Source organism: Oncorhynchus kisutch, linkage group LG21, assembly GCF_002021735.2.
Source record: "Oncorhynchus kisutch isolate 150728-3 linkage group LG21, Okis_V2, whole genome shotgun sequence".
NCBI classification, from domain to species: Eukaryota; Metazoa; Chordata; class Actinopteri; order Salmoniformes; family Salmonidae; genus Oncorhynchus; species Oncorhynchus kisutch.
The window spans coordinates 22398057-22470145 of NC_034194.2; the positions used below are offsets into that span (position 1 = coordinate 22398057).

General features: G+C 43.4%; 2 protein-coding genes and 1 pseudogene across 3 annotated transcripts; 1 reads left to right on the forward strand and 2 right to left on the reverse strand.

The window, feature by feature from the left end:
- Positions 1–16353: 16353 nt before the first annotated feature.
- Positions 16354–26287, forward strand: LOC109866460 (39S ribosomal protein S18a, mitochondrial-like; annotated as a pseudogene).
- Positions 26288–26380: 93 nt separating this feature from the next.
- rsph9 (radial spoke head component 9) lies at positions 26381–32223 on the reverse strand. The gene is made up of 5 exons (XM_020455145.2): positions 31862–32223; positions 31493–31661; positions 31179–31308; positions 30561–30707; positions 26381–26716 (listed from the first exon to the last, which is right to left on the reverse strand). Exons 1-5 carry the CDS (start codon positions 32086–32088, stop codon positions 26556–26558), a joined length of 834 nt encoding a protein of 277 aa, XP_020310734.1. The 5' UTR covers positions 32089–32223; the 3' UTR covers positions 26381–26555.
- A 4218-nt stretch (positions 32224–36441) lies between these two features.
- Positions 36442–52532, reverse strand: tmem63a (transmembrane protein 63A). 2 transcript variants are annotated; one of them, XM_020454979.2, is made up of 23 exons: positions 52406–52532; positions 51730–51887; positions 51491–51541; positions 51197–51275; positions 51083–51120; positions 50829–50971; positions 50069–50120; positions 49831–49939; positions 49663–49733; positions 49323–49403; positions 48185–48308; positions 44862–44995; positions 44438–44593; positions 44053–44206; positions 43535–43641; positions 42857–42943; positions 42668–42733; positions 40064–40226; positions 39758–39863; positions 39515–39682; positions 39234–39349; positions 39073–39120; positions 36442–38465 (listed from the first exon to the last, which is right to left on the reverse strand). In XM_020454979.2, the coding sequence occupies exons 2-23, from the start codon at positions 51849–51851 to the stop codon at positions 38316–38318; spliced, it is 2325 nt and encodes a 774-aa protein (XP_020310568.1). In that variant the 5' UTR covers positions 51852–51887; positions 52406–52532; the 3' UTR covers positions 36442–38315. The 2 variants fall into 2 exon arrangements, with proteins under 2 accessions (XP_020310568.1, XP_020310567.1); XM_020454978.2 differs by having other exon boundaries at positions 51491–51570.
- Positions 52533–72089: the final 19557 nt, after the last annotated feature.

Sequence of the window (72089 nt, forward strand, 5' to 3'; positions counted from 1 at the left end):
CCTGTATATCTTTGGTTTTCTGTAACAAAGCCGGGGTATGTTCCTGCTTTCTCCCTCTCAATATCTCATCCTTTCATCTGAAAGTGAACTTGAGCTAGCAATGACACCTATTAACCCTACCCTTACTGACAAGAAGCACATCTGAACAGCAGCAGTGGGAGAAATACGTCGTTGTGGTCCAGTAGACTTCTGTTTCTTTTTTTCTGTATTCATTTTTCTGTATATGTTATGTATGTATGTATGTGTATACAGTGCCTTGCAAAAGCATTCATCCCCCTTGTCGTTTTTTCCTATTTGTTTCATTACAACCTGTCATTTAAATTAATTTTTATTTGGATTTCATGTAATGGACATAATTACTTGTTTAAAAAAAAATTTGAAATGGAAAAGTGGTGCGTGCTAAATACCATCTGGTGCAACCAATTACCTACAAAGGTCACATAATTACTTAAATAAAGTCCACCTGTGTGCAATCCAAGTCTCACATGATCTGTCACATGATCTCAGTATTTATACACCTGTTCTGAAAGGCCCCAGAGTCTGCAACACCCCTAAGCAAGGGGCACCACCAAGCAAGCGGCACCATGAAGACCAAGGAGCTCTCCAAACAGGTCAGGGACAAAGTTACTGAGAAGTACAGATCAGGGTTGGGCTATAAAAAAATATCAGAGACTTTGAACATCCCACGTAGCACCAGTAAATCAATTATTTAAAAATATAAAGAATACGGCACCACAACAAACCTTCAAAGAGAGGGCCACCCACCAAAACTCACAGACCAGGCAAGGAGGGCATTAATCAGAGAGGCAACAAAGAGACCAAAGATAACCCCGAAGGGGCTGCAAAGCTCCACAGCGGAGATTGGAGTATCTGTCCATAGGACCACTTTAAGCCACACACTACACAGAGCTGGGCTTTATGGAAGAGTGGCCAGAAAAATAGCCATTGTTAAAAGAAAAGAAAATAAGCAAACACGTTTGGTGTTCACCAAGGCATGTGGGAGACTCTCCAAACATATGGAAGAAGGTACTCTGGTCAGATGAGACTAAATTTCAGCTTTTTGACCATCAAGGAAAACTCTACGTCTGGCGCAAACCCAACACCTCTCATCACCCAGAGAACCCTATCCCCACAGTGAAACATTGTGATGGCAGCATCATGCTGTGGGTATGTTTTTCATCGGCAGGGACTGAGAAACTGGTCAGAATTGAAGGAATGATGGATGGCGCTAAATACAGGGAAATACTTGAGGGAATCCTGTTTCAGTCTTCCAGAGATTTGAGACTGGGACGAGGTTCACCTTCCAGCAAGACAATGACCCTAAGCATACTGCTAAAGCAACACTCGAGTGGTTTAAGGGGAAACATTTAAATGTCTTGGAATGGCCTAGTCAAAACCCAGACCTCAGTCCATTTGAGAATCTGTGGTATGACTTAAAGATTGCTGTACACCAGCGGAACCCATCCAACTTGAAGGAGCTGAAGCAGTTTTGCATTGAAGAATGGGCAAAAATCCCAGTTGCTAGATGTGCCAAGCTTATAGAGACATACCCCAAGAGACACGCAGCTGTAATTGTTGCAAAAGGTGGGTCTACAAAGGGGGTAGGCATGTTGTGTAAATCAAATACAAACCCCACCCCTAAAAAATCTATTTTAATTCCAGATTGTAAGGCAACAAAATAGGAAAAATGTCAAGGGGGGTGAATATTTTCTCAAGCCACTGTATATACAGTATGAATGTATGTTTGAATGTGTGTATGTATGTATGTATGTTATTTTACTGCTTAGGGATGTAATGTTTGATTGGATAACCTTTTTCACTATTATGTATTGCTTTTTACCGTACTTTTTTTTTCACTCTTTAGGCGATGCGCAATGCAGAGAACACTGGAAAAATAATTACCATTTAATTACTATAGTGAACTATTGTAATGTTTGTTTATGTGTCAATTAATCCCATAAGGGATGGCTTGCCAATTGGCGATTTGACACAAAAATACAATTTTATTCATTCATTTCATTCATTGTTATATGTTCATATGCGTTCCAGAAACTTTCCCTCGCACGGCACATGTTGATACTGTATATTTGGACTTAAATCCTTGCATGGGTATAATTCACAGTCTACATTCGCTGCACACATTTGGAAATGCCGTGCTTCTTTCACATGACCGATTGTAAATATAGACGGATGTGAAGTGGGGCAGAAAGTTTTAGCTCATGCTGAGGCAGTAACATGATTTGAGTACGTGCGCGACCCTGTCCCACTTCAAGGCTATTCATTTAGAACGTTTAGAACTTAAAGTGGCTGTTTAAATAGTACTTGAAAAAAAGATGTCAAAGTCAGCTGTGCTTACTGAAGAGCATAGCCCAATATGCCATGACAAAGTTCCATCAAACTGAAATATTGCTGTGTGGTGGGAGAGGTGTTGGGTGCCTGCCTGTTCTTAAATATCACTGTGGAATGTTTTGTGGTCACTGATTCGATTTCAAGGTAACATCACAGAGTAGAATAGTACAGTACTATGGACTGGTGCCATTGAGAGGGAAAGTGTCCGTTACTGCTAGGACAACAAACATCACCACCTTACAAAAAACCCTCTAAGTACTTTGATTTTATCTCCATGTCATCAGTGAGGGATAACATGCCTGTCACAGAGGCAACACCATCACATACAGAACATATTTTTCTCTTCCCTCTTCTCAAATCAAGCGGTACAGAAATACGGCCTACTGTACATCAGAGACACATGGTGAAATGGAGTCACATTGGAGTTAGTGGCAAGAAGACACCAGAATCTACCTGTTTCATTCCTAAATATCTTAGGACAAAAAACAAAAAGCCTATGTCGTGTCCTTTAGCCCAGCCTGACATGACTGATAATATGTCAAAGGTAGGTTAATAAAGTTAGAAAAACAGTTTGCTTGTTTGCCTCATTGTACTGAACAACACATTTCCAAGGGCAGACTGGGACAAAAATTTAGCCATGGCATTTTAGCCACACCAGTTCAGATCAGTATGCGTGCTACTTACACACACAGATAGTAATGCTACCAACACAAAACATAGGTAACTATAGTATAGCGTTTCTCAACTCTTACTGTAACCAGTCAACCCTTTTGAAACAGCTCTTTTTAACCAGCTCATGTTTAAGATAAATACAGCAAGTAAAAGCACCACTGGAGATCCTCACCACTATAACTGTGCCTCCCTATTGTGCAGTCTATCTCTGCGTCTGTCTGTCTGTCTGTCTGTCTGTCTGTCTGTCTGTCTGTCTGTCTGTCTGTCTGTCTGTCTGTCTGTCTGTCTGTCTGTCTGTCTGTCTGTCTGTCTGTCTGTCTGTCTGTCTGTCTGTCTGTCTGTCTGTCTGTCTGTCTGTCTGTCTGTCTGTCTGTCTGTCTGTCTGTCTGTCTGTCTGTCTGTCTGTCTGTCTGTCTGTCTGTCTGTCTGTCTGTCTGTCTGTCTGTCTGTCTGTCTGTCTGTCTGTCTGTCTGTCTGTCTGTCTGTCTGTCTGTCTGTCTGTCTGTCTGTCTGTCTGTCTGTCTGTCTGTCTGTCTGTCTGTCTGTCTGTCTGTCTGTCTGTCTGTCTGTCTGTCTGTCTGTCTGTCTGTCTGTCTGTCTATGTTAATTGCTATTACATATAGAGCCTACATATTAAGGAACTTGCAGTACATCTGTGACTCTCTATTTTCTTCCTACCTACATGCACTCACCTCTGAGCTGTCTCTGCTAAGCCTAGCATCCTGTCCCACAGCACTGGTACCAGAAGACCAGGGGACCACCCTGCCTGTGCTGGGCCCAGCAACATCCTAGTTGTGAATGAATAAGCACATTTATTAGATAAAGAAGAAAGATTACTGCTGAATGTCTGGCTGTCATTCATGCCCCCCCCCCCCATCCTAAGGTTTAATTAATATTAAATACACAACCGGTCAAACGTTTTGGAATACCTACTCATTCAGGGGTTTTTACTATTTTCTACATTATAGAATAATAGTGAAGACATCAAAACAATGGAATAACACACATTGAATCACGTAGTAACCAAACAACTTTACACACTCTTGGCATTCTCTCAACCAGCTTCATGAGGTAGTCACCTGGAATGCATTTAAATTAACAGGTGTGCCTTGTTAAAAGTTAATTTGTGGAATTTGATTAATAAATGGTGAGCAAACAGTTTGTAAAATTATTGTAAAACAACACATTTCACTGCACCTAACTGGTCTATTTAATATACAGCCAAAATAGCAATAAACTGCCTGTACATGTGTCAGTGTGTGTGTCTCTCTCTCTCTGCTGGTTATTCACACATGTATATTTCCTTAAACATCCTGTGTTGTGTGCTTGTTCTTTAATCAGGCAGGAATATCTACCAATGGCATGCCCATCTTTTTGTTACGAAATTACACTGGTCAATCAAAAGTTTATAAAGTATAGACAGCGCTCACGTTAGATTAGAGACTGCAAAAATACTTTACTAATGATTACTAAATGGTTTATTAAATGTGGGAGTAATGATTAATAAAGGGTGAGCATACAATTTATAAATTGCATTATAAATGTTTTATGACGAACACTTCAAATAAAGTTTTACTATCCTGGTTGTGAATGAATAAACACATATATTAGACAAAGGAGAAAATCACTGAATAAATGCCTTGACCATTGGCTTATATAATACCTTATAACTGCATATTTCAAATGAGTACATGTCAAGTGTTCCTCCCTGCCCACTTAGCTAAGTGTTTAAATATTAGGCTACATATAATTCAATAGAAGAAAACAGATAGAGAGGAGAGCAAGAGACTGCCAGTTCCTTCATGTGTTGGCTGTACAATACAGCCAATGGCTACATTAAGGAACTGGCAGGCTCTCTCTCTTCCTCTCTCTCGGTTTTCTTATATTGAATTCAATATACAACCTACTGTGTTCGTCAAAGAACGATGCCTGGACTAGTTTGTGTGGATGCGAATAGATTTCCAGTGTTGTGCTTCGTTTGACAGTGCAGCGCGCATATGTGTATCTTTCTGCGTCTGTCTTCAACAGTCTTCGAGCACTGGCCTAGCACATACCCCCGCAGCCCCCGCAAGGAATTGAATAGCAGAAAATTAGCTAAGAGATTCTTGAAAGTTCCTTGTCTGGCAGGGAAAACTTGTTTTTACAGTTGAAAATCTATTTTGTTGCATTATTTGAGCTTAAAGTGTACTTTTAGGGGAATTTCAGAAGGGATTGTTTTTTTTTGGGGGGGGGGGGGTTCTAAATACTTTCAATATTTATTCATTTTCATGTCGGCTCTATGCATGGAAATGCCCTTGTCTGGACCAAATAATTCACATTTAAAACAGTCCAATAAATCAATAATGGATATTAACTGAAAATGTTTCTTATGTAGTTTCTTGCAATCGCCCTACGTAGATAAAGATCTCATGCTAGATCCATTGAGATGGTAAGTCAAACTGAAGAAGTGAAAAAGCAGCAAAGTTGCCTGCGAGGTGACACAGTAAGAACAAAAGAGGCATGCTCAGTGGATATAGTCATGCAGAAAGGCAGCCCTTGGAAACATGAGAAAGCTAGCCATAGAAATGATAATGACAAAATACAGTCAAGGCGTCGCAACTGTGCAGCTGCACATCCAAGAGCACAGTGTGCAGCTAATGTAGTAGTGTGTCACTCCTGTGGGAAAAAGAGACATTACCAACGTGTGTGTATGTCATCAAGATCCATAAATGAGGTTCAAGGATGATAGCATTTTCCTAGGAACAATAACAGCAGGAGATGACTGACATTCAAGTGATGGACAAAAATGTGAAAATCAAAATAGACACTGTTGCCGATGTGACTGTTATCCCAGACAATTTGTTCAGTCACAGTTTTGCAGGAACCAGCAAGCCAGCTTGGCAAAAACCTACAAAACTTCTGCTGGCACCAGGAAGAGCGCTGTTGGACGTGATCGGCGTCGCAAGTGTGGTTCTACTAAAGGGAGAAAAATAGACACTGGAGGAAATGTATGATTTCATCAGAGATCTACACACAGCTTTACTAGGCATTCCAGCTATCACAAAGCTTGAGCTAGTTGCTCGACTTGACAGCATTGATTTACAGACACTGAAAGAAAGCTATTCAAAGCTGTGCAGCAGTTTTGGCACAGCACAACAACCATATACTACCAAGCTGAAACCCAGCACAGAGCCCTACTCATTCCACACTCCACAACGGATTCCTCTGACATTGCTGCCAAATGTCAAGAAAGAGCTAGAGTGCATGCAAGGGTTCAAGGTTGTCACCAGAGTGGAGGAGCCCACAGACTGGTGCGCCGGCTTGGTGGTTGTCCCAAAGAAGAATGGGGACGTGCGGATATGTGTCTATTACACCAGTCTCAATGAATCAGTGTGTAGAGATGCGAACATGGGCTTCTGGCAGATCCCGCTAGCCAAGGAGTCGGTTAAGCTAACAACCTTCATCACACTTTTCAGACATTACTACTTCAACCGTTCTTCTTTTTGGCATGTTTTCAGAACCTGAACACTTCCAGAACAGAATGGTGACAGAGGTCACTGAAGTCTTGGAAGGTGTGGTCTGTCACATGGGTGATGTGTTGGTCTGGGGCCAAACACAGGAGGAACATGATGCAAGACTTCATGCCGCATTGCAGGAGATGGAAAAAGCCGTCTTAACTCTGAACATGGACAAATGTGACTGGTCAAAGGAGGAAGTGAAGTTCCTGGGCGACATTATCTTGGACAAAGGAGTACAGCTTGACCCGACAAAGACAGAGGCTGTCAAGGAGATGGCAGAGCCATCCCATGTCAGTGAGCTGCAGAGTTTTCTAGGACTGGTGAACCAACTGGGAAAGTTCATCCCTCAATATCAGACAAGGACAAACCTCTCAGAGACCTACTCTCAAAGAAAAAAAAGTTAGAGCCTTCAAAGAGCTGAAGGAGGATCTGACAACCACACCCGTGCTAGCCCTGTACGACCCAAACAAAGATATCAAGGTGTCAGCCGATGTGTCTTCCTACGGACTCGGAGGACTGCTGCTGCAGAAGAAGAGTAAGGAATGGAAACCCGTTGCCTACACTTCCCGGTCTCTCACACCAACCAAGCAGAGATAAGCTCAAGTGGAATAATAAGCTCTGGGGCTGTAATGGGCATGTGAAAGATTCAGAGACTTTTTCATTGGTCAACACTTTCAGCTGGAAACTGGTCATAAACCGCTCCTGAGCCTTCTGGGGAACCAGCCCTTGGACAACCTTCCCCCACGTATCCTACGCTTCAGGAAGAGACTCATGAGATACTCCTACATGATTGTGAATGTCCCTGAAAAGAGTCTGGACTACAAACACTTTCTCACGTGCGCCAGTCAAAGCCAAAGCTACTGCTGCAGAAAAGGAGCCATCATGGAACAGCTTCCAGCGGGAGTGCCTTGGTCCTCCTTTCTTTTTGATCAACTTCCAGCGAATGTTTCCTACATGGGCAATCTGAGAGAGCAACTGAAAGCTGACAGTGTGTGCTCAAAAGTCAGAACCATGTGTCAGGAAGGATGGTCTGAGTTCAGGATGTGAAGGACCACTGAAACTGTACTGGCCAGAATGCGCTTTTCTCACAGTGCACAACGGTCTTCTGTTGAAAGGAACAAGGCTTGTCATTGCATCAGCCATATGAAATGATATCCTCACTGAGCTGCACAAGGGTCATAAAGTCGTGGTCAAGTGCAGAGAACTCGCACAACAGTCTGTGTGCTGGCCTGGACTCAGCCAGAAACTGAATGAACTTGTGCTTAACTGCAGGACATGCATTAAAGAGTGCACAAACCACACAGAACCAGTCATACCATCACAACTTCCTGAGAGGCCCTGTCTCATGCGAGTACTGAGAACTTTTTGTTCTTAGAACAGAGGTTCAAAGACATCTTGTTCGGGACAGAGACACCTCGTTCCGGCTATGTAAGTTTCAGAGTACAGAGTTTATGCAAGTCCAACAACTTACACAATCAGACTAAAGGGATTGTACACATCTATCATTTATATAAACCTTAAATTAACGCTCATACTAATTTTGCCTTTACAGACCTCTTTCTGACTTCGCTGCAGTATGGAGTATGGATTTTGTCACCAGCAGTCCAAAGTTCCCGCAAAGCAACAGAGAGGCGGAACGCCAAGTTCAGAAAGTGAAGAACCTCCTCAAGAAAGTAGCTGACCCTTACCTTGCTGGCCTATCGGTCAACTCCCCTCTAGAATGGCTTCAGCCCGGCACAACTGCTGATGGGACGACAGCTTCGTACAGCGTCGTACCACAGTGCCAACACTCCCATCGCTGCTAGACCCATCATTCCCAAATACAGCTGCGGTCAGCTCAAAGGAAAATGAGAGAAAGAGTGCGGATCAGAAACGATACAACACGCGTCACAGAGTCAGTGACGTCAGCAGGCTCCCACCTGGAAAACAGGTGTGGGTGACACACTCAAAAGTCACAGGAACAGTGCTGAGGGAACATGTAAGACCACGATCCTACATGATGGAAGTTTCACAGAGAAGTTCCATCACCTCATCCCTATGGATGGACCTGAGAACAACAACGCTAGGCAGGAGAAGATTCACGTGGCTTCACCACTCAGACACACCTCATTGCCAGAACAATCAACATCCAAGGTAATCTTAGATGTACCCGCTACACCCAGAACAAGGTCAGGGCGAGCAATATTTAAATCTCAAAGACTGGACTTATGGGTCAGAGCAAACAAGAACAAAAGACTGAGCTCCAAAAATATAAATACACAAAACAACAGCAGTCAAGTTGTTACAGTTCGAACTTACCTGTGGGGTAGATTTGTGATAAAAGAAATGAGAGATGGATTTTTTTGTTCAAGTTTACATAAAATATTTTATGTTCATGACTATGTTGAAATGTTCCAGAAGATCTAGGCAGGAACAGACCTACCGACATAAGGGCAGAATAATCCCTTGAGGTATGTTGAGACAAAGGCAGTCTACCATTTGTTCTCTTAAAAGGGGGGGGGGGTGTGGTGTTATTAGCATTTTTCATCCTGTTTGGCCATATGCTAATGAGGGCCTGTGGGAATGTAAGGGTTCATTAGGAAAGCATCTCTCTCTCATGTGGCTTGTAAAGTGAAGCAACGTCCAGTTAGCAATAAATGAGTCTTCATAAAGAAACACCGTTGGTAGTTATTTTACTCACGTACAGACAAGATTGATAACACAACTCTTATATGCTATGCTCAAAAGTAAACTGACTGGCAGCCAAAACAGCCAAATATTCCATCTAAACATGAATCAATTCTCAATTGTGATACGGTTGTAGAAACAAAAAGCCCTTACCTTTCATATCTCATCAAAATAATTTTACAAATTTAAAATATACACTTACTACACTGTTTTAACCAGTTTTAACATAGTTGCAGCCAACAATATTTTTCAGTTACCACACATTTCTGGCGTCCTTCTTTCGTTACGCACAGGTGTTTGGAAATGCTAGAGATAGCTAATTAGATAAAGTGGTCACCTCTCTCTGTAAATAAGCTCTGTAGCATGGACATATGGCTGTGTAGGATCCATAACCCTATAAACGTGTGTAAACCTTTTAGTTTTTTGAAAATTATTTCTTGTCGATATGAAAGTTCCAAATGTTTCCAAAACTGCATTGCAAGAGAGGCATATTGACGTTTAGACAGAGCTTAAACGTAAATGCATTTTCCCTGGTCGGCAGACACGTTTGTGAATAGACGGTATATGTTTAGCATTACCATAAATGAATGGGTTAAGGTTCAGGCTGTCCAGTAGGTCTTCTACGTGAGATGTGCAGAAAATAGTTGGAGAGAGAGTGGAGCTGAGGAAGCTATGACAGTGGATACACCGCAGCCTGTGGAGATTCAAGAGGTTATTCAGCAGTTGAGGGAAACTGATACATTGATTGTTAAGGTGAATTTTGTGGCGTTTATTGCTCATGTGATTAATTGTACTGCCCAAACAAACAAGTTTAAAAAATAAATTGACATAATTGTGTCATTGGCTGAAAGGTTTTGGGGTCATCAGGAACTAACCAGCTAGCACATAATGTTCTGAGAACCAAATGTTTTTAGAGCTTGGTGAGAGCGTGGTTGTTCTATGGTTACTGTATTTTTCATACTACCTTCCCACAACCTTCTGGGAATGGTGCAGGATAGTTGCTTGGCTTTGGATTATTCTGAGCACATTTAATGAACTAGATAAAAAAATATATATTTCATTACTTTCAATTTTGGTAATGTTCTAGGAATGTTCTACAACTGGTTTGGCTTTGGGAATGTTTTCAGATAGTTCAGAGAATGCTAAGAAATCAATGTTATTCTGTGGGAATTTCAGTACGTCAGCATAACGTTTCTTACAGGTTCACTTTTTAATCACCACCATTAAGTCAGGAGTCCTATTTGACTCGGCCATGCCTCATTGCCCGTCCAATAAAATTTGATTTGAACATTTCCTCATCTCCCACCCCTTCTAATGCGACTAGCCCTGATGCTCCTCCCTCTTTTCCCCTGCCCCGCTACAAAGTTTCTCCATGCAGGCAGTCACTGAGTCTGAGGTGCTGAAGGAGCTCCTTAAACTTCACCCCAAAAGATAATCAGATGGTTTAGATCCTTTCTTCTTTAAGGCTCTTCTTCCGAAGAAGAGGCGAAAAGGATCAGAGGACCAATATGCGGCGTGGTAAGTGTCCATGGTTCTTTTAATACGTAAACGTACACATGAACAACTGATTACAAAAAAACAAGAAACGTGTGAAACCCTAATCAGCCCTATCTGGTGCAACACACAGAGACAGGAACAATCACCCACAAACACACAGTGAAACCCAGGCTACCTAAGTATGATTCTCAATCAGAGACAACTAATGACACCTGCCCCTGATTGAGAACCATACTAGGCCGAAACATAGAAATACCCAAATTATAGAAAAACAAACAGACTGCCCACCCAACTCACGCCCTGACCATACTAAATAAATACAAAACAAAGGAAATAAAGGTCAGAACGTGACAGTACCCCCCCCCCCCCAAAGGTGCGGACTCCAGCCGCAAAACCTTGACCTATAGGGGAGGGTCTGGGTGGGCGTCTGTCCGCGGTGGCGGCTCTGGCGCGGGACGCGGACCCCACTTAACCATTGTCTTAGTCCGCCTCATTGTCCGCCTCCGTGGCTTTCTAACCATGGCCACCCCTCTCAATGACCCCACTGGACAGAGGGGCAGCTCGGGACAGAGGGGCAGCTCGGGACAGAGGGGCAGAAGCTCTGGACAGAGGGGCAGAAGCTCTGGACAGAGGGGCTGAGGGGCTCTGGACAGAGGGGCTGAGGGGCTCTGGACAGAGGGGCTGAGGGGCTCTGGACAGAGGGGCTGAGGGGCTCTGGCAGCAGCACCGGACAGGCGGGAGACTCCGGCAGCAGCGCCGGACAGGCGGGAGACTCCGGCAGCAGCGCCGGACAGGCGGGAGACTCCGGCAGCAGTGCCGGACAGGCGGGAGACTCCGGCAGCAGCGCCGGACCACCTGCAGGGAGGAGACAGAGACAGCCTGGTGCGTGGGGCTGCCACAGGAACCACCAGGCTGGGGAGACCTTCAGGAGGCTTGGTGTTAGGAGGCACCTGAAGGACCGGGCTGTGGGGGAGCATTGGAGCTCTGGTGCGCAAACTTGGCACCACTTCCCCAGGCTGGACAACTACTCTAGCCCGGACCCTCCAGAGTGCAGGCACAGGTTGAACCGGGCTGTGGGTAAGCACGGGAGATCTAGTGCTTACTACACGCACCTCTCCCTTAGGCTCCACTCCCACATTTGCCCGGCACGAGCGGAGCGCAGGCAGAGGACGCACTGCACCCTCCCAGCGCCCCGGAGACACAGCACGCAGAGCCGGCGCAGGATAACCTGGACCAAAACTGCGTACCGGCGACCAGACCCGCTGAGCAGGCACCATACGCCCTGGCTCAATGCCCACACTCGCATGGCACTTTCGGGGGGCTGCCCTATAGCGCACCGGGCTATGGGCACGCACTGGCGACACCGTGCGCTTAACCGCATAACACGGTGCCTGACCAGTAATGCGCTGCTTATAATAAGCACGAGGAGTGAGCTCAGGTCTGATACCTGGCTTAGTACCACACCTCGTCTGCCCCCCCCAAAAAAAAAAATTGGGGCTGCCCCTCGTACCTGTCGCACTGCCGTGCTGCCTCCTCATATCGCCGCCGCTCAGCTTTCGCTGCCTCCAGCTCTGCTTTCGGGCGGTGATATTCCCCAGCCTGTGCCCAGGGTCCCTCTCCGTTCAGTATCTCCTCCCATGTCCAGGAGTCCTGTGATGCTGGCCGCTGTTGTTGCTGCTGCTGTCGCTGCTGTTTACCACGCCGCTTGGTCCGAGTTGGGTGGGTGATTCTGTCAAGGATTTCCTCCTCTTCTTCCGAAGAGGAGAGGCGAAAAGGATCAGAGGACCAATATGCGGCGTGGTAAGTGTCCATGGTTCTTTTAATACGTAAACGTACACATGAACAACTGATTACAAAAGAACTAGAAACGTGTGAAACCCTAAACAGCCCTATCTGGTGCAACACACAGAGACAGGAACAATCACCCACAAACACACAGTGAAACCCAGGCTGCCTAAGTATGATTCTCAATCAGAGACAACTAATGACACCTGCCTCTGATTGAGAACCATACTAGGCCGAAACATAGAAATACCCAAATTATAGAAAAACAAACATAGACTGCCCACCCAACTCACGCCCTGACCATACTAAATAAATACAAAACAAAGGAAATAAAGGTCAGAACGTGACACTCTGGTATGCAATCTGGTTTCCAAACAGGTTATGGATGTGTCACTGCAACCTTAAGTGACCTAAATGATGTCACCATTGCCCTTGATTCTGAGCAATGGTGTGCTGCTATTTGTATTTGGCCAAAGCTTTTGATATGGTAGACCATACCATTCTTGTGTGCCGGATAAGGATTATTGGTGTCTCTGGCCTCTCCCCAGATTTGGTGTTAAACGCTCTACAACAAAGATTTCTTAGTGTCTCTACCCTTAACCTTGTTCTGAAAACCTCCAAAACAAAGGTCATGTGGTTTGGTAAGAAGAAAGCCCCTTTCCCCGCCAGTGTGATTACTACCTCTGAGGGTTTAGAGCTTGAGGTAGTCACCTCATACAAGTACTTGGGACTATGGCTAGATGGTACACTGTCCTTCTCTCAGCACATATCAAAATCGCAGGGTAAGGTTAAATCTAGACTCGGTTTCCTCTATTGTAATCGCTCCTCTTTCACCCCAGCTGCCAAATTAACCCTGATTCAGATGACCATCCTAACCATGCTAGAGTACGGAGACGTAATTTATAGATCGGCAGGTAAGGGTGCTATCGAGCAGCTGTATGCTCTTTACCATTTGGCCATCAGATTTGCCACAAATGCTCCTTATAGGACACATCACATCACTGCACTCAATACTCCTCTGTTAACTTCTTATGGCTGCAGGGGCAGTATTGAGTAGCTTGGATGAAAGGTGCCCAGAGGTGCCCAGAGTAAACTGCCTGCTCCTCAGTCCCAGTTGCTAATATATGCATATTGGATAGAAAACACTCTGAAGTTTCTAAAACTGTTTGAATGATGTCTGTGAGTATAACAGAACCTATATGGCAGGCAAAAACCTGAGAAGAAATCCAAACAGGAAGTGGGAAATCTGAGGTTGGTCGATTTTCAACCCAGTCCCTATTGAATACACAGTGTAATATTGGTTATTGGTTGCACTTCCTAAGGCTTCCACTAGATGTCAACCGTCTTTAGAAACTTGTTTGAGGATTCTACTGTGAAGTGGGACCAAATGAGAGAGGAATGAGTCAGAGGTCTGCCAGCAGTCACGCGCTGGTCATGCACATTTCACATGAGAGGTAGCTGCGTTCCTTTGCTTTTCTGAAATATTATTGAAGTTTTATGTTAAAAACATCCTAAAGATTGATTCCATACATCGTTTGACATGTTTCTACGGACAGTAATGGAACTTTTTGACATTTCATCTGCAACTGGGGAACGCGTTTCATGACTTTGGATTTGTTTACTAAACGTGCTAACAAAAGTAGCTCTTTGGACAAAAATGATGTACATTATCGAACAAATCAAACATTTAATGTGGAACTGGGATTCCTGGGAATGCATGAATATTTATAATGCTATTTATGACTAATGTTGACTACCCAATATGGCGGATATGTTTTTGGCTGCTTTGTTGTCTGAAAGCTGTACTCAGATTATTAAATGGTTTGCTTTTTCCGTAAAGCCTTTTTGAAATCTGACACAGTGGTTGCATTAAGGAGAAGTGTATCTATCTTTCCATGTCTAACAATTGTATTTTCATCGACATTTATAATGAGTATTTCTGTCAAATGATGTGGCACTCTGCAATATCACCAGATGTTTTTGGAACTAGTGAACATAACGCGCCAATGTATGCTGAGATTTTTTAATATAAATATGCACTTTATCGAACAAAACATACATGTATTGTGTAACATGAAGTCCTATGAGTGTCATCTGATGAAGATCATCAAAGGTTAGTGATTCATTTCATCTCTATTTGTGCTTTTTGTGACTCCTCTCTTTGGCTGGAAAAATGGCTGTGTTTTTCTGTGGCTCTGACCTAACATAATCATTTGTGGTGCTTTCACTGTAAAGCCTGTTTGAAATCGTACACTGTGGTGGGATTAACAACAAGGTTACCTTTAAAATGGTATAAGATACATGCATGTTTGAGGAATTTTAATTATGATATTTCTGTTGTTTGAATTTGGCGCTCTACACTTTCACTGGCTGTTGTCATATCAATCCCGTTAACGGGATTGCAGCCCTAAGAAGTTTTAACTAGTCATCTCTGTATACCCGTCGCAAGACCCACTGGTTCATGCTTATTTATTAAAACCCTCTTAAGTCTCACTCCCCCCTATCTGAGATACCTACTGCAGCCCTCATCTTTCACATACAACACCCGTTCTGCCAGTCACATTCTGTTAAAGGTCCCCAAAGCACACATCCTTGGGTGCTCCTCTTTTCAGTTCCCTCAAACTGGACAGTTTTATCTCCATCTCTTCATTTAAAGATTCAACCATGGACACTCTTACTGACAGTTGTGGCTGCTTCACGTGATGTATTGTTGTCTATACCTTCTGGCCTTTGTTCTGTTGTCTGTGCCAAATAATGTTTTTACCATGTTTTGTGCTGCTGTGATGTGTTGCTACCATGTTGTTGTTGTCATGTGTTTTTGCTACCTTGTTGTGTTGTCATGTGTTGCTGACATGCTATGTTGTTGTCTTAGGTCTCTCTTTATGTAGTGTTGTGGCGTCTCTCTTGTCGTGATGTGTGTTTTGCCCTATATATATTTTTTTATCCCAGCCCCCATTCCACAGGAAACCTTTTGGTAGGCTGTCATTGTAAAAAAAATATGTCTTAACTGACTTGCTTAGTTAAATAAAGGTTAAATAAAAATAAATACAAACGTATGGTTCTATTTAAAGTTATGTTCTCAAATATTTTCCTAAACACTGTTTGTCTGTGGTAATTTCAGTACTTCCACAGAACATTCCACACAAGTTCCCATGTGATTCTATTTACTGTCATTTGTTACTACATTCTGGGAACCTCACAGGAAAGCTTTCAAGGAACCAGAGTAAAACGTTTTAAGAACATCCCTGCAAACTAAAAATAAACATTACCAGAACAGGCAACATTTTCACTTGTGTTCTCTGAATGTTTAAAACATTTTCAGTGTTACCGGTCAGGAAAAGTATGGCTTCGTTTCTACAACCAATGTGAAACCAAAAACATACGTTCCCACAACTTCCAAATAACCAAATGTGCTAGATGGGTAACAGCTGAAACATTGCAGGGAATACTGTCAGAAGATGTTTGCCCCTCCCAGGCCCTTGAGCCTGTGGGATGTTATCTTGAATGGAATGTGACTGAAGGAATGGGATAGGTTTATGATTTATCTATTTTCCATTCCCGTACAAAAAAAGATTGCAGTTTTGAAAGTGCAGTAAAAATTAAGTAACTGCAGTCGACTGTGGTATTTTGGATGCAGTAATTGCACTGAACTGTGGTTATACTGCACTCTAATTCCAGTTACATTGCAAAATTACTGCAATAAAAAAACGGTTATTTTCGACGAAGTATTTGCCGCATAGTGCAGTTATACTGCACTCTGACCGCAAATCCTCTTTCGTCAGGGTTTTTTCGCATTTTGTTTCCTTCCTGTTCACTACTCGTACAGTAGGTGGCGGAATGCACGTTGCATTTCTGCAAACGCCATTATAGCAGAGAAGAAGAAAAAGGTCAACATTCGAAGATGGCACCGCGCTGTGTGCTTGGGTACATATGGATCTCTCTTTCTGGGTAGATGTGTAGCCAGCTGCAGCAATATGAGTGCCTTTCAGAGGAAAACAAGTTGCCCTCAGCTCTCGGTTTTTGGAAATATTCAAAGCAGAGGAATTCGACACAGTGAGTTTCTTGTTGAATCCTGTTGTAGCCATATGACAGTTCACTCTGTTAGCGTTGGAAATTGTAGCTAGCTAAAATAGCGCATCTATTTAGTAATCTTTGCCCTTCGATAATGATTATTTAAGGCATCAAAGGTTAAAGGCATAATTGTGGTAGTTGATAATAAGTTCGATCATTTGAACGACCATGTTGCAGTTGCATGAACTATCAGTATATCATCTAAACTAGCTTCCCCCTGCCAGAATGTTCATTGCTTGCCTACATGTTACTCCCTCTGTTTTAATATAACACACACACATACATTAAACATTCATTTCGGTTGCCTATCCTGATGTGAAGTTTGTTCTATAGAAGGTATTTGACTGTGCCACAGAAAGTACTTGATTCTACCTACAAAATTAAGGAATTCGATTTCGGCAAGACTACCCCCCCCTATCCCCGCTTCTATTTTGGGACTGCACACACTTCATAATCATAATGGCACACTTCATAATCATTTTTGGTAGCTCATGTCGACCAATAGTGTGTGCCACAGAAAGCAAAATTAGAGTATGAAGAAACACATTTATTTTAGAAACCTTTTCTAATGTTTAAGACAAATATAATATTTGTGTATCACACAAAAACATCAAAGTTAAGTTTAACAAACATTAAATAGGAAATACACATTTTTATATTTGCATAATAAGATATAAAATGACAAATCAAATAACAAAGAAACTGGACATTTATTCCACTTTTTATGGAAAGTTTTCCAGGTGATACTGTCACCTGGAACTCTATCCTAACCTAGTCCTGACAGGCAGCGCAGACATAATCCTCCAATGATGGGATGGTTTTCATACAGGACTGGTGGAACCATCGTGGGCAGCGGTCACAACCAATCACAACCAATCTGAAATTTATGATGAAAAATATTCATATATTTAAAACATTAAATACATTTATTGAATTACAATTATTTCATTATCAGACAAAGTGGATAATACTACATCTAGAAATATTACTGCTTATACAAATTCGTACTCGTAAAAATGTGCCTTCAGAAGTGAACAAGCAATTGCCCAGTTAGTGTCTCCCTCATTATTGTCCACCTTCCCACAGAAGTGCCACAGTTGGCTCAGGTCATCTAGCAAAACATAATGTCAAGTAGTCTATATAGATCTTTTACATGTATTTTTTTCAGAGTGAGCAGGGAACAAGGGAATAGTATAGGTTTCTTTTTCTTGTAACACAATTATTTAAATACATGTGTTTTAGTGGCCATCTAGTCAGAAGTTGGATCAAAGATGAAAGATCCATATAAATGTTATTTTTTTAAATCCACAATTAAATTAGAAATGTAACATACCAGTGTTTTGGAGGAGAGTGGCTGCTATTTCTTCTCTCATGATGTTAACATCTTCGTCCGTATTTGAAAAGACAATCGACGACTCCTTCAGAATACATTCAGAAAAATGTGATGGGCATTTCAGTTTTCCCCAACAAAATTATGTTACATTTAAGATTATAATTTGCAAGTATACAAAGACACATCTATAATATAATTTGACAGTTCTGTTTAGCCTTTTAGTCAGTATACTTTCAGTAGGTTAATTGTGCATTACTTAGAGTTGAAATCAGAAGTTTACATAGCCAAATACCTTAGCCTTAGCCAAATACATTTAAACTCAGTTTTTCACAATTCCTGACATTTTAATCCTAGTAAAAATTCCCTGTCTTGGATCAGTTAGGATCACCACTTTATTTTAAGAATGTGAAATGTCAGAATAATAGTAGAGAATTATTTATTTCATCTTTTATTTCTTTCATCACATTGCCAGTGTGTCAGAAGTTTACATACACTCAATTAGTATTTGGTAGCATTGTCTTTAAATGGTTTAACTTGGGTCAAACGTTTTGGGTAGCCTTCCACAAGCTTCCCACAATAAGTTGGGTGAATTTTGGCCCATTCCTCCTGACAGAGCTGGTGTAACTGAGTCAGGTTTGTAGGCCGCCTCACTCGCACACACTTTTTTATTTTCTATAGGATTGAGGTTTGGGCTTTGTGATGGCCACTCCCAATACCTTGACTTTGTTGTCCTTAAAGCCATTTTGCCACTACTTTGCAAGTATGCTTGGGGTCATTGTCCATTTGGAAGACCCATTTGCGACCAAGCTTTAACTTCCTGACTGATGTCTTGAGATGTTGCTTCAATATATCCATATCATTTTCCTGCCTCATGTTGCCATCTATTTTGTGAAGTGCACCAGTCCCTCCTGCAGCAAAGCACCCCCACAACATGATGCTGCCACCCCGTGCTTCACGGTTGGGATGGTGTTCTTCGGCTTGCAAGCCTCCCCCTTTTTCCTCCAAACATTACAATGGTCATTATGGACAAACAGTTCTATTTTTGTTTCATCAGACCAGAGGACATTTCTCCAAAAAATACGATCTTTGTCCCCATGTGCAGTTGCAAACCATAGTCTGGCTTTTTTATGGCGGTTTTGGAGATGTGGGTTCTTCCTTGCTGAGGGGCCTTTCAGGTTATGTTGTTATAGGACTCGTTTTACTGTGGATATAGATGCTTTTGTACCTGTTTCCTCCAGCATCTTCTCAATGTCCTTTGCTGTTGTTCTGGGATTGATTTGCACTTTTTGCACCAAAGTACGTTAATCTCTAGGAGACCGAACGCTTCTCCTTCCTGAGCGGTATAATGGCTGCGTGGTCCCATGGTGTTTATACTTGCGTACTATTGTTTGTACAGATGAATGTGGTACCTTCAGGCATTTGGAAATTGCTCCCAGGGATGAACCAGACTTGTGGAGGTCTACAAAAAAACAAATTGGGGGTCTTGAAATACATTCAGCAGGGGATCAAATACTTTTCCCCTCACTGTATAGCACATACACATTTTACACACGAATGTGTTCACATATATATTCTGTGTTATGTATGTATTTCTTAGTACTGCCTTATTGGGTTGAGGAACAGAGCCCTCTTTTGAGATGGCAGTATAACCTTTCAAGTTTAGACAGACACACACACATTGCATGCACACATATTACACACATTTTACACACATGTATGTGTTCACGTGTATATTCTGTATTATGTATGTAGTTCTTAGTACTGCCTTAGCGGCTCTTACCATCACAGTCCAGTGGTTGTGTTCATTGATGATGCCAATAATGTACTTGTACATCATTGGATCAATCTGAAATTTCAAAGAGCAGGGCATCCCCAGCCGCGTCCTCAGAGCATGCGCAGACCAGCTGGCTGGTGTGTTTACGGACATATTCAATCAATCCCTATCCCAGTCTGTTGTTCCCACATGCTTCAAGAGGGCCACCATTGTTCCTGTTCCCAAGAAAGCTAAGGTAACTGAGCTAAACGACTACCGCCCCGTAGCACTCACTTCCGTCATCATGAAGTGCTTTGAGAGACTAGTCAAGGACCATATCACCTCCACCCTACCTGACACCCTAGACCCACTCCAATTTGCTTACCGCCCAAATAGGTCCACAGACAATGCAATCTCAACCACACTGCCCTAACCCATCTGGACAAGAGGAATACCTATGTGAGAATGCTGTTCATCGACTACAGCTCGGCATTTAACACCATAGTGCCCTCCAAGCTCGTCATCAAGCTCGAGACCCTGGGTCTCGACCCCGCCCTGTGCAACTGGGTACTGGACTTCCTGACGGGCCGCCCCCAGGTGGTGAGGGTAGGCAACAACATCTCCACCCCGCTGATCCTCAACACTGGGGCCCCACAAGGGTGCGTTCTGAGCCCTCTCCTGTACTCCCTGTTCACCCACGACTGCGTGGCCACGCACGCCTCCAACTCAATCATCAAGTTTGCGGACGACACAACAGTGGTAGGCTTGATTACCAACAACGACGAGAGACTGAAAAACGGCTTCTATCTCAAGGCCATCAGACTGTTAAACAGCCACCACTAACATTGAGTGGCTGCTGCCAACACACTGACTCAACTCCAGCCACTTTAATAATGGGAATGGATGGGAATTGATGTAAAATATATCACTAGCCACTTTAAACAATGCTACCTAATATAATGTTTACATACCCTACATTATTCATCTCATATGTATATGTATATACTGTACTCTATATCATCTACTGCATCCTTATGTAATACATGTATCACTAGCCACTTTAACTATGCCACTTTGTTTACATACTCATCTCATATGTATATACTGCACTCAATACCATCTACTGTATCTTGCCTATGCAGCTCTGTACCATCACTCATTCATATATCTTTATGTACATATTCTTTATCCCCTTACACTTGTGTCTATAAGGTAGTAGTTTTGGAATTGTTAGCTAGATTACTTGTTGGTTATTACTGCATTGTCGGAACTAGAAGCACAAGCATTTCGCTACACTCGCACTAACATCTGCTAACCATGTGTATGTGACAAATAAAATTTGATTTGATTTGGATAGTTGCTTGAGTTCAAAATCGGTCAAATATAACATATTTGAGAATAATCCAACCAACCTTAAGTTTTGATTTCTTGCTCCCCAAATGCCAGTAATTTTAAAGGTCATTGTAGAAAGCTTGCTCGGTTGACTGCCTTTAAAAATTCCGCACCAGATGGAACATGTAGGCATTGATGGTCTGACAGAAAAAAAGACAATGAAGGTAAATCCTGTTTACATGGAAAAACAACCATTTAGGTTTTCCTCATAAATACACAGATTAATCACACACATACAGTATATGTAAACACTGTATGTGCAACACAGTCTTACCTCACTTTCCAACCCCATATTTGGACCAGTTCTGTTGATTGTGATAAATTTATATGGGCCGATTCTAGACAACAGCACATATATATATTTGCCTCTGCAACACCTGAAAAAATGTACCTGAAAGTGTACTGAGAGATACAAATGGATCAACCTGACAAGATTACATACATACATTTGTTTATCAGTAGCTGCTGCTGGTGTGGTGGGGTGGAAGCCGCTGGGGTGGAGGCCGCTGGGGTGGAGGCCGCTGGGTTGGAGGCCGCTGGGGTGGAGGCCGCTGGGGTGGAGGCCGCTGGGGTGGAGGCCGCTGCGGTGGAGGCCGCTGGGTTGGAGGCTGCACCTGCTGGTTTGGTGGTTGTGGAGGCTGCACAACTACAAATACCTAGGTGTCAGGCTAGACTGTAAACTCTCCTTCCAGACGCATATCAAGCATCTCCAATCCAAAATCAAATCTAGAATCGGCTTTCTATTTCGCAACAAAGCCTCCTTCACTCACGCCGCCAAACTTACCCTGACTAACTGACTATCCTACCGATCCTCGACTTCGGCATTGTCATCTACAAAATAGCTTCCAATACTCTACTCAGCAAACTGGATGCAGTCTATCACAGTGCCATCCATTTTGTTACCAAAGCCCCTTATACCACCCACCACTGCGACCTGTATGCTCTAGTCGGCTGGTCCTCGCTACATATTAGTCACCAGACCCGCTGGCTCCAGGTCATCTATAAGTCTATGCTAGGTAAAGCTCCGCCTCAGCTCACTGGTCACGATAACAACACCCACCCGTAGCACGTGCTCCAGCAGGTATATCTCACTGCCCAAAGCCAGCACCTCCTTTGGCCGCCTTTCCTTCTAGTTCTCTGCTGCCAGTGACTGGAACGAATTGCAAAAATCGCTGAAGCTGGAGACATACATTTCCCTCACTAACTTTAAACATCAGCTATCTGAGCAGCTAACCGATCGCTGCAGCTGTACATAGTCCATCTGTAAATAGCCCACCCAATCTACCTACCTCATCCCCATATTGTTTTTATTTACTTTTCTGCTCATTTGCACACCAGTATCACTACTTGCACATCATCATCTGCTCATCTATCACTCCAGTGTTAATCTACTCAATTGTAATTACTTCGCTACTATGGCCTATTTATTGCCTTACCACCTCATGCCATTTGCACACACTGTATATAGACTTTCTTTTTTTCTATTGTGTTATTGACTGTATGCTTGTTTATTCCATGTGTAACTCTGTGTTTGTGTCGCACTGCTTTGCTTTATCTTGGCCAGGTCGCAGCTGTTAATGAGAACTTGTTCTCAACTAGCCTACCTGGTTAAATAAAGGTAAAATAAAATAAAAATTAAAACCTGCAGGTGTGGTGGTTCTGGAGGCTGCTGACTTTATTTTATGAGGGTTCCAACGAGTCTCCTCTATATGAGGCCTCTAGTGTTCCACGCTTATTTTAGGGAAGATAACCCTTGTCATCTTCCAAGTCCGCGCTTTTCCCTTCGAGACCTCAAATCGTATATGGCCGAGATAGTTGGGATCTAGTTTGCCCCATTTCCTCTGCACTCATGTTGACTTTATTTTTCGCCCAGAGTACACATTTTTGATTTATTATTGTTATTATCGTTATTAATACTACTACTGTATCTACATTCTTAACTAAAACAGAAATATATTTTTTCTAAATGTCGGAAAAGCCATAATAGGGAAAAGCACGACAGGGGGATGCTTTTCGGCACAACACCGGTTTGTTATGAAACACTGCTTGACTGACATGCCCTGGATTGTAGCTATACTAACTTTGACATTGACTATGTTGTTTGTGTTTACAGTCGTGGAAAAGAAAGAATGAAAAACAACAATAGTAAGTGACAAGCTTGCTAACCTGTTGGTTCATCATTGTACACTGTTTGAGTGGCGATGGGTTACTTTTATCTCTTACTTTAGCTATGTTGTGGATTACTGCATTTGAGTCAATACTCGTCAATACGGTATCCACACACTTCAGGATATAAAGTATAAGACGAGCTCTATACCATTGTGTTAAGTATGAACACTTAACTAGATGGCTAGTAAATGTGACATTTACAGTAGATTGATGGAAGTATTTGTGCGGTGCTTATTTATTCATTGACCAGCATTGCATTCTTTTCTCAGATTGGGGGAACAACTGAGGATACCCCAAGTGGACCACAGCCACCCAACGCCACAGCCCAGTGCCCCATCTATCGATGGAACCTGCAGAACAAATACAACTACACAGTAAGTGTTTGTGATACCTGACTGCATACTTACTGCCTCTCGACTGTTCTGCCAGAATAACAGAGTGAGATGAACAGTGCTGGTCCACACTCACATCTGCCATGTCTCATGCATTTTATGTCAATATGTGTGCCTGTTCTATGAGCTCAGGCCTACAGTAATTCCCTGTGTTTGTATTTGTTAGGATGTCCTGTTGCTCAGTCAGTTCATCAGGTCTGATGGAGGAATGCTGCCTCGTAGAGTCACTGGTCTCTGTGCCCAGGAGCACCGCAAGATCGCCATCTGTGTGCAGATGGCTCACAGAGCAGGTACGATGCTGTGTGTGTCTGCTCTGGATGCACAACTATTATGAAATGTATTCTCTTCAAAGTGGTAAAAGTACTCTCTTTTCTACTCCAGGTCTGCTCCCAGATCACAAACCAACACTACCAGAGGGACACATCCCAAAGAAGCCCAAGCCACAGCTCAACAGGTAAAGAGTGCGTTTGACCCCATCAGTATCTACCCTCTCACACCTGTATTGTTTCTTGTTAGACCTCTCATGACATTACCTTTGTCGTGTCTTTGGCTATGCCGGATTAAGTGATATGACATGCTATTCTATAAAATAATTTCTCCGTAATTAATATTACCTGATTGAGCTAATCATGTAAATGTAATTAACTAGAGAGTCGGGGCACCACGAAATAATATTTATAGAGCTGTTATCTTCCGAGTAGACCTAGTAATATTTTACATCAATAGCAGTCAATATTAATCGTCACCTTAATTCAGTCTTAACCAAGAATTTACAACTTTCAGATATCTTCACAATCCCTGGCTAACAAGTTGAATCAGCAATACAAAATTGGGTTTAATTATTTATTTACTAAATACCTAACTAATCACACAGAATTAATTATACCTTGATTACAAATGACGTCATAAAGGGAGACGTCCCTAGCGGGCGGAACAGATATGACAGCTGGTTACACAAAAGAAAGGTCTGGGTTTGAGTGAAAGAGCGGGAAGACTGAGGACCAAAGGAAGAAGCTGTGCTTTCGTAAATACAGTATTTTATGCATTCTAAATTACCGCCCATTTGGAAAAGGAAAATGCAATAAATATTTACTTTGAGCTGCGCTTCGGTAGGTTGGTGGTAGATGGAAGGCCGTGTTGCCAAACTGAGTCCTTTGTCCTTTGCAGAATCTCTGGTGGTCAATTGGATACGTTGTAGTAACGTTGTTGTGTGATAGTCGGGATACTCTGTCTGTTCCTTCCTAACCCTCGTTTGCAGCTGCTGTTGCTAACTCAACAGCTAGGAGGTATCACTTCTGTAGTGAATAAGAGTTCAAAGTTCATACCATTTGCAACCAAAGCTCACGCTGATGTTGGCTTCGTTCTGTAGTTATTATCTGAACAATTCTGACATCGGACCGTCGTCCTCACATCCTCGGAACAGGAGGTTACATTTTCGTCAAGGGCTTATATAGTGGAGGGAGAAAAGGGGTGTGTTTCATAGTTTACAACCTATGTCTCTTCACGTGGGCGGGCCACTGAGTCGGGCCTAATTCACTCATGAAATCCCAATTCTCACATTTTAGAAGCTAAAATCACATTTCATCCCATCATGAATAATTTCATATTCAAACATTTAAATTGAACAACAATTCCATGTGAATCCGATAACTCTGATGTGTAGACTTTACACTGTAGAGTTTGTCATCTTATCATTGATGAGAATGTCTCAGATGACAACCGAATTGACATCATATTTATTAAGTACCACTGCATATGTTCAATTGGTCAGTTTACCAGAATATAGTTAATTTCCCCCCACCTTCTGATGTTCCCAGAATCTCTGTTAACCAAGGGGTTTTCAAATGTAACATCAGTAGGGTAGAGAGAGGAAAAAGGGGGGAAGAGGTATTTATGACTGTCATAAACCTACCCCCAGGCCAACGTCATGACACCTTTCAACTAACTCTTGTGCATCCTCTCTCTAACTCACACCTGTGTTGTTGCATCACAGATATCTGACTCGCTGGTCCATTGATTCAGTGAAGCCCATCTATAGGACGGGGCTGAAGTGGTGTAAAAACCGCATCTGTCGGCCACCCAGCTCTCGGAAACAACGTACAGTACGGCAAGAAAATCCTCTACCTGAAACATTGATGACCTGGGGGCATGTCAACTCACAGCAGCAGGAGTCAGTGTGGGCGGGACAGAGATGGGGTCCAACAGTTCTATTGGACGTCCTTCCTTATAGTACTCCTGGCCCATTTGGAGCTCCATTGACTTCGAGAACTAGCCATTGGAAAAGCTGGGGGAGCATCTGTATTTGTCCAGCCTATTTATCTATTGGTGGACATTGCCCATTGGAAACCCATTCTGTCATTTGACCTTTTTGAAGATGCCCTGAAACAAAACTATTAAACTCCACATTTAGGGGCTCTATTCAATCCGCATCGCGGCAGTTCAGCTTTACAGTGTGATTGACATTTTAAAGACAATGTTCCAGCTTTACCAGAGACTGCATTCACGGTAACCACTGCATATGTCAGCTCAATCGGGCATTACCTTTACATTTCTAGTGCGGAATCTGTAACGCTTCAGCAATACAGATTGACTAGAGCCCTTGCTGTAAGATCAATTGGGTCAGTGTTACACTGTTTTGATGTAGGTGGGATGTTGTACTTCAATACAACCCAGATGTGCAAATAAATTGGATTTGCTTTTTCTCCCTCCACCATGTGTGTTTGCATGAGTGTGGAAGTAAGCATTTACTGGGCCTATTGACAGAAATGAACCAAGTGCATGTGGAGGTAAATCACAAATAATGAATGATTTTAGTTTGTTTATTTACTTTAAATAACAGTAAAGAAACATCTCTTGCATAAATAGAACTGTTTTGGGTGGGGATGAAACACTGCTTGCTCAGATGAGAGGTTGATGATGATTCTCAGTTTAGATAAGTGGTAGGTGTTGCCTCTCCAGCTCTGGATCTCACTGGCTTTTTAAAGCATGAAGGGCAGGTCCAGGTTCTTCAGTCCGTCACCCATGTAGATGTATCCGTGCTGGGGGGTCATGGGTACATGGAAGGAGGTCAGGCCCAGCCACAGCATGCTACGGATCACACACACTGTGCTGCCACGCTCAAACTGCAAGCTCCACGACCCTACACACACAAGTATATGGGTTATGAAGATTATCACACAAACTGCAGCTCGTCCATGACCTTTCATAAACAGAGACCGTGTACAGGTCTCACATTACTCCCTCATTAACTGTATCCACTCTTCCCTATGTAAAGAAGTCTACACAGAAAAAGGTAACAGTTGGCTGATAGCTCAATAATTTAGAAGGGTTTAGTGAGTCCTTTCCCTGACTCTAAATATCAGGGAGGCCTGGTGGAGCAGCTGTCTGCTCATGGCTATCACCCATAGCCAGTGAACACTGTTCATGCTGAATGGGAGCCTAGCAGAATTCTCTCACCGCAGATTCACTGCACCATTAATCAGGAGGCTCCAGGACGTCTTGGAAATAATTCATTAATCTGGAACCTCCCCAATTATCAAAGCATTAAACATGAAATTAAACCTTGTGCCAAAGCTATCTAGGAACAGCGATTCCAGTAAATTGTGTCAGCTGTTCTGATACTGTTTTTCTCTCATATTTCAGTTTCACAATGCTATGGGGCGGGAAATTAATTGAAACCTTTTGCAAGAGATATCTAGAAACAGAGATTCCAGAAATAGGGTCTATTGGGAGGTGTTTCGCAATGGCTCTTTGTCTGTGGGGAGAGATTCATCTTCCATGACCCAAAGACACTCCTGCCAGGTTGACGTGATTTGAGAAGCTGTTCAGTGATGGTGTCCAGATAAGTCTACTTTTCACTGAAACACACTGGTGGTTTCAAACTCACACGTGGTATAGGGAGGAACCCAATGGGAGAACAGGCATGGAAGGGGTATAGGCATAAATCAGAAGTCGATAACTGCAACTGTTACCACATACTTCCAGGCAAGTCTGGAGGATCACTGTGGTGAGAGGGGTAGCTTCACTCAGAGATACCAGAGGAAAGCACTTTCGATGGAGATCCATCATTTTCTCCTTAAACTGTCTTTAGTCTGGGTCTCTCGCTCCCTTCAGCAAAGGCTAGAGGCCTGGCCGTTAAGTTCTCAGTGAGGGTGATGCTGTCACTGGGACAGCTGTGTAATGTAAGCTGGTTTGGGAAAGCTGCACACACATTCACACACCACAGAGATGCTCATCCCTTTGAAATGAACAGCTGTGACGTTTTAGACAGACACTGCTGTGTGCCCAGAGCCTCTCACTTTTCCACAGCACCCACACCACAAACAAATTGTGATATATGTCTGTTTAGACAAACTACAGTTTGATATCATCCAGATATAAACTGACAGACTGACCAGGGGAAATCTATGTTATTGTTGTCACTTGTTAAATCCACTTAAATCGGTGTAGATGAAGGGGAGGAAAGGGTAAAAAAAAAAGAATTAAGCCATAAGACAATTTTGCACACTATTGGCATTCTCTCAACCAGCTTCATGAGGAATGATTTTCTAACAGTCTTGAAGGAGTTCCCATATGCTGAGCACTTGTTGGCTGTTTTTCCTTCGCTTTGCGGTCCAACTCATCCCAAACCATCTCAATTGGGTTGAGGTCGGTGATTGTGGAGGCCAGGTCATCTGATACAGCACCATCACTCCCCTTCTTGGTCAAATAGCCCTTACACAGCCTGGAGGTGTGTTTTGGGTCATTGTCATATTGAAAAACAAATGATAGTCCCACTAAGCACAAACCAGATGGGATGGCATATTGCTGCAGAATGCTGTGGTAGTCTTGCTGATTAAGTGTGCCATACTCTGTCTCACAAAGACGTGGCGGTTGGAACCAAAAATCTCAAATTTGGACTTCCACTGATCTAATGTCTCTTCTTATTGGTGTCCTTTAGTGATGGTTTCTTTGTAGCAATTCTACCATGAAGGCCTGATTCACGCAGTCTCCTCTGAACAGTTGATGTTGAGATGTGTCTGTTACTTGAACTCTGAAGCATTCGTTTGGGCTGAGATCTGTGGTACAGTTAACTAGTGAACGTATCCTCTGCAGCAGAGGTAACTCTGTCTTCCTTTCCTGTGGCGGTCCTCATGAGAGCCAGTTTCATCATAGCGCTTGATGGTTTTTGTGACTGCACTTGAAGAAACTTTCAAAGTTCTTAATTTTACAGATTGAATGACCTTCATGTCTTAAAGTAATGATGGACTGTCGTTTCTCTTTGCTTATTTGAGCTGTTCTTTGACATAATATGGATTTGGTCTTTTACCAAATAGGGCTATCTTCTGTTTACCACAACACAACTTATTGGCTCAAATGCATTCAGAAAGAAATTCCAAAAATGTACTTTTAATAAGGCACACCTGTTAATTGAAATGCATTCCAGGCAACTACCTCATGAAGCTGGTTGAGAGAATGCCAAGAGTGTGTAAAGCTGTCATCAAGGCAAAGGGTGACTATTTGAAGAATCTCAAATATAAAATATATTTTGATTTGTTTAACACTTTTTTGCTTACTACATGATTCCATATGTGTTATTTCATAGTTTTGATGTCTTCACTATTATTCTACAATGTATCAAATAGTCAAACCCTTGAATAAGTAGGTGTGTCCAAACTTTTGACTGGTACTGTATGCATACATAGGGCGCAAAGTATGCGCAAAGTATCTCATTTTCTCTACTTTTGCATATTTTTGATACTGAATGTTGATACTGAATGTTATCACATCTTCAACCAAAACCTAATATTAGATAAAGGGATCCTGAGTGAACAAATACCCAAATACCCATTGGGGATGGCTTACCCTGGATTTCCCTTCAATCTCCACAAGTTAGGTAAATCTGCATTCATTTTTTTGACACCTATAATGTGACATGATCTCCAGAAGTCCTTTTAAAGTTGTTGGATTTGGTGCCTCCAAGGCAATTCAGATGAATGTTAGAGGGCCTTTTTACTGAAGAATGTATTTGTGTCATATGATTGTTTTTCTTTTTGTATTTTGCGTTTGCTTTCTTATGTATTGTGTAAGTGATGTGTGTGTATATATATGTATAGTGTAATTGTTTATTGATGTGTTTGACAAATCACCATTGTAAGTAAGAATTTGTTCTTAATTGACTTACCTGTAGAAATAAAACCATGGCCGAATATGGACAGGGCACGTGCCCAGGGGCCCTGACCTTCAGGAGAACCCCATTGATTTTGTTAGTCATTCTCACTCAGATATCATATTAACATAGCATAAGTTATTACCAAATGTGTAGAATTGCAGGAACTGTGCTTTAAAACTGAAAAATCTCATCTCCATCCCATGGCAAAATGGGTAGAATTTGAAGGAAATTTGCTGTAAAACTGCAAAGAAAAATCTGCCCCATGGCAAAACGAGTAGAATTGCAAGAAATGTGTTATAAAATTGCTGTTTTCTCTCCACCCCATAGCAAAATGTGTAGAATTACAATAAATTAACTTTAAAACTAAAATGTGTCTCTCCATCGACAAGAGGGGGGCCACAAATGTTTTGCTGTGTGGTGGGCCCCAACCAAATCCCGCTTAGGTCCCCCAAAAGGCTAGAGCCGGCCCTGCAGAGGAGGATGCCTTGATAAACTGGGCTCTCAACTGCCAACCCAAATTATTATTAGCACCAATTAAAAGGCTAGTTTAGTATAATAGAGAGTGACCATTGGACTATTCCCCAGGTCATTTCTGTAAATGAGAATGTGTTCTAAGTCAACTTACCTAGTAAAATAAAAAATCAGAGCATGCCAAACATTAGTAATCTCATGTTCGTATTACATTTTTGTCTCCCACAAAAGGGCAGTACTTTCAAGGAACTGGTTATATTTCTAAAGACAGACAACATGTGGGAAAGAAACCCCACCCATGGGGGGAACGGTAGGATGACTGTAAAGGAGTGGTGTAGTGAGAGATTTGGAACTCTGTTACCTTTGGGGATATCCTCACTCAAAGGATCCAGGAAGTCAATGGAGGGGTTGAGGTCAGCCAGCTCCAGGATGGATTTCTTCTTCAGTTTCTGCGGCTCAGTGAAGTGCAGGAAGTAGCTGAGTTTACCTGCCTCCAATGAGGACAGACCTACAGAACAGATTCACTCACTCAGTAACTGATAGTATGATATGATTCTGTATGTGTATGAAAAAGAAAACACACAAACGTGTGTACACTATAGATGTACAGTGTGAGATAAATGACAGTCTGGATTCTGGTTCCAACTTCCAACACACTGACCTAAAAACCACAGCTGAGTCATCCTCTCGAGCCAGTAACACACACAGCTGTGTCCCATCTTTTATTTTTTATTTTACCTTTATTTAACTAGGCAAGTCAGTTAAGAACAAATAATTATTTTCAATGACGGCCTAGGAACAGTGGGTTAACTGCCTGTTCAGGGGCAGAACGACAGATTTGTACCTTATCAGCTCGGGGATTTGAACTTGCAACCTTCCGGTTACTAGTCTCTCCATAGTCAGACCACATTCTCAACTGGGAACCACCACTCTACATGGAGCCATCCATTTAATTAATAACTTTGAAAAGTAGCTTTACCCTCAAAGCTGCGATTGGTCTGCACCAGGCCATGGGGACTCTTGATGAAGGCACCGCGCGGGACCACAGACACCTCCTTATCAATGGTGTGGACAGTGGAGGCCAGCCTCTTCTCCTCTTTCACCTTAACCTGCAACACAAACCAAACAACCATTACCAAACATCTGTCACAACACAAAAAACAAACTAGTCATCACTCTTCTGCAATAATACCACACACAGTCACGACGGTCATATGAATCTAGTCACTGTACATTAATCACTGACACTTATTAATAAACAAAACACAATTAGCTCAAAACACTTGTCCCCACCACGACTTCCTCCTCCACAGCCTCGTCCCCCTCCCCTTGCCGCCGTATCTCGGTGTGCTCATACTCATGTGAGGGGTCTCCAACGAAGCGACCCTTTGCTGTAGCAGAAACTTCCGCTAGCATTGCCTCAGTGGCAGGGGGAAGCAAGTGCCAGTCCACACAGTTGAAACTGGAGTTGGGAAAGGACTCAAACACGTGTGCAAGAAGGCACACATACACACATAGAGAGAGAGAGAACATCTTGAATAGGAGAATGGTTCACAACTCCAAAGCCACAAGTGACAACAGCAAAATGCAAGCTAGCTATAATAATATGCCTGTAGTAAAATAGACTAGAGGCTCTAAAACAATTTCCTTTGCACCTCTTACCTGTAAAGGCTCTTTTTATCCGTCATCTCATCCTCTGAAACCCCTTGAGCAATGAAATAGTCACCCTTTATGCCCAGAATCTTGCCCCAAAACAGGACACGATTGAATTTGTTGTTCCTCTTCAGAATGACCAGGGAAGTCTGCAGGGCAGCTTTTTGCTCACTGCTCAAAGTTAAACCGCTACCAGAAACGAGGTCCAAGGAGTAGTATAACGTACTGGAGTCCATTGCATATATAAAGCGTGTCTCAATGAAAAGTAAATACTTTTCTATAAAAAGGCTAAATGTTTGGTATCTAGGTTACGTGGGGACAGCTGCCAAGAACGTCCGGTTGCCAATGTCAACAAATCTCCTTAGTTACGTGTAGTCATAGCAACTGCGGATTGCTCCCCGTCGACAAAGCAGTTGAGCTGCACAAATTAGCTAGAGATTGAATTATTTGAATTCTCGATCTGATCTTCAACACTTGGCTCTAATTCAGCAACAATCTGCCACGTACTTGTCTGTTAGGCTACCTATCCTCATCTCATATTTTTCTAATTTACAGTCTTAGCTACTTCAGATATTTCAGTGTTGAGAGTAAAGAATGGGGGAGATTTCCAAGGCCTTTCCTTCAAATCACAGCCAGAAACCTGTTCTTCTGAGCTCTTGTGAGGTTTCCCAATGCTTTCTGATGAATGGGTCTGTCAGTATGAGTTGTTTCTCACCCATTTAGCTGTGGATTGAGTGACAGTGAGAGAGGAAAAAGTGAGATGTCTTTATTCTTTTGGAACATGTGTGAGTGTAATGTTTACTGTGCATTTTTTTAATTGTTTAATTCCCTTTTGTTTATTATCTAGTTCACTTGCTTTGGCAATGTAAACATATGTTTTCCCATGCCAATAAAGTGCTTACATTTAATTGAGAAAAAGAGAGAGAGACCTTAGACCCAGTGCGCAGCTAGCACAAAGGAGGATAGGACTTTATGGATATAGGAACTGAGAGGAACTGAGATTATACCACTTTGAATCCTGAGCACATGGGACAGGGGGTCAATAATGTTTATGTGTGTGCGTGCATCAATGGGTTCATGTCCCTCGATCTGTGTACTTACGTACTTATATAAGATTCATGTCATGTACATAAATAAGTGTGTGTATATAGCCCGTATTTTATATATATTATTGGATTGCCATATTTTCCCACCATCGTAACTTCATAATGGAAGATGGGGAATTCTCAATGCCAAAGGTACACTTTCTTATACACATGTCTTTAGATCTATAAGCCATAACAGCAGCACAGGAGCTGAGAGGGCCTTCATGAGTTAGAGCACTACTATGACCCTAACTCATCATAACTTACCAGCTCAAGACAGCTTCTCATCCTCTGACCCCTGAGTCTGTCTGAAATCTCACGAGGTGCATTTGGGACCGGAAAGAGAGCAGAGAGGATGTAACAGAAAGGAAGAAGAGAGGTATTCGGGAGGAGATGGGAAGAGAGTGATAGGGGTTGAAGAGTGGGGATAAAGAAGAGAGAGATACTATCTGGAGATAAAGCAGGGAAGTCTGCAGGGCAGCTTTTTGTAGCAGGAAACATGAAGAATGTGGGATGGATGATAGAGGGAGGAAATAGACACTCAAATCATTTGAAGTTGTAGCACTGTGGGATGTTGCAGCACTGTAACTTCAGACTGTTCTGTCTTGGTGAATGTTAATGTTCTACACATCTGGCAACCCTTTGGGAACAGTGCTACAACAGCGGCCCCCTTAGGTAGCAGGGGTACATGCCCCCGATAGCAGAGATTAGATTGAAACACCCTCTCTTAAAAACAAGAACGCCATCTTCTCATTCCTGCTGAACATGCCCCCTTAAATCACTTGATTCTTTCTTTCAATACTGATTTAGGCTCAGCCCTCCCTACATCTCTCCTAACCTTTACCATCACAAGCCGAGCAACAGAACTGACTCTGAAGCAGTTGTTAAGGCTAAGTAGGTAACCCTGTTCTCATAAATCCTGCTCTGTATTCGCTTCCCCTTCTTTCCTGGCTGGCTGTTCCCATTCCTTCCGCGGGCCACCAGAACATTACCGTTTCCAGGGATCTATGCGTTTGGTGTAATTGCCGAACAAAAGGACCTGGCAGGCCGGAATCACATGCTACTGCCTCGGTGGAGACTGGAGACTTCAGCCCCCTCCCTCCCCCCATTCCTTGTCCTCCCCCTGGCCCCGACCGCAGCCAGAGAACACAAAGAGACCGAGTGGGGTGACTTTTCCTTTTCCTTTTGTCCCCACAGAACAGCCGTGCATGTGCACACACACTCTCACACAAACTTACACAAATATATACACAGGTGCAGCTTCACATTCTGCACACTGTACATGCAAATGAGCAGGTGCTCACACACAGTCATACCCAAACACACTAACGAAAACTCCCTATGGCTCAGTTGGAAGAGCATGGCACGTGCAATGCCAGGATTGAAGGTTTGATTCCCGAGGCCAACCTTACATCAAACAAATTCTGTAAGTTGCTTTGTATAAAAGTGTCTGCTAAATGAAACATCGCCCCCACCACCCTGAACTTGGTGTTGCTGGGCTGTGGTCCCACTCCTCTGGGAACCTCACCTCCCAGGCGACCAGCGTTGCCAAGGAACTAATCCTGAGGGACAAAAGGTGGGAAGGATGCAGAATACGATGCCTCTGTAGCATCTGATTGGTTGGCATTGGGCCACGCGATCGCCTGATTGGTTGGAACTAAGTTTAGATAGAAACTCACAGGGTCAGAGGTCAGATCCATCGATCATTGCGGTGACATGAAGGAAGAGTGATCCCCCCATGGAACTAACATGGTTTATTCCCATTCAACACACACCAACCCTCCATCTTGAAATTACTCTCCCATGTCCCCGACCTTGGAGAAACATAAGCCTATAGGCAACGAAGCATTCAAAGATTGCGGAAGAAAGCCGTCTGGCTCGAGAGACTATCTTGCGATAGGCCATGGGTAAGTTCTTTGCCCTGAGCTGAGAGAAGACAGAAACAGCTAGAAAACAGAAAGAGGGAGAGAGATTACTTATTAAAGAAGTGTCTGTGGTGTAATGAAGCACAAATACACAATGCCAAGAATGTGGTGAGGGCCCTGGGTTCGATGGGTTTGTCTCACACACAAGTACATAAGCACATGTACGAATGTACACACACTTGCACGTACTCGCGTACACACTCCTTGCAGCAGTAAATCTGGATTAGCAGTGGATAAATGTCTTGATCCAGACTAGGACTGTAGCCCAGTCTCAAATGCTCTGTGATCCCCTTTACATGGTGAATGATACGGCCTTGCCCGACACCTACAGATTAAACACAGCAACATGGGCTGTGTCTCAATATTCTAAATCAATGGCTTCCTCTCCTTCATTACCAAAGAGATTGTGTGTGGGTGTAAGTCTTTTGGCTCTGCTTTGGTCCATATCCCACTTCAGTATGATCAGCTAAATTGATTGAAAAACGTTTGAAAAAAATTCTCACATTGACATATTCACACTTTCACACACTCCTTCTGCTGCAGCCCAAACCCTACTGTGTCAGAACCGAGGCACTGTGTTTGCGGTCTGACCGCTGGTTAGTCCTCACTGTGATGTTTGGACTGCTTCTTGACTGCTGGGTCTGGAGTAGGCAGGTTCCCAGGCTCCTTTGCTCCTAACTCCAGATTACTTCTGCTCTACTGAGCTGGCAAACAACTGGTGCTTTCCTCTGCTCACCAGCAATACCGACTATCACACACAACATGCACCTACAAACACACATATCAAGCATAACCAGCAAGGTCACCCGTGATACAAGTCAGTATCTGACATCAATCCATGTCTGAGAATGTCAGGAGATGAGGTGGAAACTGGCCACTAGGGCAAGAGTGAGCGATGTTACCTTCAAGTAGGTTTTGGTTGTAGGCCGTGATGGTGGATGGGTGTAGGCGCCGGCCTCTGATTCCAAAAGGTTGCGAGTGTGAATCCAGCGATAGAAAGTTGGTTTTTATATTTTGGTTTTAAGCCTATCCCAAACCTGAACCATTCAGAGTTAATGTCTAACCTTAAGAATTTGGAATTAATACCTAAACTGAACCTTAAACACTTTGACATGAATGAACGTCTAATTTTGACTTGAGAGCCGGTAGAGTATAACACCAATTCCAACACCTCTCCAAGGGGGAAAGACACACACCAGACAACAGACTTCCACTCTCACACACATCTCTTTCCCAATTCATCCGTAGAGCTTGCAGATGACCTTCAAGCAATTAGAGCCTCCACAAACTCTCTCACTGTCCCAAAACTCATGTTTCTTCTCATGTGTGAGTGTCATAAACAGGCATAGAGATCTGACTGGTAGTTAGCACATTTGCTATTATGAGTTGCTGAAGCAAATTATTGCCTGTAGTCTCAATGGCTCTTTAATTGCCTTCTGGGTGTTCAGCTATCCAATTACCCAACCACACTCCAAGGAGGTACAGGCTAACACCAGTAATCCATTCTGATGAAATCTACTATTTATTACCCACTCACCCACACTCTCCCTTTCTCATTCACCAACACACAACCTTAACATAACGAGGGAAAATGTTTTTAATTCTTGTGCAACTGAAAATCTCTGTCCAACAAACAACACCAAACAAACCTGATAACCCATGTGCTCCTTGAGCGTCCAACAGTATAATGTCTTGAGGGCCCCCTAAGTAAAGGTGTATGCATGTTTGTGTGTAGTTATTCACATTTGTTCAGTACATGTGCTAGGGGTGAGGAAATGGTGTCAAAGCTTAATACTGCCAAAAGTTATTTCCACGTCTCTAGAGTTGCCTGTTACACAATCTGTGATTACATGGTGAACTCGCCCTGCTTTACGTTGTCTCTTTGTCCATGATTGAGAGCCATTGATTGCAGAGCTGAGCGCTCCAGATCACCCCTGGACTAAAGTTTGTTTTGCAGATTATTCTGTTGGTTTAAGAGGCTTTTGGGGGAACTGAACTATATTATGTACTTCTGTGTGTGTATGTATGTCACAGCTAATTAACAGTGAATTAAGTGTCAGTGGTAAAACTACAAAATCAGGACGTACCAATTTGAAGTAAGCCAATAAGAACCACTTCTGCAGCCCGCTATTGTTCCTGATATGTTCCATTCACCCCCCCAAAACAAGGTGAATTTACACTGATCCTAATCTAATAACAAAACCCTATTTTTCTGCTCTGTGAAAAGCCTCCATCCAGATATCTGGCGGGCTTAGCACTTCATTAATCGGCCAATCACTTGTACTAAAAAACATGTCCTTTTGAAAACTGAGGCACCCTGGTGAGAAAGAAGGCTGGATGCAAGGGGATCAAAGAAAAAAAAGTCCTGTAGTAACAAGACACTGTTGAAGCTACTGCTAAATCCTAATAGAAAATCTGTCATGCAGTGCCCCCTATGGCTATGGACACTTAATAGTTACTTACATATTAACTTATTCGGTACCAAATCTCAAACACTAATAATGACCAACAAACTCTCAATGTATCAACCATTTAACATTTTAAAGCAATATATTTAACACTGAGAAGTTCCATGCTGTTCATATTCACATAAATAGGCCTACTCTCATTCATCGTCAATAGTTATGTAAATTCATGTTCAGATTGTGTTATGGTTCAAAATCCTGATAATAAAAAATAAAAAAAATCTATAATATGTTAAATATATCAGCTTAATATAAAACATTTGTTAAAATGATTCAGTCAAAATGAAATAAAAGTTCCTTGCCTAATAATACAAAACTATTTGTAAAAAATAGTTTTTGTATCATCAGACCTTGAGGTCCAGATTTGAAAGGCCCTGGTTCAGTACAAGTAATTTAAGGTGGACACTAACTGCCATGCAACAAGAGTGCCCTCTGTTGGTCAGAGAACCAAAATGCCTTCTATTCTGGCATCCTGGATATTAAAACGCAAACTCAGTGGAAATGCATGGCATGGCAGTTTTTCCCAACATTATGCTATAAAAGCAATTTTGGTTAACAAAAAAAAAACTGTATTCGTGCTGAATAGTCTTTAGCCAAGGCAGTCCTCATAGGAAGGTCTTAGGAAAAGGGTCAGATTTGGGCATTTCTGACAGAAGGCTTGGCTCCTGAGTGGCTGCCAGCTCTCAGTGGAGCCTTGGCAGAGTTGTCTCAGGAGGCCCGTAACAATTTATTATCTCCTCCCCCCCTGGAAATAATCACTGATGGAGCACTATTGAATAAGTGAAAGCAAAGGCTCTACTTAGACCAATCTATTGATATCAGACACATGCTATGCTAAGCTTGATGAAAGGAGAGAGAAAGGATGCATTTTAGGGGTATTTGAAGGGCCTGTGTTGGATGGTACAGCAATAGCAGCAATAGATTTGGGGATAAACTCCCCTATGCCATCACCTCAGTCCTTCAAAAAGAAGGGGAAGATATTTTAAGTTCAGGGGTTCATCAACAGTTCATCATCTACTGGGCTCTGACAGGATGGGCTGCTGTCTGTCGTCCCATATGACTGGGGGTTTTTACACCCATCTGGTGATGTGGCGGGGGACTCAGGGGACTCGGTTCTAAGCACCCTTGGAAGGTAGACCTGTGGACACAGAGAGACAGTACCAGTCAAAAGTTTGGACACACCTACTCATTCCAGGGTTTCTTTATTTTTACAATTTTCTACATTGTAGAACAACAGTAAAAACATCAAAACTATGGTACTGTACATGTGCAGAAGGGAGAAGGGGGAAGGGATACCTAGTCAGTTGCACAACTGAATTAATTCAACCAAAATGTGTCTTCCACAATTAACCCAACCCCTCTGAATCAGATGTTTGTGTGGCTGCCTTAAATCAATGTCATCGCCACAGGGGAAGCAGTTGTTGGGGGTTAACTGCCTTGCTCAAGGTCAGAACGGCAGATTTTTCACACCTTGCCGGCTCAATGATTCGAACCAGCAACCTTTGAGTTTCTGGCCAAACACTCTTAACCGCTAAGCTATCTGCCGCCTAGATTGAGAGACAGAAATAATATACGATATGTTCTGAAACTCTTAAGTTGGCTTTTGTTTCTACGATTCATATCCTCATTTTTGTGAAAGAACTGGGCAGAACTGGGAGGGGTACCACCATATTGCTTCCCCCCTTCCAAACAGATTTTAACTTCCATCTATAAATTCATGGTGAAGGAATAAACCTGTTACTGACCATGTTGCTGTCCGCCAATCCATCCAAGGCATCTTCATCCTCCTTCAACTGCAGGTAGAACAGAGACTGTTAGTGTCTAAACACTAACACCACACGAACACCACACGAACACCACACGAACACCACACGAACACCACACGAACACCACACGAACACCACACCTTGTAGTTGTGAGGGCTGAGGTACTTGAAGTGTCCGAAGCAGGTGTAGCTGATGCAGATGCAGACAGTTACACACAGGACCACCAGAGTGAAGAGAGATGTGTCCGCCATGAACCCTGACCCAAAAACACATACAGAAGTGTGAGGATAAGTTAAAAATGGTGCTTTAACTCGAGCAGGTAACTCCAGGGAAACAGCCAAGTTAGAAGAAGAAGAAGAAGGGACATAAGTAAGCCTCCTATGTATGAGAGCTCCAGTAAACATCCAGGCGTGTGCGTTACCTGTCCGGAGGACAGAGAAGAAATAGAGCCAGATGAGGCAGATGATGGGTGCAGCCAGGGCTTGATTGACAGCTCCCAGGTGCACCTGTCTGTCCAGGCGGGCGGGCAAGTAGGCAAAGTACAGGTTGTGTTTGTCCACTAGATGCTTCAGCATCAGGTACAGCAGACCTGGACACACGGAGGAGAGGGAATGTAACTTTAGGTCAAGGTCAGCAGTGTGTGTGTGTGTTGCCCATCACTCACCGAAAGGCACTATGACAGGGCAGGTGATGCTGTAAGCCATGATGACAGTGAACACACACAGGGTCCACCCGTACATGGCTCCGTACTCAAACTCATACGCTTGGTTCTGCAGACAGGACAAGGTTAAATCACACATCATCTGAACTTCATCCATGACTACATAGATAGAAAAGGTCAACATTGAGCTGATCATTCCATACTAACCATGGATGACAGATTGTTGTCTATTTCTGTACTGTATATCTCGATCTGAACTTCCTGTAACGTTGAGCCCTGATTGATACAGGGGCGGAGTCTTAGTCTCACCTGTTTGACATACTTCCTCTCTGCGGCGGAGCGAGCCAGGGCCATGCGGATGGTGTAGAGCAGTAACCCTGGCAACCGCAGCAACTCCATCCCAGAGCCCACCAGGCCCGCCGTGATGACATAATTCACAAAGAACGCCCCCTGGTCAGGCAGGAACACACACCTGAAGGAGGAGGGGGGATATGAGGCAAGGGAGAGAGAACGAGATAGAGAAATGGACACAATAAATGAGATGCTAGTTACTATACAGGGACGCAGTAAATGAGATGCTAGTTATTATACACGGACACAGTAAATGAGATACTAGTTATTATACACGGACACAGTAAATGAGATGCTAGTTATTATACACGGACACAGTAAATGAGATGCTAGTTATTATACACGGACACAGTAAATGAGATGCTAGTTATTATACACGGACACAGTAAATGAGATGCTAGTTATTATACACGGACACAGTAAATGAGATGCTAGTTATAATACACGGACACAGTAAATGAGATGCTAGTTATTATACACGGACACAGTAAATGAGATGCTAGTTATTATACACGGACACAGTAAATGAGATGCTAGTTATTATACACGGACACAGTAAATGAGATGCTAGTTATTATACACGGACACAGTAAATGAGATGCTAGTTATTATACACGGACACAGTAAATGAGATGCTAGTTATAATACACGGACACAGTAAATGAGATGCTAGTTATTATACACGGACACAGTAAATGAGATGCTAGTTATTATACACGGACACAGTAAATGAGATGCTAGTTATTATACACGGACACAGTAAATGAGATGCTAGTTATAATACATGGACACAGTAAATGAGATGCTAGTTATTATACACGGACACAGTAAATGAGATGCTAGTTATTATACACGGACACAGTAAATGAGATGCTAGTTATTATACACGGACACAGTAAATGAGATGCTAGTTATAATACATGGACACAGTAAATGAGATGAAAGATGAAATAAAAGTTTTTATTCTTTATTTCACTGTTACTATAAGAGAACCTTTGTTATCGACTCAGAACTTAATATATCCGGGGTGGTTTTCAATCAGAAAATAAATAGAAATGGCATTGATAAAATTATTGACACCCTTTACTTAATATTTAGTCGCACAGCCTATGGTCAAAATAACTGCAATCAAGCACTTCCTATAGCCATCGATGAGCTTCCTGCACCTCTGTACTGGCAGTTTGGCTCCCTCTTGTGCAAACTGTTCCAGGTCTCCCAGATTTGAAGGGTGCCGTCTACAAACTGCAGTTTTCAGATCTCTTCACAAGTTTTCAATGAGATTTAGATCTGGACTCATTGCTGGCTACTCCAGAACAGTCCGGCATTTTGTCTTGAACCATTCCTGGGTTCTTTTTGAAGTGTGTTTGGGGTCATTGTGCTGCTGTATAGACCCATGACATTTGACGGAGACCCAGCTTTCTGACACTGCTCTCCAAAATCTCTTGGTATTCTCCAGATTTCATGATGCCATGTACCAGCTCAAGACACCCAGTGACAGAGGAAGCAAAGCAATTCCAAAACATCACTGAACTGCCTCCATGTTTGACTGTAGGGAAGGTGTTCTTTTCTTTGAAGGCTTCATTTGGTTTTCTGTAAACATAGAGATGGTGTGCTTTACCAAAAAGCTCTATTTTGATCTCATCTGTCCACAGGAAATTCTCCCAGAAGGATTTTGGTATGTTCAAGTGTGTTTTGGCAAATTGCAGTCAGGCTTTCTTATGTCTCTCTCTCTCAGCAGTGGGGTCCTCCTGGGTCTCCTACTATATAACTCCCTTTCATTGAGTTGGCAACGGATGGTGCGAGTTGAAACGATCGTACCTTCTGTCTGAAGGGCAGCTTGAATCTGTGTGGTAGTTGATCGCGGTGCTTTCTCCACCATTCCAACGATCCTTCGGTAGTATCTTCCATCAAGTTCTCTCTTGCGGCCACTTCCAGTGCGGCTGGCTACAGCGGCTGGGCCTTAAACTTCTTGATAACATTACGTATGGTAGGAACATCAAGGTCTCTGGTGATGGACTTGTTGCCTTGAGATTGTCCATGCTTGGCTATAATCTTGTGTCTGACCTCCTCAGATAATCCTCTAGTTTTCTTTCTTCCTCCATGCTCATTGAAGTACACAGTGACACAGGAGAATGAGTCATTTTCTCTGTTCAAACTGGTTGAATGAGTGATGTTTATATTGCAGGCACCAACTCACCACAAGTGAGTTCAATTCCAAAGTAAAGGAGAATCACATGATTGAAATCTAATTATTTCTAACTACTTCTAGAAGGTGCCAATAATATTGTCTGGGCCATTTTTGGACTTCTTTGTAGAATAAGCTAACATTTAGTAAATTATTCAGATTTGTTTTTCAGTTGAACAAAACAAAACAAAGGCATACATGTGAGGATACCAAAATGTGTTTTAATTTCAACTGTTTTCTGTGCATTATTTGGAAAAAAGTCCAAGGGTGACAATATTATTTGGCCATGACTGTACATGGACACAGTAAATGAGAAACTAGTTATTGGGAGAGAAAGAGAGGCAGATCATAGGCATAGATAAAAGTGTATCACTCACTCAAACCGTAGCTTCCCATCAGCCAGAAACTCTTTGTCAAACAGCCAGCGGAAGAACACAGCCAGACTGTGGTTAGAAAAGAGAGCCAATCACATAAGATGAATGTAGTACAATTACAAAAACATGATTTCATATTTCATTGATTATCTGGATTGATCATTAAGTGATCAGGGCGGGGTAATTAATTACCTGGTGAGTCCAAGAGAGGGCAGGATCAGAACCATGAACAGGAGGAAGATGTACAGCTTGTGCATCATAATCAACTGCTCCCTGGACCTACAGTACATAGATAACAGTGGTGGAAAAAGTACCCAACTTTCATACTTGAATAAAAGTAAAGATACCATAAAAGAAAATGACTCAAGTGAAAATCATCCAGTAAAATACTACTTGAGTAAAAGTCTAAAAGTATTTGGTTTTACTTAAATATGAAAAGTAAAAACATAAATCATTTAAAATTCCTTATATTAAGAAAACCAGACGACATGATTTTCTTGTTTTTAATTGTTTTTTTAAGGATGGTCAGGTGCATAGTTCAACACTCAGATAATTTACAAAAAAGGCATTTGTGTTTAGTGAGTCTGCCAGATCAGAGGCAGTAGGGATGACCAGGGATGTTCTCTTGATAAGTGTGTGAATTAGACCATTTTCCTGTGCTGCTAAGCATTAAAAATGTAAAGAGTACTTTTGGGTGTCAGAGAAAATGTAAGGAGTAAAAAGTACATCATTTTCCTTAGGAATGTAGTGAAGTAAAAGTTGCCAAAAATACAAATATTAAAGTACATATACCCCAAACAATGGCTTAAGTAGTACTTTAAAGTATTTGTACAGATACAGTATGTCAGTGAAGTTACTGTGTGTGTGTACCTGTTCCAGTGGCACTCTCCCAGAGTTGAGTAGTACACTATGGTGGGCAGCAGGGCAGAGAAGGACCACAGAAGCAGAGTGGGGAAAAACTGACTGACCACAGCACTCTGTCTCACACACACACACATACAAACAAAGACATTACATGGTAGCATACAAATCAAAACTAATTAAATACACAGCAAATGGCTCCCAAGTGGCACAGCGGCTTCTCAATGCTAGCGGTGTCACTACAGACCCTGGTTCGATCCCGGGCTGTATCACAACCAGCCTTGATCGGGAGTCCATTAGTGCAGCGCACAATTGGCCTAGCTTCGTCCGGGTTAGGGGAGGATTTGGCTGAGGTAGGCAGTCATTGTAAAATAATAACTAGTTCTTAACGGACTTGCCTAGTTAAATAAAGGTTAAATGAGCACCAGCATTCCTCTGGCCTCGCCACACCAGCATTCCTCTGGCCTCACCAACCAACCAAATACAGTTATATTCTATTTTATTCTAGTAGATGGTGACTGACTCACGTTGAGGTAGTAGATGGGCTTGGTGACGTTGAACTTGTCCATGGTGCTGATGATGATGGAGGGAGTGGTGAGGAAGGTGAGGAGGAAGAAGAGGAAGAAGTTGAGCAGCAGGCATCGGACCCACCAGCGGAAGCCCTGCACTGAAAGGTTGTCCCTGGGACAGAGAAAGAGAGGTATGGAGGGAGGAGAGAGAGAGGTATGGAGGGAGGAGAGAGAGGTATGGAGGGAGGAGAGAGTGGTATGGAGGGAGGAGAGAGTGGTATGGAGGGAGGAGAGAGGAGAAAACAGAGCAGAAAAACAGGAAGAGAGGTTTTCAACATGATAGAATATACTGTACCATTGTTATCAAACAGCACACTGTAGGTTAGGTTATAGGGGGACTCACCAGTACACATTTCTGGGATGAGGGGCATAGTCAACCCTCCAGTTCCTCACTTTCAGAGTCCCACTACAAGACGAAGGCTGGGGCTCTCGGCCACACCCACACCTCACTGCACTGTCCCCATTTCCACAGTCCAGGGCGTTGAAGTCCTTCAGAATGCTGAGGGGAGTGAGTGACAGCTGTCAATCATCATGTTTACATAACCCAAGAAAGTGGATACATCAACTACTATTGTTTCCACTAATGATGGTACAGTCATCAATTCCATGTTAATTTTCCTGTTGGGTCGGAACAAAAGCCTGCACTCCCTGAAGCTCTCTAGAGCTGGGGATGGTGAGAGACGAAATCTAAGGTTGGAGAATAATTTCTATAATTATCATCAATATGACACTTAGCCCCTCACCAGCCCCAGAGATGAGAAACTCACTATGTGGCCATTGCCTCAGACTGCAGAGTGACGAAGACCATCCCTAGAGGGTGCTGTGGCACAAGCTCTTTCTGCATCCTCACCTCCTCCAACAGACCTGCCGCTTGACCACGGAAGTACTCTATGGCATCTACCTAGAGCCACAGAAAACATACATACATAACATACAGTGGGGCAAAAAAGTATTTAGTCAGCCACCAATTGTGCAAGTTCTCCCACTTAAAAAGATGAGAGAGGCCTGTAATTTTCAATCACAGGTACACTTCAACATGACAATGAAAATCACATTGTAGGATTTTTAATTTATTTATTTGCAAATTATGGTGGAAAAATAAGTATTTGGACAATAACAAAAGTTTCTCAATACTTTGTTGTATACCCTTTGTTGGCAATGACAGAGGTCAAACGTTTTCTGTAAGTCTTCACAAGGTTTTCACACACTGTTGCTGTTATTTTGGCCCATTCCTCCATGCAGATCTCCTCTAGAGCAGTGATGTTTTGGGGCGGTTGCTGGGCAACACGTACTTTCAACTCCCTCCAAAGATTTTCTATGGGGTTGAGATCTGGAGACTGGCTAGGCCACTCCAGGACCTTGAAATGCTTCTTATGAAGCCACTCCTTCGTTGCCCGGGCGGTGTGTTTGGGATCATTGTCATTCTGAAAGACCCAGCCACGTTTCATCTTCAATGCCCTTGCTGATGGAAGGAGGTTTTCACTCAAAATCTCACAATACATGGCCCCATTCATTCTTTCCTTTACACGGATCAGTCGTCCTGGTCCCTTTGCAGAAAAACAGCCCCAAAGCATGATGTTTCCACCCCCATGCTTCACAGTAGGTATGGTGTTCTTTGGATGCAACTCAGCATTCTTTGTCCTCCAAACACGGCGAGTTGAGTTTTTACCAAAAAGTTATATTTTGGTTTCATCTGACCATATGACATTCTCCCAATCTTCTTCTGGATCATCCAAATGCTCTCTAGCAAACTTCAGACGGGCCTGGACATGTACTGGCTTAAGCAGGGGGACACGTCTGGCACTGCAGGATTTGAGTCCCTGGCGGCATAGTGTGTTACTGATGGTAGGCTTTGTTTCTTTGGTCCCAGCTCTCTGCATGTCATTCACTAGGTCCCCCCGTGTGGTTCTGGGATTTTTGCTCACCGTTCTTGTGATCATTTTGACCCCACGGGGTGAGATCTTGCGTGGAGACCTAGATCGAGTGAGATTATCAGTGGTCTTGTATGTCTTCCATTTCCTAATAATTGCTCCCACAGTTGATTTCTTCAAACCAAGCTGCTTACCTATTGCAGATTCAGTCTTCCCAGCCTGGTGCAGGTCTACAATTTTGTTTCTGGTGTCCTTTGACAGCTCTTTGGTCTTGGCCATAGTGGAGTTTGGAGTGTGACTGTTTGAGGTTGTGGACAGGTGTCTTTTATACTGATAACAAGTTCAAACAGGTGCCATTAATACAGGTAACGAGTGGAGGACAGAGGAGCCTCTTAAATAAGAAGTTATAGGTCTGTGAGAACCAGAAATCTTGCTTGTTTGTAGGTGATCAAATACTTATTTTCCACCATAATTTGAATAATAAATTCATTAAAAATCCTACAATGTGATTTTCTGGATTTTCTTTCTCATTTTGTCTGTCATAGTTGAAGTGTACCTATGATGAAAATTACAGGCCTCTCTCATCTTTTTAAGTGGGAGAACTTGCACAATTGGTGGCTGACTAAATACTTTTTTGCCCCACTGTATATACACTGCTCAAAAAGAGAAAAAGAAGAACACTAAAATAAGAGAACACTAAAATAACACATCCTAGATCTGAATGAATGAATTATTTTTATGAAATACTTTTTTCTTTACATCGTTGAATGTGCTGACAACAAAATCACACAAAAATGATCAATGGAAATCAAATTTATCAACCCATGGAGGTCTGGATTTGGAGTCACACTCAAAATTAAAGTGGAAAACCACACTACAGGCTGATCCAACTTTGATGTAATGTCCTTAAAACAAGTCAAAATGAGGCTCAGTAGTGTGTGTGGCCTCCACGTGCCTGTATGACCTCCCTACAACGCCTGGGCATGCTCCTGATGTGGTGGCGGATGGTCTCCTGAGGGATCTCCTCCCAGACCTGGACTAAAGCATCCGCCAACTCCTGGACAGTCTGTGGTGGATGGAGCGAGACATGATGTCCCAGATGTGCTCAATTGGATTCAGGTCTGGGGAACAGGCGGGCCAGTCCATAGCATCAATGCCTTCCTCTTGCAGGAACTGCTGACACACTCCAGCCACATGAGGTCTAGCATTGTCTTGCATTAGGAGGAACCCAGGGCCAACCGCACCAGCATATGGTCTCACAAGGGGTCTGAGGATCTCATCTCGGTACCTAATGGCAGTCAGGCTACCTCTGGTGAGCACATGGAGGGCTGTGCGGCCCCCCAAAGAAATGCCACCCCACACCATGACTGACCCACCGCTAAACCGGTCATGCTGGAGTATGTTACAGGCAGCAAAACTTTCTCCACGGCATCTCCAGACTGTCACGTCTTTCACATGTGCTCAGTGTGAACCTGCTTTCATCTGTGAAGAGCACAAGGCGCCAGTGGCGAATTTGCCACTCTTGGTGTTCTCTGGCAAATGCCAAACGTCCTACACGGTGTTGGGCTGTAAACACAACACCCACCTGTGGACGTCGGGCCCTCATACCACCCTCATGGAGTCTGTTTCTGACCGTTTGAGCAGACACATGCACATTTGTGGCCTGCTGGAGGTCATTTTGCAGGGCTCTGGCAGTTCTCCTCCTGCTCCTCCTTGCACAAAGGCGGAGGTAGCGGTCCTGCTGCTGGGTTGTTGCACTTCTACGGCCTCCTCCACGTCTCCTGATGTACTGGCCTGTCTCCTGGTAGCGCCTCCATGCTCTGGACACTACGCTGACAGACACAGCAAACCTTCTTGCCACAGCTCACATTGATGTGCCATCCTGGATGAGCTGCACTACCTGAGCCACTTGTGTGGGTTGTAGACTCAGTCTCATGCTACCACTAGAGTGAAAGCATCGCCAGCATTCAAAAGTGACCAAAACATCAGCCAGGAAGCATAGGAACTGAGAAGTGGTCTGTAGTCACCACCTGCAGAACCACTCCTTTATTGGGGGTGTCTTGCTAATTGCCTATAATTTCCACCTGTTGTCTATTCCATTTGCACAACAGCGATGTGAAATTTATTGTCTGGATACACCGACCGAATTTCACTGCTCCTAACACAGACCAGATCCCGCAACCCCTCTCCTGGCTTTCTCTTGGTATTGTCCCTCTCACCTCCTGACAGTTGCGGGTGCGGCAGCAGCAGAGGTGACCACATAGACGGGGGTTGATCACCTCCCTCTGGCCCCCTCGCTGAAGTACCCGCTCGTAGTAGTGCAGGTTCTTCTCTGCTCGCTTCCTGAGAGACAGAAAACAACAGGATTTAGTGTAAACGAAAGTTAGGGAAGGATCAGTCAGTCAATCCAGACTGCTATATCTGACTACATGTCAGATCAGAAAGAACTACATGCTATGCATTTCTTTAGCGTGGCGTTACCGTGGCAGCTTGGCAGCGTGACGTTACTAGGGCAGCGTGACGTTACTTGGCTATCGTGATGTTACCAGGGCAGCTTGGCAGCGTGACGTTACTTGGCTAGTGTGACGTTACCAGGGCAGCGTGGCAGCGGAACATAACCAGAGCAGCGTGGCGTTACCAGGGCAGCGTGGCGTTACCAGGGCTGCGTGACGTTACCAGGGCAGCGTGGCGTTACCAGGGCAGCGTGGCGTTACCAGGGCAGCGTGGCGTTACCAGGGCTGCGTGGCGTTACCAGGGCTGCGTGGCGTTACCAGGGCAGCGTGACGTTACCAGCGCAGTGTGACGTTACCAGCGCAGCGTGACGTTACCAGGGCTGCGTGACGTTACCAGGGCAGCGTGACGTTACCAGGGCTGCGTGACGTTACCAGGGCTGCGTGACGTTACCAGCGCAGCGTGACGTTACCAGGGCTGCGTGACGTTACCAGCGCAGCGTGACGTTACCAGGGCAGCGTGACGTTACCAGGGCAGCGTGGCAGCGTGACGTTACCAGGGCAGCATGACGTTACCAGGGCAGCGTGGCAGAGTGACATTACCAGGGCAGCGTGGCAGAGTGACCTTACCAGGGCAGCGTGACGTTACCAGGGCAGCGTGGCAGAGTGACGTTACCAGGGCAGCGTGGCAGAGTGACGTTACCAGGGCAGCGTGGCGTTACCAGGGCAGCGTGACGTTACCAGCGCAGCGTGACGTTACCAGCGCAGCGTGACGTTACCAGCGCAGCGTGACGTTACCAGCGCAGCGTGACGTTACCAGGGCAGCGTGACGTTACCGTGGCAGCGTGACGTTACCAGGGCAGCGTGGCAGCGTGACGTTACCAGGGCAGTTTGCCAAAGCACCGACCTTTCCTTGTCCAGGTGCATAAGCTGGGCCACATCATATGTCAAGTGCACTTCACACACACGGCAGGTAGGGTAGGCCTCACTGCAGAACAGGCAAGGGGGAGAATAGAGGTGAGGATAAGGCACAGGGTCTAAATATATACAGGTACATGTATGTCCAATGTTCATCCTTGTAAGCCATTGTCTGCCCATTCAGGCAAGTTATCACTAGTCAAACTGAATCCCTTTTATTACCATGGTGAAGACAAAGACACTACAGGTGTGGGTGTATGTTCAGAAGACAGGGTTAGTGGGTGAGTGTGGACCCATGTTGGGAGAATGGTGCGGCCCAGTCTACTTACGTAAAGTGGGTCCTGATGTCCTCTTCACTGGCTTCTTTGGGGATGGAAGACGCAAACAGGGTGTTTCTGGTCTACGGGGGCAGCAAAGCACACTCATCAGTATCAGTAATAACTACTAGTGAGGGGATGAACTATTGGTTTTGTGACAGATGGAACAGAGGAACTGACCAGCCCTCTGCCCATGCCCTTCATCTGGGAGGTGTGTCGCCTCAGCAGTAACACTGTCAAGATCAGGTAGATGACTGCAAACACTGTGTGTATCCACAGCAGGTTATTACTGAGGAAATCATAAAAAACAAACGGTTACCTAAAGCATTAAGGAACCATTATAATGGAAGTTCATATTATATACAATGAAAGAACCACACCTACATACAGACGCATGCATGCACGAACACACACTTACTCCTTCTGAAGATTACCCACAGTAGTCCTTCCGAAGTTGTACGGGTCATTTCCTTAAAAAAAAATCACACTTAAATTTCCTGAGACTGTTAAAACATGTAATTATAGCAGGATAAGAGGACTGACAGCAATGTTGTTGTTGATTACAATGTTGAAAGAGTAAATGTAAAAGAACTCTGCAATTGTTATGGTTCAGTCAGTGGTAAGTAACACCATTGTGTTGAAAGAGATTAACTTTCACTGCCACACATCGGTGGTAGGTAATGTCGTACAAAAGAGGATGTTTATACTCTCGGTCTCGCTCCGGCAAAAGTGAGACATAGCAACGAAACAATGTTGTGTGTACAGCGTGATTAGCATGGCAGAGTGTTATGTTAAACACTGTTTATACATCTGTTATGTGTGAGTAAAGTTTGAGTTGTTGTAAGTAATGTCGTTGTTACATTTATAATGAAGCACTGCCTGGCAGTGTTGTGTTTGGGTTCACATTGCATTGTGAGAGTGTAATACAGTGAGGTTCTTATACAGTAATATTGAGAGTTTTGAAACAATGTTGTGTTGACAGGGTGGCGTTTGCATTATATTAGTGTTGTGTTGACATGGTGGCGTTTGCATTATATTAGTGTTGTGTTGACATGGTGGTGTTTGCATTATATTAGTGTTGTGTTGACATGGTGGTGTTTGCATTATATTAGTGTTGTGTTGACATGGTGGTGTTTGCATTATATTAGCGTTGTGTTGACATGGTGTGTCACACCCACCTAGCAGGTTACCAGACAGGTTGACAGGCAAGATGACAGTCACGGAGATGACGGTAACCAGCACCAGGAGGGTGATCAGGTGACGCTGGAAGGACAGGTAGTGGACAGCGTCGATCCCACAACGCGCCTTCACCATCTCCTCACTGGAAAAAGAAACACAAATTTGAGGGTGCAACCTCAACATACGAAAACAATGACAGCCCCGCCCACCCGCCCCAACCACCCACAGAAAAAGAGAGAGCAAGAATACTCACTCCATTCTGATGATGTAGGGGAGCCAGGAGCAACATCCCTAGAGAGGAAAAAGAAAGATAAAGATGACTATTAGATGGAGTTGATGATGGTGATGATTACAACATCTCCCTCACCAATTCGTGCTCCGGCTCCTCCACGTTGGACACACAGGACGACATTCTCCCATAGCGGCGGTGTGATGTCTCACTGAACCTGAAACACAGACGGCTAAGGTCATCATCATTGGGACAGGGCAGGCGGGTCGGGGTCAATAGGACACTTATCTCTATAGACAATTAATTCAACTATTGGCAGGCAGTAACACCCACTGCAGAATTATTTGTAGTCATATGCCTTTAGGTAGGTGTGTTTATATTGTTTTTCTCAGGTTTCAACAGGAAATTATACTGTTTGATGTCATAACGGACCCTTCCCTGTCAGAGATCAGCGCCAGACGGCCATAGTCCCACAGCTTCCTCCTGATGACGGAGAAGAGGATCAGCAACGCCTGAGACAAGTACACCACAACAGAATGAGGAAATGGCTTGATCTGTGTGCATGTGTTGTGTAACGCTATCCTATTAGGGTTTGGAATCACCCTTATGTGGTCATATAAGTTTCAGTATGAGTGTCAGTTGATGCAACACACACACACACACACACACACCAAGAAGAAGCTGAAGTCCAGCAGCAGTACAACAGGCACGCCTCCAAAGTTGTTTCCCTTGAGGACGGTGCTTTCTGTGGAGCTGAAACAACTGCTATTGTCCACATGATGTGCACTGCCATTTTTCACCAGCCCCCACCAAGTGGACATCACAGCAGCTGAATAAAAAACATTGTTCATATCAAGATTGTATCACAATGTGACATGTTACAATGTGTCAGTTCAACGAAATGATAGACAAGTATTGGAGACTGAGCATTACATTACAAATACAACATTTATTTTAATTTTTATCAGTGACAGCAATATTTTGTATCTCTGAAATTAGGTTAAGTATATATCATCTCATTGACAGTGTGTCACGCGGGTCAATCCCTGAACAGCTGTTAGCTTCACGTAATGTTTGCTAGCACGTAGTTAGCTAACCAGCTATACATTGCAATTACTTCCCTGTTATAACTTAGACATAAACACATGATAAAAAATAGTTTGAGACAGCGAAAAGTTGACAAATCCCTCAAACGCAAGCTAAACCAGTGCATATAGTCTAGTGGTTGCTAAAACAAGTGGCAACATTAACTTCCGCATTTCATTGTTTTTGTCTCGTCTCCAAATGTTACAACACGATTTAAAATGCATCAACCTGATTTGGCAAGACTTCTGAAGACAAACATACCTGGGACAGCCTCTGATACCCGAAATTACGGGGACAAAACTTTTAGCGGTAATAACACAGATAGGAACAACAAGGTTGTGGTCACTGGAACTTCTTCTACAGGATTTGGTTGGCGGATCGGATCGAACTTTTAAATGCCTACACCGCCTCCTACTGTACTGGAGTGTGAGCCCAGTCATGGCCTACTTACTTTAAACCGATCTGCTCCTGCACCATGCCAACGGCCTGGGAGAATGGGACAGCACCCCTCAACACATCCTGTAACTCTTCTGGAGTCAAATCTTGTATACCCTAAAACTTCTCTGCAGTTGCCACTACAACCTCGATTTTCTGTGATTTACATTACAGTTGATAACCATTGCTGTGAACGCTAAGAAGCCAACCTTACTGAAGCATAAATCATCCGTTGCCCTATCCCTCGGTGCTGGCACACATTTACTACTCACTGGGATCCACTCAGGATCCCTTGACTCATCCCCCTCTACTTTCTTCACTGCCTCAGCATATGACACCTTCTGCACTACTCTGACTCTGGCCACTTCAACCTGCCTCTCTCACACTGAACCCCTTCCAATCCCCAGCAACATGAGCACCCCTACAGTTTACACAGACAACTTAATACACCAAAACTACACAGTCCTGCACACTTCCCACATCTTGGAATCTCCCTCCTACACACTGCTGAAACGTGACCATAAATGTTGCACCTGAAACAGCTCAGTGGATTCTGCACAAAATCTCTAACTGGAAAACTGATATATCCTAACATGACTCAAATGTTAGAATATATATATATATATATATATATATATATATATATATATATATATATATATATATATATATATGTTATATTCTATGTGTGTGTATATATGTTCGGTAGAGACTCAAAACTCACAAAAAAAACTGACAATGACTCTAGTGTTTCACCACACTCCCCACCTGGTCTGAGTCACACCAAACATCCGGTGTCACAAACACCAGGAATTTAACTGCAATTGCTCCACATCCACACTTACCGCTACTGCAACAATCACTCCTTCTTCTATGGTATATTGGCGATCGCACAATTGAATGTACATCCCTCCACCTACTATGCGGGATGGAATCAGGATACCCCCTAAAAAACTGAACAAACTTCCAAAAAATAAAACAAAAATGTTTCTGTTAAAAAAATACAACAGATCTGATCCCTACACAGTCTCAAGGGGAACCCGGTGCCAGTACCCCTTGAAAGTCAGATGTAAAATTCTTAAGTCCTAAAAACTATTCTGCCACAATAATGTCCAGTTTCTTAGACTTCTTTGAGACACACTATAATTCTGACAGGTTGTACGTCCTCCACCCACTGGAGGGCAACTACTATCGCCAACAGTTCAACTGAGTATACTGACAATGTTAGATCAACAACAGGATCTTGTTCCTTGTGTCACTGGACCTATATGAAGCTAGCCATAATAAGCTAGCCTATGTGAAGCTAGCCATAAAATGGTGGAATTTGCAGTTGGCCTTCAAAATAAATGTCCCTCAATGAAAGTGATGCAAATTTGTAAAAATAGTGTAATAATGACACACTCTGGCCATCTACTCCGATTTCAGAGCACTCTCGTCTGAGTGTGCCAGGGCGCAGAATAACTGATGCATTTGCGAACGCTCAACACCCGTTGAATATGGTCGGTGCTAGTAAACGTCGGACCAAAAAGCTGTTGCCAGCATCAAAGATACAATCACCAACGCTCTGGATAATGTGAAAACAGCCTAACCAGCTATGCTAAGGCGAGTAAAATGGTCAGAGTGAGTTGTTCTCTCATTTTTGTCTGGAAGTAGCTAGCAAGCTTGTCAACATTAGCCTGTTAGCTGCCGTTGTGAGGTCAGAACACTCAGATCAACCCTACTCCTCGGACATGCCAAGAGCGAAACGTTCGAATTTACGAACGCCCAGATCACACTCTGAGCGCCCTCTGGCACGCCACAGTGAATTTACGAACACACCCATACAGTGGCAAGAAAAGTATGTGAACCCTTTGGAAATAAATTGGTCATAAAGTTTTATCTGATCTTCATCTAGGTCACAACAGTAGACAAACAGTCTGCTTAAACTAATAACACACAAACAATTACATGTGTTCATGTCTTTATTGAACACACCATGTAAACATTCACAGTGCAGGGTGGGAAAAGTATGTGAAACCTTGGATTTAATAATAATAACTGGTTGACCCTTCTTTGGTAGCAATAATCTCATCCAAACATTTTCTGTATTCGCGGATCAGACCTGCACAACGGTCAGGAGGAATTTTGGACTATTCCTCTTTACAAAACTGTTTCAGTTCAGCAATATTCTTGGGATGTCTAGTGTGAACTGCTTGCTTGAGGTCATGCCACAGCATCTCAATCGGGTTGAGGTCAGGACTCTGACTGGGCCACTCCAGAAGGCATATTTTCTTCTGTTGAAACCATTTGGTTGTTAATTTACATCTGGTTTGGGTCGTTGTCCTGTTGCGTCACCCAACTTCTGTTGAACTTCAATTGGCGGACAGATAGTCTCACATTCTCCTGCAAAATGTCTTGATAAACTTGGGAATTCATTTTTCCGTCGGTGATAGCAAGCTGTCCAGGCCCTGAGGCAGCAAAGCAGCCCCAAATCATGATTCTCCCTCCATCATACTTTACATTTGGGATGAGGTTTTGATGTTGGTGTGCTGTGTCTTTTTTTCTCCACACATAATGTTGGGTGTTCCTTCCAAACAACTCAACTGTAGTTTCATTTGTCCACAGAAGATTTTGCCAGTAGCGCTGTGTAACAGCCAGGTGGACTTTTGCAAACTTCAGTGGGCAGTGGGTTCTTCCGTGATGCCCTCCCATGAACAAGTATCGTAGACTCGTCAACTGAGATGTTAGCATGTTCCAGAGATTTCTGGAAGTCTTTAGCTGACAGTCTAGGATTCTTTTTAACCTCGTTGAGCATTCTGCGCTGTGCTCTTGCAGTCATTTTTGCAGGACGGCCACTCCTAGGGAGAGTAGCAACAGTGCTGAACTTTCTCCATTTATAGACAATTTGTCTTACTGTGGACGTTGGGTGCTTGATGAACATCAAGGCTTTTAGAGATACTTTTGTAACCCTTTCCAGCTTTATGCAAGTCAACGATTCTTAATCTTAGGTCTTCTGAGATCTCTTTTGTTTGAGGCATGGTTCACATCAGGCAATACTTCTTGTGAATAGCAAACTCAATTTTGTGAGTGTTTTTATAGGGCAAGGCAGCTCTAACCAACATCTCCAATCTCGCCTCATTGATTGGACTCCAGGTTAGCTGACTCCTGACTCCAATTAGCTTTTGGAGAAGTCGTTAGCCTAGAAGTTCACATACTTTTTACAAGCTACACTGTGAATGTTTAAATGATATATTCAATATAGACAAGAAAAATGCAATAATTTGTGTGTTATTAGTTTAAGCGCACTGTGTTTATCTATCATTGTGACTTAGATGACGATCAGATTAAAAGTGATGACCAATTTATGCAGAAATCCAGGTAATTCCAAAGGGTTCGCATACTTTTTCTTGACACTGTATTTGGACTGGATAATGCTAAACAAGGTTGGAATGTTGTTATAGAAACTTGAAAAAATACAATAATTTGTTAATTTGACAAAAAAAGTACAAATCTGTTGAAATCGTACTGTGGATGTATTTGACTTCAGAATTGCATTTGGGGCATATGCATTTCACTGCACAGCCTCAAATCAAATCAAATCAATTTATTTGTCACATACACATGGTTAGCAGATGTTAATGCGAGAGTAGCGAAATGCTTGTGCTTCTAGTTCCGACAATGCAGTAATAACCAACGAGTAATCTAACCTAACAATTCCAAAACGACTACATTATACACACAAGTGTAAAGGAATAAAGAATATGTACATAAAGATATATGAATGAGTGATGGTACAGAATGGCATAGGCAAGATGCAGTAGATGGTATCGAGTACAGTATATACAAATGAGATGAGTAATGTAGGGTATGTAAACAAAGTGGCATAGTTTAAAGTGGCTAGTGATACATGTATTACATAAAGATGCAGTAGATGATATTGAGTACAGTACATACAGTGGGGCAAAAAAGTATTTAGTCAGCCACCAATTGTGGAAGTTCTCCCACTTAAAAAGATGAGAGAGGCCTGTAATTTTCATCACAGGTACACTTCAACTATGACAGACAAAATGATTTTTTTTTTCTCCAGAAAATCACATTGTAGGATTTTTTATAAATTTATTTGCAAATTATGGTGGAAAATAAGTATTTGGTCACCTACAAACAAGCAAGAATTCTGGCTCTCACAGACCTGCAACTTCTTCTTTAAGAGGCTCCTCTGTCCTCCACTCGTTACCTGTATTAATGGCACCTGTTTGAACTTGTTATCAGTATAAAAGACACCTGTCCACAACCTCAAACAGTCACACTGCAAACTCCACTATGGCCAAGACCAAAGAGCTGTCAAAGGACACCAGAAACAAAATTGTAGACCTGCACCAGGCTGGGAAGACTGAATCTGCAATAGGTAAGCAGCTTGGTTTGAAGAAATCAACTGTGGGAGGAATTATTAGGAAATGGAAGACATACATGACCACTGATAATCTCCCTCGATCTGGGGATCCACGCAAGATCTCACCCCGTGGGGTCAAAATTATCACAAGAACGGTGAGCAAAAATCCCAGAACCACACGGGGGGACCTAGTGAATGACCTGCAGAGAGCTGGGACCAAAGTAACAAAGCCTACCATCAGTAACACACTATGCCGCCATTGACTCAAATCCTGCAGTGCCAGACATGTCCCCCTGCTTAAGCCAGTACATGTCCAGGCCCGTCTGAAGTTTGCGAGAGAGCATTTGGATGATCCAGAAGAAGATTGGGAGAATGTCATATGGTTAGATGAAACCAAATCATAACTTTTTGGTAAAAACTCAACTCGTTGTGTTTGGAGGACAAAGAATGCTGAGTTGCATCCAAAGAACACCATACCTACTGTGAAGCATGGGGGTGGAAACATCATGCTTTAGGGCTGTTTTTCTGCAAAGGGACCAGGACGACTGATCCGTGAAAAGGAAAGAATGAATGGGGCCATGTATCGTGAGATTTTGAGTGAAAACCTCCTTCCATCAGCAAGGGCATTGAAGATGAAACGTGGCTGGGTTTTTCAGCATGACAATGATCCCAAACACACCGCCCGGGCAACAAAGGCTTGGCTTCGTAAGAAGCATTTCAAGATCCTGGTGTGGCCTAGCCAGTCTCCAGATCTCAACCCCATAGAAAATCTTTGGAGGGAGTTGAAAGTCTGTGTTGCCCAGCAACAGCCCCAAAACATCACTGATCTAGAAGAGATCTGCATGGAGGAATGGGCCAAAATACCAGCAACAGTGTGTGAAAACCTTGTGAAGACTTACAGAAAGCGTTTGACCTCTGTCATTGCCAACAAAGGGTATATAACAAAGTATTGAGATAAACTTTTGTTATTGACCAAATACTTATTTTCCACCATAATTTGCAAATAAATTCATAAAAAATCCTACAATGTGATTTTCTTGATTTTTTTTCTCATTTTGTCTGTCATAGTTGAAGTGTACCTATGATGAAAATTACAGGTGATGTTTACACCAAGGAACTTTCACAAGCACTCGAGTTGCTCCTGAGACTGTTCTCCTCCACCTCCACCTGCCTGGTGCACTGGCCATATGCTCTGAGTGTTCTTCAACTGTGTGTGTGTGGGCGTGTGTGAGCGTGTGTGTGTGCCTTTTTGCAACTGAACAGACCAGTGTTAAGTATAATTATCTGCAAAAGAACAGGAAGAAATAACTGAAGTAGTACTTCCTCAAACTTCTTTATCCTACGAACATGAAACTGAAACCAGCTGAGGGAATCCTAGGATCAGATTTTGTAAATAGGTAATGATGACAGGACAGAAAAACAACAACATTTTCCTGGAAGACAGTAAGTAACTCATAGTCCTAATAGACATGTCAAAGTTCATAAGTATCTTGATTGAGAATTAACAAAAAGATATCCCATGGCAGTATGCTTCCTAAATACTACCTCTCATCAATAAAGAAATACATCAACACTGTGACTTGATTGAGTCATGAGGTTATTGTCTATTTGATAAAGAGGTGCTTCTCTCAGTCTCAGCAGCAGTCAAAGGACAGACTTGATATGACTATTTTCTCTGTATATATCAATGATGTCGCTTTTGCTGCAGGTGATTCTTTGACACCTTTCTGTATACATAAGGCTCTTCTGTGGACACTGTGTTAACAAACCCCCAAATGAGCTTCAATGCCATACAACACTCCTTCCGTGGCCTGCAACTGCTCTTAAATGCTAGTAAAAGGAAATGCATGCTCTTCAACCGATCGCCGCCCACACCCGCCCGCCCGACTAGCATCACTACTCTGAATGGTTCTGACTTAGAATATGTGGACAACTATAAATACCTAGGAGTCTGGCTAGACTGTAAACTCTCCTTCCAGACTCATATTAAGCATCTCCAATCCAAAATTAAATCTAGAATCGGCTTCCTATTTTGCAACAAAGCATCCTTCACTCAGGCTGCCAAAGATACCCTCGTAAAACTGACTAATTTACAAAATAGCTTCCAACATTCTACTCAGCAAATTGGACGCAGTCTATCACGGTCGCATCCATTTTGTCACCAAAGCCCCATATACCCACCACTGCGACCTGTATACTCTCGTTGGCTGGTCCTCACTACGTATTCGTTGCCAAACCCACTGGCTCCAGGTCATCTATAAGTCTTTTCTGGGTGAAGCTCTGCCTTATCTCAGTTCACTGGTCACCATAGCAACACCCACCCATAGCACGCGCTCCAGCAGGTATGTTTCACTGGTCATCCCCAAAGCCAACACCTCCTTTGGCCGCCTTTCCTTCCAGTTCTCTGCTGCCAATGAATGGAACAAATTGCAAAAATCCCTGAAGTTGGAGACTTATTTCTCCCTCACTAACTTTAAGCATCAGCTGTCAGAGCAGCTTACCGATCGCTGCAGCTGTACACAGCCCATCTGTAATAGCCCATCTAACCAGCTACCTACCTACCTACCCCATCCCATATTTGTTTTTGTTTTCTTCTCTTTTGTACACCAGTATTTCTACTTGCACATCCTCATCTGCACATCTATCACTCCAGTGTTAATTGCTAAATTGTAATTACTTCGCCACTATGGCCTATTTATTGCCTTACCTCCTTACTTCATTTGCACACACTGTATACAGATTTTTCTATTGTGTTATTGACTGTACGTTTGTTTATCCCATGTGTAACTCTGTGTTGTTGTTTTTGTCGCGCTGCTTTATCTTGGCCAGGTCGCAGTTGTAAATGAGAAGTTGTTCTCAACTGGCCTACCTGGTTAAATAAAGGTGTTCTCAACTGGCCTACCTGGTTAAATAAAGGTGTTCTCAACTGGCCTACCTGGTTAAATAAAGGTGTTCTCAACTAGCCTACCTGGTTAAATAAAGGTGTTCTCAACTGGCCTACCTGGTTAAATAAAGGTGTTCTCAACTGGCCTACCTGGTTAAATAAAGGTGAAATAAAATACATTAAAAAATATGCTTAACCTGTATACTGCCAACATAATTTACATGAATGGATTACCAACTGGGGTCATTTAACAAACTATAGTTTTGGCAAGTTGGTGCATGACACAAGTAATGTTTCCAACAATTGATTACAGACAGATTATTTCACTTTTAATTCCCTGTATCACAATTCCAGTGGGTCAGAAGTTTACATACACTAAGTTGACTGTGCCATTAAACAGCTTCTGATAGGCTAATTGACATCATTTGAGTCAATTGGAGGTGTACCTGTGGATGAATTTCAAGTCCTACCTTCAAACTTTCAAGTCCTACCTTCAGTGCCTCTTTGATTGACATCATGGGAAAATCAAAAGAAATCATCCCAGACCTCAGAAAAAAATTTTAGACCTCCACAAGTCTGGTTCATCCTTGCGAGCAATTTCCAAACTCCTGAAGGTACCAAGTTCATCTGTATAGTACGCAAGTATAAACATCATGGGACCACTTAGCTGTCATACCGCTCAGGAAGGAGACGCGTTCTGTCTCCTAGAGATGAACGTACTTTGGTGAGAAAAGTGCAAATCACTCCGAGAACAACAGCAAAGGACCTTGTGAAGATGCTGGAGACAACAGGTACAAAAGTATCTATATCCACAGTAAAACGAGTCCTATATCGACATAACCTGAAAGGCTACTCAGCAAGGAAGAAGCCACTGCTCCAAAACCGCCATAAAAAAGCCAGACTACGGTTTGCAACTGCACATGGGGACAAAGAGCATACTTTTTTGAGAAATATCCTCTGGTCTGATGAAACAAAAATAGAACTGTTTGGCCATAATGACCATTGTTATGTTCAGAGGAAAAAGGGGGAGGCTTCCAAGCCAAAGAATACCATCCCAACTGTGAAGCACGGGGGTGGAAGCATCATGTTGTGGGGGTGCTATGCTGCAGGAGGGACTGGTGCAAGTCACAAAATAGATGGCTTCATGAGGTAGAAAAATTATGCGGATATTTTGAAGCAACATCTCAAGACATCAGTCAGGAAGTTAAAACTTGGTCGCAAATGGATCTTTCAAATGGACAATGACCCCAAGCATACTTCCAAAGTTGTGGCAAAATAGCTTAAGGACAACAAAGTCAAGGTATTGGGAGTGGCCATCACAAAGCCCTGACCTCAATCCAATAGAAAATTTGTTGGCAGAAGTTAAAAAGTGTGTGCGAGCAAGGAGGCCTACAAACTGACTCAGTTACACCAGCTCTGTCAAGAGGAATGGGCCAAAATTCACCCAACTATTGTGGGAAGCTTGTGGAAGGCTAGCCAAAATGTTTGACCCAAGTTAAACAATTTAAAGACAATGCCAATCAAATACTAATTGAGTGTATGTAAACTTCTGACCCACTGGGAATGTGATGAAAGAAATAAAAGCTGAAATGAATCATTCTCTCTACTATTATTCTGACATTTCACATTCTTAAAACAAAGTGGTGATCCTAACTGACCTAAGACAGGGAATTTGTACTAGGAATAAATGTCAGGAATTGTGAAGAACTGAGTTTAAATGTATTTGCCTAAGGTGTATGTAAACTTCCGAATTCAACTGTATATACTATTATAGGAATTCTGGTACTTACGTATATAACATTCTCTGTAGAATAAAACATTTTCGGGGGGAATACACACCAATACAGCAGCACTATGTGTACATTTAGAGGATAGCTGGTTTCTGTATTACAGTTCATACCACTTACAGATTCTTATGAGCTGTTTTGACTGAAACTGAGCATATACAGTATGGAAGTTAATTTAGATGTTGTACTCGGTCATACCTAACTTCAACCAGATATAACCATAGTACATAAGGTGCTCCATCGCTGCAGGTGATCCATCTATCTGGTCAAATCAGTGATACAGGTCCCCCTCCACCCTCTGATAATATGTGTACCGGTAAGTTAATATTATGTCTCTCGCTCTCTGTGTAGATTTACAGCTTATCGGATTTCTGTATTGCAGTTCTGTCAAGTATTAACACCATTGGCAGACTTCTTATACAATTGGCAGATTTTTATATGCACATAAGTAAGGTTTTGTTCACTGTCATATGCGTGGTATAGAAAAGTATAATATTAGGCGAATACACAGGGAGCTATATCTCTGCAGATGATCTGTCAGAATCCTGATACAGGTCCCCCTCCGCCCTCTGGTGGTATAGATAACTTGTCTCCAGAGAAATCTAGATTGAAATAAAAGTCCTATCTATCAAATTACTGTAGAAGGAATTACGTGTTTTTGGCTGGGGACAAAATGACCCAAATGGGACATGATTTTAAAAAGAAATGCCATGTTGATTTAGATTTATTAAGAACAAGTTCTTTGACAAAGTCATGAAAAATTTGAAGAATTTAACTCCTCTTGGCTAGGACCCAAAAATATGCCTCTGGGGTCAAAATGACCCAAGTCGGTAGTATGAAGTTTAAAGGAATAGCTCACCCCTATGTGTTTTTGTTGTTGTTGCTGATTTCATTCAGCCCATTGTACACTTATCACGACACACTGACATATGTCTCATAGACCTTTTGGGCCTCTGTTAGCTTCATGATCTCATTATTCCTTAATGTGCTGGGGTTTAGATTGGGACTGCTCTCTGCTAGGAGGAACAAGGAGCGAGGGGGTGTTCAACGAATCCTTTTCTTTATACAGGGACGATGATGATGTTGAAGATGATGATAATGAAGATTCCGGCTGCAGGCCCAGGTTCTCCACCCCTCCCAATACCCCCAGAGAGTTTTTCCTTGTCTCCAGGCTCTCTGTAAGCACGTCCCTGGAGTTGTAGCTCCATACCTTTTTCTGGAATGCGCCTTGCGTGTTCGCTTCCTTCTTGAACAAGATGATGTAGCACTTTAGCAGGAAGTGACAGAACAGGATGCCATAAGCGGAGATGAGGATGACCACCATCTCCAAGGCAGGATGGTACCTCCTCGTGGTGGTGTTGTAGACAGGGCCGAAGATGACCAAGCAGAGGAAATAGATGAGCATGCCAAAGGTGATTAACTCAGATTCGTTGTAGCTGCCTGGCAGGTTCCTTTCTTTGAAGGCGAAAGTAAAGCCGACGGTGGGCCAGCAGGCCAATGTAGCCCAACATGGCCCCGAACGCCTTGAACAGTCTCTCGTCGCAAAAAAACAGTATTTTCTGCTTGTTCTTAAGGCCCTCCCACTTAGTCTGAAGGGGCTCAAGGGCCAGCCACAAGGCACAGATGACAACCTGCAGGGATACACACACATCGATGATAACGTACGGGTGGTATCGCTTTTCAAGAACCACCTTGATATCCGGGTCAAACTCTAAGGCCAGGACAATCTTTAGGGAGTGACCAGGATGAAAAAGACACACTGGGTGAAGCTGAGGCCAAAGAGGACCTGGCGGGCCTGGCACTGCCTCTCAGTGGGATGACCGGCAAACAGCACCACACTGGCGAAGGTGCCCAGCAGAGAGAGGAGGATGAGGAGGAAGATGGGGCCCACAGATGCCCGCACCACGGGGGTGTTCCAGTGTTCCAGGAAGATGATACTCATGATGAGGATGAGCAGGACCCCCAGGGCAGCCGGTGCCAACAGGAGATTGGCATAAATGTCTTTCCAGCCAAAGAAGACAGACGTTTTTGGGGAACAGAGGAACTGGTCATGGTGGAAACGGGTCTTCATGGTGGAAACGGGTCGCTCAGGATGCCCGTAGTCAAACAGTAACTAATCTTAGACCACAGATAACATATGAGATATCACTACCGGTATAAATATACAACACATTCAATACAACAACTCAAAAACACAAAAACATAGTTTCATCACTAAAAAGACCACACTGTCAGGGGAGGGTAATCTAGTCATTAGTTGTTTATTCATTATTATGTCATTACTGCGGGCTTCAACATAAAGCGTAATTGTTATAGTTGTAGATAATCAAATCTACTCTCCAGTAAGCAGGCTGGTTTGTGGTCTTGTTGAGGCTCAGCCTTAATTGTGGGATGTGCTCCAGATTGATTTGCTTAGCAACCACTATGGACACCTCCGAATGGTAACCTCGGCTAGGATGGGCAGAGTGGGGCGCTCTGTGGTGTTTCTACCTGTGGACAATCCACCATTTAGTTAAAAAAAAAAAAATCCTGGTGACGTCGCTAAATAACAATGATGCATTTTGACAAGACTATAATGACATCTCCACCACCTTTATACATAAATCAAGCCCATCTAACGTCATGGTAACCGATAAGTTAAATGTAATGTTTGTTTAAAAATGCATTTACAGCCATAAATATCATATCCGGAGTTAAAGATAATATGCTGTTAAAGATAATCAAACTTGACTGTGTTTTGGTTGCAGTCTCCAATGGCTCTTCTCATGAAGGACTCAGACACCTCAAAGGCTGTGGTGACATCAGAGCAGGAGTCCAGGATGTGGTACCCCAGGGTGAGGTTACCTACCTCTATGAGGTTAGCTGCCTGTTCACATCCTCCACTGCTTGAATCATCACAAGGGCCTGGACCAGCCGTGCCGTGCAATTTTAATGCACAGAGACACCGTGACGAGATCCTGAGGCCCATTGTAGTGCCATTCATCCCCCGCCATCACCTCATGTTTAAGCATGATAATGCATGGCCCCATGTCGCAAGGATCTGTACACAATTCCTGGAAGCTGAACATTTCCCAGTTGTTCCATGGCCTGCATACTCACCAGACATGTCACACATTGAGCATGTTTGGGATGCTCTGGGTCGACGTGTATGACAGCCTTCTCCAGTTCCTGCCAATATCCAGCAACTTCTCATAGCCATTGAAGAGGAGTCGGACAACATTCCACAGGCCCCCAAAAACAGCCTGATTAACTCTATGTGAAGTAGATGTGCCGAGCTGCAAGAGGCAAACGACTGTCCCGCCAGATACTGACTGGTCCAAACCCTAGACCCACTCCAGTTTCGCATACCACCCCAACAGATCCACAGATGATGCAATCTCAATTGCACTCCACACTGCCCTTTCCCACCTTGACAAAAGGAACACCTATGTGAGAATGCTGTTCATTGACTACAGCTCAGCGTTCAACACCATAGTGCCCACAAAGCTCATCACTAAGCTAAGGACCCTGGGACTAAACACATCCCTCTGCAACTGGATCCTGGACTTCCTGATGGCTGCCCCCAGGTGGTGAGGGAAGGCAACAACACATCCGCCACGCTGATCCTCAACATGGGGTCCCCTCAGGGGTATGTGCTTAGTCCCCTCCTGTACTCCCTGTTCACCCACAACTGCTCAGCTTATGGGGAGGAGGTCAGAGACCTGGCAGTGTGGTGCCAGGACAACAACCTCTCCCTCAACATGAGCAAGACAAAGGAGCTTATTGTAGACGACAGGAAAAGGAGGGCCAAGCATCCTGCCATCTAGGACCTCTATACTCTATACTAGATTGTGTCGTCAGCAAACTTAATGGAGTGGCCCAATATGTAACTTTTTAGGCAACCTGACTCCAGTCATCCAAGTCATAGACAGTTCTCTCTGGTACCGTACGGAAAGCGGTACCAGAGCGCCAAGTCTAGGTCCAAAAGGCTCCATAACAGCTTCTATGCCAAAAACCATAAGACTGCTGAATAATTCATGAAATGGCTACTTGGACTACTCTGTGTTTATTATCTATGCATAGTCACTGTACCCCTACCTACCTGTACCCCCGCACATTGACGTTGTACCGGTACCCCCTGTATATATGCTCTATATTATTATTTTATTGTGTTACTCTTTTTTTACTATAGTATATTTAGTCAATCTTTTCTTAACTCTATTTTCTTAAAACTACATTGTTGGTTAAGGGCTTGTAAGTAAGCATTTCAGGTCTACACCGGTTGTATTCGGCGCATGTGACAAATACATTTTAATTTGATTTGATGTTGCGTTTATATATTTATTCAGTGTTGAATCAGAGAACAACACCGACCACCACTCTTTACAATCAACCAAGAGGAATTATTCTAAAGACGCTTGGTCTGAACCATAGTGGAGATTCAGTGTGACATATAACATGGAGAATATGGGCTGTCCCACTGTTAGACCAACACGGGCAATGTGTCAGAGTAGGCTACGGGACAGAGCGACACCAACCAATGATATGTTCCCCTAACAAATCCTTTGGTGGACAAATTAACAAGCCTTACCAAATTATTTCTCCAATTTACTGAGGCCTTCTCTTTCTGACAGAGTTACTACATAGTTATGTGTTTGCAAGACACTCTCTTTTCCTCCCTCTCCCCCCCTCTCCCCCTCGCTCTCTCTTTCTCTCTCTGTGTGTTTGTGTGTGAGTGTGTCCGCCTACCGGATTTTCTGTTTACCCAGTTGTCTTTGACTGTTCATTTCTCCCCAATCCTCACACCTCGCTGTGTATCTGTTCAAGTGTGTGTTCGTGCACCGACCTCAGTGTGTGTATGTGTGTGTGTGTAACTGTTCATGCTTCGCTGTGGGATGCTTTGATTAGTGCCCCGCTGTGGCTCAGTTCCCAGCTGTCCCTGATTGAAACCAATCAGGCTTGTGATGGCCCAGTCGCTGTGACCCCTCACCCCGCCCACCCCCACCCTAATCACCTGCTGATTGGCCCTCGCCAAGCAACCCCTCCCGTCGGCACGGAAGGTTAATTTGGCCGTCGGATGGAGCGGCCGGGAGGGAGTAGGAACGTGCGCCTGGTGGTATTGCATAAATATAGCCACCTGTCAATCAGACAGAGCAGGGAAGGGGGCTGGGAAGAGGGCTGGTAGGAGGGCTGGTAGGCTGGTTGGCTGGGAGGAATGCTGGTAGGCTGGTTGTCAGGCTGGCTGGGAGGAACCGTGGTAGGAGGGCTGGGAGGCTGACTGGCTGGGAGGAATGGTGGTTGGAGGGCTGGGAGGCTGGCTTGTTGGGAGGAACGTGGTAGTAGGGCTGGGAGGCTGGCTGGCTGGGAGGAATAGTGGTAGGAGGGCTGGGAGGCTGACTGGCTGGGAGGAACGGTGGTAGTAGGGCTGGGAGGCTGGCTGGGAGTAACGGTGGGAGGAACCGTGGTAGTAGGGCTGGGAGGCTGGCTGGCTGGGAGGAACGGTGGTAGTAGAGCTGGGAGGCTGACTGTCTGGGAGGAACGGTGGTAGTAGGGCTGGGAGTAACGGTGGGAGGAACGGTGGTTGGAGAGCTGGGAGGCTGGCTTGTTGGGAGGAACATGGTAGTAGGGCTGGGAGGCTGGCTGGCTGGGAGGAATAGTGGTAGGAGGGCTGGGAGTAACGGTGGTTGGAGAGCTGGGAGGCTGGCTTGTTGGGAGGAACGTGGTAGTAGGGCTGGGAGGCTGGCTGGCTGGGAGGAATAGTGGTAGGAGGGCTGGGAGGCTGGCTGGCTGGGAGGAACAGTGGTAAGAGGGATGGGAGGAAAGGTGATAGAAGGGCTGGGAGGCTGGCTGGGAGGAACGGTGGGAGGAACAGTGGGAGGAGGGCTGGGAGGAACGGTGATAGAAGGGCTGGGATGCTGGCTGGGAGGAACGGTGGGAGGAACAGTGGGAGGAGGGCTGGGAGGAACGGTGGGAGGAACAGTGGGAGGAGGGCTGGGAGGAACGTTGGGAGGAACAGTGGGAGGAGGGCTGGGAGGAGGGCTGGGAGGAACGGTGGGAGGAACAGTGGGAGGAGGGCTGGGAGGAACGGTGGGAGGAGGGCTGGGAGGAGGGCTGGGAGGCTGGCTGGGAGGAACGGTGATAGAAGGGCTGGGAGGCTGGCTGGGAGGAACGGTGATAGAAGGGCTGGGAGGCTGGCTGGGAGGAACGGTGATAGAAGAGCTGGGAGGCTGGCTGGGAGGAACGGTGGTAGAAGGGCTGGGAGGAACGGTGGTAGAAGGGCTGGGAGGCTGGCTGGCTGGGAGGAACGATGGTAGGCTGGTTGGTAGGAATGGTGGTAGGATGGCTGGTTGGTAGGAGGGCTGGGAGGATGGCTGGTTGTGAGGAGAGCTGGGTGTGAGGAATGGTGGGAGGCTGGCTGGTTGGGAGGAATGGTGATAGGAGGGCTGGGAGGAACAGTGGGAGGCTGGCTGGTAAAGAGAATGGTGGTGCTAGCGTGGCAATGTTGCTTGTTTGTTTTCTGACTGTTCTGAATTATTCATGTATTTCAGTTCTTTATGCTTAAAAAATGTGGTACAATTTAAAATAAAAGGCACAGGCAGATATTATAAAATGTACAATTGTTCATTACTAAGTAAACAGGCCTTCCCAAGTATTTAGCTTGTTATTCTATTCATAAGGCAACAATACAATAGGGTCATGACAGTCATATTCATAAGTGTGTCTGTCTGGTCTATTTCAGAAATATCATTTGTTGAATGCGGACTCTATCTCCCACTTTAGGATCCTTCTTAGCTATCAGTCATCTTGTTACACTGCAGTAGTGTAGTTTGACCATAGGGAGGCAGTGTTGCACTTACAGTTCAGAAAATATTCACAGCCCTTTACTTTTTCCACATCTTGTTGTGTTACAGCCTGAATGTAAAATGTATTATGTTGAGATTTTGTGTCATTGATCTACACACAATACCCCATACTTTGAAAGTGGAATTATGATTTTAGATTTTTTATTTTAATTGATGAATTATGAAAAGCTGAGTTGATAAGTATTCAACCCCAAAGCCTAAATAATTTCAGGAGTAAAAATGTGCTAAACAAGTCACATAATAAGTTGTATGGACTCACTCTGTGTGCAATAGTAACATTTAACATGATTTTTTGAATAACTACCTCATCTCTGTACCCCACAAATACAATTATCTGTAAGGTCCCTCAGTCGAGCAGTGAATTTCAAACATAGATTCAACCACAAAGGAAAGGGATGTTTTCCAATGACTCGCAAAGAAGGGCACCTATTGGTAGATAAAAAAATATAGATATTTTAAATGCAGACATTGAATATCCCTTTGAGCATGGTGAAGTTATTAATTACACTTCGGATGGTGTATCAATACACCCAGTCACTACAAAGATGCAGGCATCCTTACCAACTCAGTTGCCAGAGAGGAAGGAACCCTCTCAGGGATTTCACCATGAGGCCAATGGTGACTTTTAAAGAGTTACAGAGTTGAATCGCTGTGATAGGAGAAAACTGAAGATTGTAGTTACTCAACAATACTAACCTAAATGACAGAGTGAAAAGGCAGAAGCCTGTACAGAAAATATTTTGAAGCATGCATCCTGTTTGCAATACGGGACTAAAGTAAAACTGCCAAAAAATGTGGCAAAGAAATTAACTCTATGTCCTAAATACAAAGCGTTATGTTTGGGGCATATCCAACACAACACATCACTGAGTGCCACTCTGCATATTTTCAAGCATGGTGGTAGCTGCATCATGTATGGGTATGCTTTTCATCGGCATGGACTACGGAGGAGTTTTTGGGGATAAAAAGAAAATGCATAGAGCTAAGCACAGGCAAAATCCTAGAGGAAAGCCTAGTTCAATGTTCTTGCCAACAGACACTAGGAGACAAATTCACCTTTCAGCAGGACAATAACCTAAAACACAAGGCCAAATTTACACTTACCAAGAGTTGCTTACCAAGGCGACACTGAATGTTCCTGAGTGGCTTAGTTACAGTTTTGACTTAAATTGGCTTTAAAATCTATAGCAAGACTTGAAAATGTCTGTTTAGCAATTATCAACAACCAACTTCACAGAGCTGCGGCAGGTAGCCTAGCAATTAAGAGCATTAGGCCAGTAACTGAAAGGTTGCTGGTTAGAATCTCTAACATGTATTGACCAAGGGGGTAGGATAGTTATATAGTCCAGATAAATCGTTTAAAAAAAATATATATATTTTTTTCTTCTTTTTCATCTACTTTGATAGTACAGAGTATTTTGTGTAGATCGTTGACAAAAAAGACAATTAAATCAATTTTATTCCCACCTTGTAACACAACAAAATGTGGGAAAAGTCAAGGGGTGTGAATACTTTCTGAAGGCACTGTATGCTCTACACATGACTCCACACCATCCTCAGACAGGAACAGGAAAAGACGGAACACTCTACAGGTCAACACCTTCAGTTCAAGCTCACAAGTAAAAGGCTAAATACATTTTCTGGTGACGTGGTTCAGTTTGTGTGCTGCTGTATTGTGTTGAAAACAGGACTTTTTAGAAGTCCACTGACCTTTTTGCTGAGAGAGAATTCAAACTATCCTCCCTACCCCACGGCTTTCAGCCTGTTCCTTTCCTACAACTTGATAGAACACATCACCACCCCCGTCCCCAGTCTCAATATTCTCTCACTCAGTCAGTTAGTTTGTGTTCTGTCTTTGTGTGAGTGTGTGAGTTTGTAAATGTGTGTGTGTGTTTGTGTGCAGCGTGTGGCTGTTCCTCTCCCTCTCCTTATCTGGTGAGTAGAATAACGCTGCCAGATTACCATATCATTACCATATCATTTCCATGTCATTACCGTACCACTGCCTGCGATGGTGTGTGTGGACTCAGTATCAGATCATCAACTATCTTTCTCTCCCCCCCCCCTCTCTTTCTCTGTTTCTCTCTCTCTCTCACGCGCTCTGTCTTTCTCACTCTTGCTCTCTCTGACACCATTTTTCTCTGTCATAGATTGTCAAATCAAATCAAATTGTATTTGTCACATGCTTCGTAAACAACAGGTGTAGACTAACAGTGAAATGCAATTAATGTCTCTCCCCATTTCATGTAAACATAGAATTGTGACATTAATAATGCCGGTATGCTAATTGAAATAACAACAATTAACACTTCCCCATTAGCACAATGTCCATTTCATGATGGCCACTTATTTTTGATGGATGGATGGACCTTAGGAATCCATGCGCTGTGTTGTACTTTCGACCTTTTAAAGCAGGTGTACGTACTTGCTGGTTTATTGAAATTACAGCTTTGGAGAGAGGCACAATCTCTCAGCCATTTTGGGTCCGTTACAGACTAACTACTGTAGATACAATTATAACACAAAAAAAAATGGAAATGTACAAATTGCATCTATTTTGAATTTGTTTTAATGGCAATACCAAAGAAAATCCTCTAATAGGAGGTGTTGCCGGGACCTTCAGTAAAGTACCCAGGTAAGCCAATTAACTATTTTGGCTCCATTAGACTAAACCCTGTACACTCTTTTCACACCATTCTGCCCGGTGGGGGTGCTATACAGTACATCACTATGGGTGTGGATTTCAAAGTGCAAGGACTGTTCAATGCACCTCCACGTTCAACCGAGAACACTCTGCCTGGGACATCATTCATAACTTCTTCACCGATGTCACTGTGGTGGTTTATACTTCATAACTTACAACTGCACTTTCATATTGGTACATCATTTTGCTTTACTTGAACTAGTGATACCTAGCTACCAAGTGGCTGGACCAGTTTTCCCAAAACTTACCAATATGTACCATCAATGAAATATACTGATCATGGCTATTGGCTATTGGTTAGTCAACATGCAATATTACTTGTATATTTTCAATCACTGAGATGAATGATTTACATTTAAATGAACAAGATCAAATTAGCGGACCCTAGCCTATCTTTTCCCCCTCCCTTTTCAGTGACTGTGATGTGTTAATCAATACTTCTGGTCAGTATGATCAATGATCATCATGCCTAAATACATTGATATGCAGGATATGGTGTGAGATTTACAGTAGACCTAGCTACATATGCTATTTGTGTGAGCATCTCTCTCTCTCTCTCTCTCTCTCTCTCTCTCTCACACACACACAATGTGATATATATGCAGTACCAGTCAAAAGTTTGGACACACCTACTCATTCAAGAGTTTTTCTTTATTTTTTACAATTTTCTACATTGTAGAATAATAGTGAAGACATCAAAACTATGAAATAACACATATGGAATCATGTAGTAACCAAAAAAAGACAAATCAAATTATATTTGAGATTTGAGATTTTTCAAAGTTCCCACACTTTGCCTTGATGACAGCTTTGCACATACTTGGCACTCTCAACCAGCTTCACCTGGAATGCTTTCCCAACAGTCTTGAAGGAGTTCCCACATATGCTGAGCACTTGTTGGCTGTTTTTCCTTCACTTTTCGGT

Coding starts and splice junctions, on each gene's coding strand:
- rsph9 (XM_020455145.2), bottom strand. CDS start 32,088: ATGGACTCCAGTACGTTATACTACTCCTTGGACCTCGTTTCTGGTAGC. Junction 31,662..31,861: donor GATAAAAAGAGCCTTTACAG/GTAAGAGGTGCA, acceptor TCCCAACTCCAG/TTTCAACTGTGTGGACTGGC. Junction 26,717..30,560: donor GAGTGAGGATATCCCCAAAG/GTAACAGAGTTC, acceptor TTGTGTGTGTAG/GGTCGTGGAGCTTGCAGTTT.
- tmem63a (XM_020454978.2), bottom strand. CDS start 51,879: ATGTCCACTTGGTGGGGGCTGGTGAAAAATGGCAGTGCACATCATGTG. Junction 51,276..51,490: donor CTGATCTCTGACAGGGAAGG/GTCCGTTATGAC, acceptor TCTGTGTTTCAG/GTTCAGTGAGACATCACACC. Junction 44,996..48,184: donor GCACCCGCAACTGTCAGGAG/GTGAGAGGGACA, acceptor CTGTGGCTCTAG/GTAGATGCCATAGAGTACTT.